General features: G+C 39.6%; 2 protein-coding genes across 2 annotated transcripts; both read right to left on the reverse strand.

Moving 5' to 3' along the window:
• Positions 1 to 39,294: 39,294 nt before the first annotated feature.
• Positions 39,295 to 44,714, reverse strand: LOC120306013 (retinol dehydrogenase 14-like). Its single transcript, XM_039338555.1, has 2 exons — positions 43,749 to 44,714; positions 39,295 to 40,327 (listed from the first exon to the last, which is right to left on the reverse strand). The coding sequence occupies exons 1-2, from the start codon at positions 44,124 to 44,126 to the stop codon at positions 39,710 to 39,712; spliced, it is 996 nt and encodes a 331-aa protein (XP_039194489.1). The 5' UTR covers positions 44,127 to 44,714; the 3' UTR covers positions 39,295 to 39,709.
• Positions 44,715 to 49,429: 4,715 nt separating this feature from the next.
• Positions 49,430 to 57,563, reverse strand: LOC120306012 (cytosolic 5'-nucleotidase 1B-like). Its single transcript, XM_039338553.1, has 6 exons — positions 57,216 to 57,563; positions 56,653 to 56,820; positions 53,423 to 53,552; positions 52,239 to 52,361; positions 51,031 to 51,215; positions 49,430 to 50,053 (listed from the first exon to the last, which is right to left on the reverse strand). The coding sequence occupies exons 1-6, from the start codon at positions 57,369 to 57,371 to the stop codon at positions 49,691 to 49,693; spliced, it is 1,125 nt and encodes a 374-aa protein (XP_039194487.1). The 5' UTR covers positions 57,372 to 57,563; the 3' UTR covers positions 49,430 to 49,690.
• Positions 57,564 to 72,089: the final 14,526 nt, after the last annotated feature.

A 72,089-nucleotide genomic window follows, 5' to 3' on the forward strand; every position in this document is an offset into this window, starting at 1 on the left:
GATGGGCGTTTTTAAATATGATATATAGGTAGTCCTCAACTTACAACAGTTCATTTATTGACCATTCGAAGTTACAAGAGCACTGGAAAAAAGTGATTTATGATCATTTTTTACACTTAAGACTGTTGCACTATCCCCATGGTCACATGAATTATATTTCGATGCTTGACAACTGGTTCATATTTATGACGGTTGCAACATCCCGGGTTCATGTGATCCCCTTTTGCGAACTTCTGACAAGTTAAGTCAATGGGGAAGCCTGATTCACTGAACAATTGTATTACTAATTTAACACCTGCAGTGAATCGCTTAACAAATGTGGCAAGGAAAGTCCTAAAATGGGGGGAAAGTCCCTTAACAAATTTCTCACTTAGCAACATAAATTCTGAGCTCAACTGTGGTCATACGTCGAGGACTACCTTTATAACTATGTAACTAAGTAAGCATTGGTGATTTGTTGGTTTGTGTAGCAGGATCTAGGACCCTTTATTCCTTGCAGTCTTGTGAGTATCAAAAATTCCCTCTTTTTTAGCAGAAATGGCGAAAATTTCTGCTTACTTGAAGGATCATTCACAAGAAAGATGCATTTCAGTCTGGAGAAGATGGATAGATTATATCCAAAATAAATATGGGACTAAAAAGTTCCATTTAGTTTATGAGTAAATTTTAGAGTATTATTATTATTAATAGTTTATTATAGTTGAATTTTTATTAGTTTTATTATTATTTTTAGTATTAGTATTGTTTAACAATTTGGATATTGTATTGTTTAATAATATTGACTTGTTTATATTATGTTTATTTTTAATTTGTTTATACTTATGTTAAAGGGGAGTTAAAGCGCATTATGGACTTGGTTATTTATATAGTTGGTTAATGTTAGTTAGAGTTTAATTATTATATTTGTAACCCTGTACTCAGCTCTGGGAAGTGGGGGAGGGAGGAGGGGTTTGGGGGGGGGTTGGGATGTATACTGTAATTTTTATAAAACTTTTCAATAAAAAAAATTCCCTCTCTTTTCTCTTGTCTGTAGTTCACCTTAGTTGTTAGTTTAGGCTTCCTTCTATGTTTTAGCTTGTAAGAATTGCATCTGAGGCTTTTATTGGGAGTTTGTTCTTCCAGTACTTGGCTACATGGAGGACTTTACCTCAGTATTTGTCTTCTAGTCTTCATCTTGCAGTGGACACCTCATCTTCTCAGTCACAGAATGATTTCTCTGCTACAACTTTCTCTTCTGGGGTATAGGCCACAGTGTGGTTTTATGCACAATCCTTTTCTTTTTAAGGCAGGTTTTAATGTTGCCTACTGTGTAGGCACCCCCATTGTCTGTGGAGAGTCTTTGAGGTTTTCTTCCCAATGTATTCCTTACTAAAGTTACATATTCTTTAACTTTTTTTTTCTACCGCTTGACTTTTTTGACTGAGCAAGAACCAAATGAGTAACTTGTGTAATTCTTTACGAATGTGAGAGAGTATACATTTCCACCAGGTGTGGCTTTAATGGCTTAGTAGCTTGGCCTATATGCAACATGCACACCTGGACTGATTTACGATAACTGTAAGCTTTCATTTGCCCCCACCCTCTTTACTAATAGCATCTGGATCTTTGGGTCCTGTTCTCTGTGTCATAAATTTATACAATTTCTATGGTTACAGTTCTTCGCTGTACAGATACCATTTGATGGCCCACATGGGTCAGCATTCATTGCTCTTATCTTCTATCTGCCTTTTTCTTTTGCTAAGCTTAAGCAAGTCAAGACCTTTGTATTTTGTCCCTTTCTTAGGACAAGAGATTTACAAATGACCTCAGTTATTTGCATATGAAATGCTTCTTTTCTTTTCTCCTGGCCTTGCAAGCAAATTCCTGACTGAAAATCGCATTCTGCTCTTCTGAGTTATGTGAATTATAGATTGCTTGCTTTATTTATTTAATTGTTAATCCCACCTTTATTATTGTTTACAAATAACTCAAGGCAGCAAACATACCTAATACTCCTTCCTCTTCCTATTTTCCCCCAACAACACCCCTGTGAGGTAGCTTGGGTTGAGAGAGAGACTGACTGGCCCAAAGTCACCTAGCTGGTTTTTCATGGCTAATGCAGGACTAGAACTCACAATCCCCTGATTCCTTAACCACTAGATCAGTGGTTCTCAACCTTTTTAATGCCATGACCCCCAACTGGTTGTAAGTCGAGGACTACCCAACCAGTCGTAAGTCGAGGACTACCCAACCGGTCGTAAGTCGAAGACTTTCCCTGCCCGGGAGCACCATGCATGCGTGATGCTGCCCCCTGCACCGGCCGAGGCATAGCTGGCAAGCGGCAGAGACAGAGTAGGCTGACCACCGGCTAGGCTACCAGCTGGCCCAGCCCAAAGGAGGTAAGGCACCCACCAGGCCCCATGCACGCCATCAACACTCCCTGCGCCCGCCGGCCTCCCACCTCCCACCCCTGGCCCTCTTTTATTTACATTTTTAATAGTTGCTCAGCAGGGAGTGGTGGAAGCTTCCAGACAGCTCGCCTTCGCTGCAGACAACTTGCAGCACCGTTTGCAGAATTGGACTTTGGACGGGCTCAGCAGGGCAGAGACAGCCTGGACAATTCCTACTGGCTTTTGAAAGCCAATAGAATTAGACTCTATTCAAGAGAGTCTATTCTATTGGCTTTCAAAAGCCAATAGAATAAAAGGGAGTAGCACAGCTAAGGAAAGGAGGAAAAAATGGCGGACTGTGTTGTTTGGCGACCCCCATGAAATGATCATTTGACCCCAAATGGGGTCACGACCCACAGGTTGAGAACTGCTGCACTAGATCAACTTTTACAAGCAATTTGCAATAAAACTAATACTTGCTTCATTTTCTTTGTCTCTACTGCTTGGTAACTTCTGGGCAAAAAAAAAGTTATTTATAATGATTTCTTCCTATAAGGGCAGGTTTAGTCACAAGCTGATTGGCAACAGTTTTTATTTGATTTAAATACAGATTTAGATCCCTTCCCCATGCTCGTTGCATTACTTTCTGAAAAGATGCACTTTAGAGGCTGTTTATTTTTCCTTGTATAAATCTGAGTGGGTTTTTCTAAACCCTTTAAATGCACAGTAATGAAGTCATTCACCATCAGGCAGATCATTCCAGCTGTTCTGTTATCTGCAGTAGCCTAAATTCTCTGCCTTTGTTGGTCTTTTTTTCATCGGGACAAAGGTGAGTCCCTGAGGCCGCAGAAGTATTTCTGTCTTGAATGTCCAAATGGAGGATTCTGACTCTTCCAGCTTCTTCACAGGCTGAAACTTTCCTGAGTCCATTTCTGATAGTTGACCAACCTGACAGTCAAGATGGGATGTTCATGTCCACACATGCAGCCATTGAAGCTTTTTCAGTATGAGGCAGCTGCTTTTATTCTCATGTTTTATACTGTTTTTGCAGGTTGCTACAAAATGTCAAAGAAATATACAGACAGACAGACAGACAGACAGACATATATTTGAATCTGGATTCTCAAAACAACTTGAACTTAATCAACTTACTTTCAAATTGGAACCATACGTTTGAATTGAATATATTTTTCTTTGACTCTCAAATGTTCAAATTGAACCAGAATTGATTCAAAGACGTCTGTCTATCTATCTATCTATCTATCTATCTATCTATCTATCTATCTATCTATCTATCTATCTATCTATCTATTATCTATTATCTATCTATCATCCATCATCCATCATCCATCCATCTTCCATGATTAAGAGGAAATATGACAATGTTTTTTCACTGTTTCTCAGTGTATGCAGATAGTATCAGCCTCAAAAGTTAGACCAGACTAAGAAATGCCATACAGATCAGGATTATTTTTACTGCAACAGATAAACAGAATCTTTTAACTATGAATATGTTTCCCCTTCCTTCCCTTTATCTTCATGTAAACTGGATAGGGACTTGTCTGAAATGTTTAGTCAAACAAATTTCTTTGCTTGGGCTCAAATCCCTCTTATCTAATCATTGTCTTGGTAGCAGCTCTTCCTCCTGTACTTCAAGACCATTTCCCATGTCCCCAAAGATAGCTTGATATATCTTTATTGAAGATTCACTGTTGACTCTATGCACCCCATCTGTTCTATACTGAAAGCGGCATGAAATAACTCTGACTGTTTTGCAGTTGCTGGTAAACTTCAACATGGGGGATATAATCCTATTTTTCCAAATCGGATGGAAAAGAACAACTCATGCACCTGTGTTTTGGTGCTCTGCAGTTTCCCAGAATTGATTCAGAAAAGTTTCAGACCTATGTCCATTGTTGTTGAGTTTGGGAGGGGGAGGGGTTTAAGGGTGTCTTAATCCTTGTGGACACTCACTCCTCAAAATCTCCGCCCCCCTCCAAAGAACTCAAGGCCCTCCCTATTTAAGGAGTATAAGATCTGAGATGCAATGCTAAGACTGGAATGGCCACGGGCTAGCATAAGCTCAACTTCTTCTTCTTGTGCCATATCTGTTATCGGACGTTGGCAATCATGTTGGTGATCCTGTTTTTATCAGCAGCCGCACGAAAAAGTGCTGCTGAGTTTTGTCCAAACCAGTCCCTTAGATTTTGAAGCCACAATGTTCTTCTTCTGCCTGGACCTCGTTTGCCTTCAATCTTTCCCTGGAGGATTAAATGGAGTATGCCGTATTTTTCTGGGTGTCGTATCACATGTCCGAAATATTCTAATTTTCGTTTTTTAATTGTTTTGATGAGTTCCCTTGGCTTTCCTAGGCGGCTTATCACCTCCTCATTTCTGATCTTATCAACCCAGCTTATACATAACAGCCACCTGTAAATCCACATTTCAAGTACGTCTAGTCTCTTCAGGTGGCCTTCTGTCAGAGACCAACTCTCTACTCCATAGAGCAGGATAGAAAAAATATAGCATCTGACAAGCCTGATTTTCAGTCTTAGGCTTATGTCGTGACTGCAGAAGACCCTTTTCATTTTGAAGAATGCTGTTCGAGCTTTTTCTATCCTTGTCTTTACTTCAACGGTCATGTCCCAGCTTTCATGTAAATTGGAACCGAGGTATGTGATCCTTTCAACTTTTTCTAGTGGTGTTCAACATTCTAACCCAAACTCTGCATTAGAACAGGAATAAGCAATGTATGGCCCTCCAGGGGTTGATGATCTCCAGCTTCCTTTAACTCCAGGCAATACAGATAGTGATACAAAGAGTTGCACATATTAGATGGGCACAGGTTGGCTATGTGTCCTTTTGAACATACATTTCGCTATTCTGGAAATGCATCAATTTAAATACTTTATTTTGGTCATAGGAATTTACTGTACAATCCTGAATAAAATCCTTTGGTAGCTATCAGCAAAATAATGTGGAAACTCCAAAGTGTCCAGGATAGATTGAACCTATGACTTTTCTTTCAGGAAAGAAAAGCAATGACAAAAAATTAACTTTTGTGGAAATACTTGCTACATTACCAGCCAAAGTGAAGGTTACTTGTAAAGAATTTAGAAGATGACCTTGAAGGGGAAGGAAAAGTGTTACCAAGGCAATGATAGATAAACATGGCTTAAGTCTATAGAAAGAAACATATTTATGAAAATGTCTCACTCAGGCATTCCCCCTAATTCTCAAGCAATATTTAGACTTGCAGGATCCTGTTAATGTAGCCATTCTACTAAAAGTAGTTTTAGGCCTATATGGCATTTGTTTCTTGGTCTGGTCTACTTTGTAGGGCTAATGGGAACAGAGAGGAAAAGATTATCTTAATATTAAACACTATTCGGGATGTGACATGCAGTGAGTTTATCGTGCTTCCAAAGCACATAGGTCTTTCATTGTCTGCAGTGTTGATATACCCAGATTTGTTTTGTTCTTTTCTGTCCCGACTGTAAATAGCTCTGGTTATACAACTACCACAGAATGTGCAATGTTTATTACAGAGTTCTACTGTGATTGCACATCAAAATGTAGTTGCAGTTTGAAAATAAGTACTTGGACAGCTTTCTACAAATCCAGTTTATTGTAGAAACGCTATAGCACGAGCAAAAGAAAATATGATATCCAGCCATTTACATAAGCCAATGCAATAAGCTTCTGTAAGGTGTTCCTTGTAAGACATGTAAGAAACTTGTTGACTTAACCTTGAAACTGATCCAGATTTTCTGAATCCTGGGTCTTAACCTCTAAAATATTCTTGCTCAAAGGTGACCATCAAGATGAAATCTGCTATAACCAATTATTATTTTTGTTACACTGTCTTAAAAGCTTGTATCAGAAACATTACATTGAGAATTCATTGGATTCCATTTCAATTTACTACTCTTGACAATACACACACACATCATTTCCTAAGATCACCTTTTTCCACTTGAACTGTTTAGTTTATGAATGATTTCTCTTCATTGAATGTTTCAGCATTTCTATGTTTTTAGAACACATGTTTATAATCACAAAAAATTATGAGCAACTCCAAAAGGCTTTATTATCTCTGAAATCAAATTTACCCAGGGGGGCTGGCTTCCAAGAAAATTTAGTCAGGATTAGAAAATGGAATTTGCTAACGCTCCAATACTTTCTTTGCCATCATTTTCTGTTTTTTTCCTCTCCCAAACTTCTGCCTGTTGTTCTTTTGTACTTTGGAAGTTTAGAATGTAAAGATTGTGGGAAAGCAGTCAATCCACAGCAAGAACAAGAGAAAAAGAAAAGTCAGCATGACTTCAAGCATGCTAAATTTAGTGGAGAAAATGGCTGATTGGTGGGTCTTCAGAAGCATGGAAGAGACAGAGAAATAAAAGAAGAAAAATCATTTTAGTGAATGGGGTGGAAAATCCAGCTGGCTCTGCTGTGCCATATTTTTATGCAACTTGCTTTTAAGATTATAGCATCTCTGACAGAGAAGGTCCTGAAGAATTTGTCTTCCACTGGGTTTTGTTCTTTGGAACTCAGTCCTTCCAGTTTTGTATTCCAGTCATGACGATTATTCCATCAAGTGATGCCGATCAAATCCCGTTTATTTCTGTTAATAGGTGTAAAAACATCTGAGCTTTTGAATGCCACATACTGTACTTCTTTCTGTGCTAGAATTTCCTATGAATTCAGTCCCCATCCTAGTTGTTTCATCTTCTTCTTCTTCTTCTTCTTCTTCCTCTTCTTCTTCTTCTTCTTCTTCTTCTTCTTCTTCTTCTTCTTCTTCTTCTTCTTCTTCTTCTTCTTCTTCTTCTTCTTCTTCTTCTTCTTCTTCTTCTTCTTCTCCTCCTCCTCCTCCTCCTCCTTCTCCTCCTCACCTATAAATCTGGTTGTAATCTTATGAGATGGAACCTTTATTTAATGACACTCTAAAGCAGGGGTTCTCAACCTTGGCAACTTTAAGACTTGTGGTCTTTAACTTGAAGTCCACAAGTCTTAAAGTTGCCAAGGTTGAGAACCTCTGCTCTAAAGGGTCTGGTGAGACATCTGCCAAATACCTAATTACCACTTGCTGAAAGATGAATTCCATATCTTCCCTGGAGCCCCTTGTAAAGGTAGCACAAGCGCCTGTCACCCAATCCAAACCCTTCCCAGTGACATTTTACATAGGATTGTATACACTCTTGTATACACTCTTTTTGTATCATGACCTACAACAGGAAGAAATGATGAGAAAAAAAAATTACATGTACTCCCGTTTTCCTCACCTTCTGGCCTAAGGCTTTATGAACTCCAGAAATTCTTTCAAGGTCTTTCTTGGCTATATTATCTTTCACATGGATTTGGAGGAAAGGAGAATTGCCAGAGCATTAAACTGCACATAATTACACTGTATCCCCTTCAGAGGGCTCACCTGCTTCCGTAATCCATTCTTTTCCTCAGGTGGCACCTAGGCTGGCTGAGGAATTCTGGGAATTGAAGTCCACAGGTCTTAAAGTTGCCAAGTTTGTAGACCCCTGCTCTAGAGGAAGTAGTCATCCTGAGCTCCACTGGTACTAAATGTCTCTTTAACGTCTTGCTTCTGTGGGTCACATTCTTCCACGTGATTGCCTTTGCCTTGTTATTTAGTGTTCTTTTTCACTTCTGCGATTCTCTTGGCAGGCTTCAGCTCTCTGTGGGTTTGGAAAATATGTTTGCCCATCATATTGGATTTCTGTTTGTATTTACACCTGGACATATTGATCATCTTGTCTTTTCTTCAGGAGGAATGCATTTTTTTGGGAGTTCCACTGGGACTAAGAGTTATTAGCTTTCATAAATTACCTGGTTGGAGGCGAGCAATGACAAATTTCCAGATGATACATTGGTTTGGCTCACCTTCTATATAAAGAAAGCCTGCATTGCTTCAAGCTTTTTAGTAGGTTTTGGGGGGGGGGTTCGTTTGGGATGGTTAGATGGAAGAATGTGACTAAGTGGGAACATTATGCAAGGTTTTGATGTTCTGCATGATCGAAAGAGGAAAAATGGGTAAAATTCTCCCTCTTTCTCATAATACTAAAAACCAAAGCTTCCATGGCAATATGTTTAGGACTGGGGAAAAAAAGAGAGAATTCTTAATATAAGCTGAATGTTCCAAAAACCAAGGATAGCTAAGTCCAGATGGTGTTAAAAGTAAATGAGCAAAATTCTGGGAGGAAGACTGTTAGCTCTATTCATGGCTATCAACTATGATAGATAAGTAGATCTTTCAGATTCGAAATAAGGATAAAATAAAATAAAATAAAAATATTGTAGAAATGACAGTATTGAATTACACTAGCTTTCTTCTGTCTTCTAGAAAAAAAAGTAAAAGAAAATCTCATTTGCTCTGCAAAATAGGCATCCAAACATTCTATAATTTCTTAAGCATGGTATAAAAGTGACTGTGCAAAATTTGCAAGATGTGGCTTACTTAACAGGTACTTCTGTGAAGCCAACAGATGCTGTGATTGAAAACAGTGAAATCATTTTGCTTTGCTGGCAGTGGGAGCTGATGTACACCATTGCAGAAACCACTGTTCACAAATCCCAAAGATGCTTTTTCACGAGGCAACTAGACTTTCTTGTTTTTCTTTGAAGATGTTTCACTTCTCATCCAAGAAGCTTCTTCAGCTCTGAAAGTCCAGTTGCCTCATGAAAAAGCATCTTTGGAACAACTATGACCTGAATGACTGAGACACACACACACACACACACACACACACACACACACACACCCCTCTCTTTTAGAGATGCTCTGCTGGAACAGAGGGGTATAATATGCTTTTAATAAGGTGAAAAGCTACATCATGATGGATCACCTAAGATCCATTGCCTTCAGGAAGTGCCTTCAGTAAGTCACACAGAGGGGGGGGGGGAGAGAGAGAGAGAGAGAGATTTTATATTGAGGAAGTTTTAAATCCCTTGAATCAGGTAAATTTATATGAAGGAGGGAAACGGGGATTTTGCAATAGAAGATTTATATTAAAAACTGCACAAAGGGTATCCTAACTACTCAAGAAAATTGAAGGACTTGAAGAATTGGGAGAAGTTGCAATTATCCCTCATGGGAAGAATTGCAGTGATAAAAATGAATATTCTACCCAAGTTTCTTTTTTTGTTTCAAATGTTACCGATTTTGAAAAATGAGATTAATTTAAGTGAGTGTCAGAAGGGTCTTAATAAATTTATTTGGGCAGGGAAAAAGCCAAGGGTTAAGTTTAAAATTATGCAAGACTTCCGTGAGAGGGGTGGACTTAAGGTACCAAATTTGAAATTATATTACGATGCGGTGGTCTTAACACTAATCAGTGATTGGGTAAATTTGACAAATCCTGAGATTTGTCAAATCCTTTAGAGGGATGGGATTTACTTTATGGGTGGCATGCCTATTTAATATTTAATAAAAAAATGGACTGGGTCTTTAAATCTCATATTTTAAGAATTTCTTTACTTAGGATTTGGAGAAAATATTATAAAAGTGATTTTAAAGTTCCATTATGGGCTATACCTTGGCATGCGATAGAAGGAATAAAAAGAGGAGTAAAAATGGACATGGTGTCTTATAGTCAGTTACTTAGATGGGATGGGCAAAACTGGCAGTTAAGATTACGGGAAGATTTAGCGCAAGAAAATATTATTTATTCTTGGTTTCAATATAGGCAACTAGTAGATAAATGGAAGGTGGATTGTAAATTGGGTTTTCTTAGAGAAGATGGAAATCTTATTAAGCAAGTCAAGGATCAAAGACAACCCCATATCAAGAGAATTTATGGGGTATTAGTTGAAATGGACTCAGAAACGGAATTAATTAAAGATTGTATGATTAGATGGGCGCAGAATTTTGGTGTCCCAGTCTCATTGGACATTTGGGAAACCATTTGGGTCAGAAATGTCAAATTTACACAAGCACAGAACCTTAGGGAGAATTTTTATAAAATGTTTTATAGATGGCACCTTGATCCACAAAAAATGTCTCTTATGTACCCTGACGTGCAACCCAAATGTTGGAGATGTGGTTATAAGGATGCTTCTTATTATCATATTTGGTGGTCTTGCAGGGAGATAAAAGCATTTTGGATCAAAATATGGTGGAATATCCAGAGAATTTTTAGAAGGAGGGTAAAATTTACTCCGCAATTATTTTTGTTAGGCATTGTTACAGATAGTGATACAAAGGAGGTTGTATTGATGTTAAATTTGATTACAGCCGCTAGGCTGTTAGTAGGACAATATTGGAAGAAGGAATCTTTGCCTACATTGCAGGAATGGTTTCTTAAAGTAGCTTATCTGGCGGAAATGGCAAAGATTTTGGCTTTCTTAAAGCAACAAACGCAAGAGAAGTTCCTTGCTGTTTGGGACAAATGGATAAAATTTATACAATTTAGATTTGGTTTAGAAAATTATCACATAGCTTTTTTATAAGTTTTATTTATATATATATATATAGATATTTTATATATATATATATATAAATATAAATTTTTTAATTTAATTTTTTATTTTTATTTCTTAATTTTTAATTAAGCCTATATTCTGCTCTGGGAAGCTCATGGGGGGGAAGGGAGGGTTTTTGTGAGGGGTGGGGGATGGGGGGGGTTTAATATATGTAATGTTTAGTTTCTTTTTTGTATATGTTGTCTTTTGTTTTGTATTGTTTTTGTCTTTTTGTAAAATTTACAAAACTTTCAATAAAAAAAAAAAGAAAATTAAAATACAGCTCTACTTGGACAGTATTTCTTATACATTTATTTATATATTATCTATTTAACTATGCATTTATTTGTTTATATTTATCAAACTTGTTTGCTACCCATCTTGCCAAAGGCAACTCTATGCAGCTTACAAACATTGAATAAAATGCACTCTAAAACATTAAAATGATAAATATGGATCTTAAATTTAAAATTCAATAAAACTGAGCAGGATGGAGACAGAGGCAGCAAAGTGCACACAGGGAGGAACTGAAGTGTTATCTACTCCATTAGCCACCTCCAACATGCTGCACCCCCATTGGGACTGCAAGGTAGTTGGCACAGTCAAAGGGTGGGAGAGGATCTAACTTTGGGGGGGGGAGGCAAGATGCTCCAGAGGGTGGGAGTTATGGCAGAAAAGGCTCCCTCTGGATCCTGCCAGCCAAAATGTCTTGGCTGATGGAGTCTGCACCGTGCCCCTTCTGCCAGCCCCTTCATTCCTACTTTATCTTTGAATTCCATTTAGGGACCCTCGATAAGACACAACCATCCTTATAACATGAATTTCCTGGCATCCAGCTGGTTATTGTGCAAAGAAGCAGAATGAACCTTGTTATATCTTCGGTTCTTTAGGCCAGGGCTTTTCAACCTTTTCACCCATTGTACCACTTTTAGGATATGGCAATATCCAAGCACCACCAGTCGCCTAGCAAGGTGTCAAAAACTTGATGACCGGGAAAAAAAAAGGAAAAAAGTGATGAAGTACAGGTAGTCCTTGAATTACAACAGTTCACTTAGTGACTGTTTGAAGTTACAATGGCACTGAAAAAAGTGCCGCCCAAGCCACAGCCGAGCAAGACACCTGCCTGCCCACCCGGCGGCGCTATTCCTTCTGTCTGAGGTTTTCATTGTTGTAAGCATTTATGTTGAGGATTGGCAATGGGGTTGGGGTGGGGGAGTGTTTGGTTTTTATTCCTCCTGTCTGCTGGGTGGTTGCAGCAGGTTTTGGTCACTTCACATGACCCTGGGACATTGTGACCGTCATAAATATGAATCAGTTGCCAAGCATCTGAATGTAAATCACAAGACCCTGGAGATGCTGCAACATTCCAGTTGATCGGCACTTCTTCTGGGCTCAGCAGGAGGGCCAGAATCAGTGCTGCTTTCCAGCTGATTGATGCTTCTTCAGGGCTCAGCAGAAGCACCAGGATCAGCGCTGAGCTCCAGCTGGAGCCTGACACTGATCCTGGCCCTTCCACTGAGCCCTGACAGCCCCAAAGTGCCAATCAGCTGGAAAGTGGCATTGATCCTGGTGCTTCTGCTGAGCCCTGACAGCCCTGCAACTCCAGCCATCTCTCGCTCAGGCTTGTGGGGTGCTGCCACTAGTTCAGCTCATTCCCCTCCCCTGCTACCACTTTTCTAGGATGGTCACGTACCACCTGCCAGATGCCAATGTACCACAGGTGGTACCCGTACCACTAGTTGAAAAGCCCTGCTTTAGGCATTGAACGAGGCAGAGAGTTGAAACAGCAAACAAGTTTATTAGCTCAGAACAAAAGCAGCCCTAAAGGCTGCTGCACAGCTATTTATACAGTTAGCCTCTAGGTGGCAACCAATAGATTTAAAGCAGTGTTTCTCAACCTGTGGGTCGGGACCCCAGTTGGGGTTGAACGACCATTTCACGGGGGTCGCCAAACAACGCAGTCCGCCATTTTTCCCCCGTTTCCTTAGCTGTGCTACTCCCTTTTATTCTATTGGCTTTTGAAAACCAATAGAATAGACTCTCTTGAATAGAGTCTAATTATATTGGCTTTCAAAAGCCAATAGGAATTGTCCAGGCTGTCTCTGCCCTGCTGAGCCCGCCAAAAGTCCCATTCTGCAAACGGTGCTGCACCAGTTGAGTAGTCCTCGACTTACGACCAGTTGGGGGTCGTGGCATTAAAAAGGTTGAGAACCACTGATTTAAAGTAACAGTTTCCTGTCCCAAACCTCATTATCAGCTTGGAGACAGCCAGTCTGGCTTTCAGTAACAGCAACTGTTAAACAATACAGCAATGTAGGTCAGACATTAAGCAAGTGATTTAAAACAGTTGTGGCCAATACATTACAAACCTGATGATCTTGATGACTTGATGGGAACTTTTTATAATTTGGTGGCTTAATGGAATGATGGTGGCTTTGATTTCTATACAAAACAATAAATCAGACTTCTTGGACTAAGAAAAGGAAAGGATAAAATAAAATAAAATCCTGCAGCCACTGATTGCCTTGCTTTCTCACAGGAACGTAGAGATGAGACTGTTCAAAAAAAAATTATGATCACTTATGGGAGTTAAATCTATGGATCTGTATCAAGCTCAAATCACAGACATCAGAACAAGAAAGCTAAGCCTACTATAAAATTAATGGGTCTTTGACATCCTACTTCTGAAAGTATTTGGAAAAAGTGAGATTTCACATTAAGAAATCTTTCATACAGTCTAAATATGTCTTACATTTTAAACACCTGCCTGGTTAAATGCAAATGGTAGAAGAGGAATCTCATATGTGGGATATATTTGGAATATTTTATGTAACCTTTATGTGAAAATCTTTAATTAATCTAAGAGGTTTCACATAGAACAATATCAAGCACAGGAATAATGGAGAACAAATTCAACCTAACTTTCCCATTTATATTTCATTGGCACCATTTTTTTCTCCCTCTCTGGGTGTGTTCATCACAATCTTGCTTTCTCTTGAGCTGTGGTGTCCTTTAGCTACATTCCTTAAAACGTTAGGCAGACAGTTGATACAACATGACAGCAATTCATATGAATGGGGCAAAATACCCGCTTACTCCATGCTGACGTTTTGATGTGGATTTTATCTCCAAACTCCCTTCCTAACTTTGAGGGGAAGCAGGCATTCATTTCTGCACTGTTTCATGTGTGATATTTTGATATGGTTAGCAAGTGGTTTGCACTAGGCAGCCAATCAGGCTGCTTAGATTTCTAATCGTTGCCGTTGACAATATTGAAACATCAGATGGAAAGGAGAGGGTAATGCTGAAATCCATTTTAATAGCATTAACTTTGTATGGATTTCTGTACCTGATAAGTTGTAGCACATTGCTTAAGAATGCATTTAGGCTTCTCTATCGTAAGGGCATCCTTCGTTTTTATTTTAATTTTTTAAATTAAAATTTACAATATAAAGTGCAAATGAAAATAAAATTAGTAGGAAATGGGAGAAATAAAAGTGTGGGGTAGAGGTCAGAAGAAGAAAAAAGCATTAACTTCCAACTTTTTTTCAGTGCAGTAGAATAAAAATAATACAGTACAGCCTCAACTCTTTAATTTTATATACTTCGCATGCTAGCCACTTTTATAACAATAAATCCCAATTTATCAACAAATCTTGAAGTCAAACTTTCATTTTTTTTTTCTGTCTCAGGCCATAAGAGGCATCTTTTATGATGCAATTAGGACAAAGAAGATCCATTTTACTTAACAAGCCTATGCTCTGGATCCAAATCGCTTGCAGAATATCATGAAATATAAAGAGAAATGATTCTGGGTAACATATACTTTTCCAAACTATTAGTAGGTGTTTAAATAGCTGGGAATTGAATGTGTGGGATGTAAAAGGCAAAACACAGTTGTGACTAAAAAGGAAACCTACAACCTCTCCTTTCCTCCTCCTATGGAAGATCAAGTGAACGAGAAGGGAAGCCTTCCCTTCTGTTCACCTATGGACCTCCATGAATCAGAGAATATCCACAAGTATTTTGTTTAATCAAAATTGTGTTGGGATCCTAGCCAGATTCCCATGGAAACTAAGCCATTGTCTCAAATACCAAAATAAATAAAGAAAAGAACCTTAAGAATTTGATATCTCTTCAGGTATTTCTATCCTCCTGAGTAATCAGCCTCCAAGATAATACACAGTACATGAACTATTGGGAAACCAGAACAGGAGAAACATTAAATTTTGCTACCTTGCTCAAATATCCCTCATACTGGGCATGTACCTATTGCAGTGGTTCTCAACCTGTGGGTCAGGACCCCATTTGGGGTCGAACGACCATTTCACGGGGGTCGCCAAACAATGCAGTCCGCCATTTTTTCCCCCTTTTCCTTAGCTGTGCTACTCCCTTTTATTCTATTGGCTTTTGAAAGCCAATAGAATAGACTCTCTTGAATAGAGTCTAATTCTATTGGCTTTCAAAAGCCAATAGGAATTGTCCAGGCTGTCTCTGCCCTGCTGAGCCCGCCAAAAGTCCCATTCTGCAAACAGTGCTGCACCAGTTGAGTAGTCCTCGACTTACGACCGGTTGAGTAGTCCTTCACTTGCGACCGGTTGGGGGGTCGTAGCATTAAAAAGGTTGAGAACCACTGACCTATTGGAACTGGATAAACAGCCTACTCCACCATTTCTCAAATTATCTTAGGTCACCATCCCCTTAAGTTGTATCAAGTTTTTTTTAACATCCCTTATCCGATGTTTGTGTGAATTACAATTTTTTAAAATAACTTATTTATTGCACATTTATTTTTGCAAACAAAAAAATATTTTAACAACAGCTTATGTGGCCTGAACAAATTGGTACATCGTGGACAGCAGCCCATCAATTGTAAATTTTGTGGGTGAATGCATTATTTGAGGATAAGATATTAAATATGAAGTCTACTTTCAATTTGCATTTATTGCATCAGTACAAGGCGTGTCTTTGCCATAATCTATTATACAGAAAGGGGTAAGAAAAATGTGTAGTAATGATGGAGGACTTAATTATGAAAAGTATAGAATGTTTCAGCTTCATGGGTTGGGGAGGCCTGACGTACAGAATCCCATAAAACTAACCACTTTCATGTATTCCATGTCTATACAAGCAAGTATCTTACAGCAGGTTGTTGCAATAAGCACAAGTAGTTCAAACACTTTTAAAGCACTGCTGTCTCTTTTTTGTACTGGTATATAATTCAAGATTTTCCACGCTTATTTACAAACTGCAAACAGCACTTTAGCTCTATCATCCTGTAACGTTTTGAATAGCTCTGCTTGTATTTTATCAACTCCTCTATTTTTATTTGTTTGTTTTTCTGCTTTTATCATTAGCAATATTTTTAAGGGTCCACTTAACTTTTCTTTCCAGAATGTCAGGCTATACATACACTATCAATTTTGGTATTCTTGTGTATATTTCCTCCATGTATTCATATCATTCCTTTTTTATATCTTCTTTCTTCAGTAGATCTTTGCCTTTTTTTGTCTTTTATCCTGTTCTCCATTCCTGGTTTCTTGCAAACATCTTAATGGCATCTTGGTTTCCATTAATGAAATTCCCAAGAATTGTAAATGGTTAGAATCCATTTCTAGCAACAGTAACCGAAATGTATGCCACACAATCTGGTGCATATGATACAGTAATTAGGCAAGAAGCAAAGGTCATTGAATCTGATAGGAATACCTTCTTTTGATACAAATTGCAGATTCAATATACCTTTGTAAAACAAATGTTAGCAGTCCTAATACAAGACAACGTTGTATTTTATTTATTAGTTACTAGAATTTAGAACACCAGGGGATGCCTCTGTTTTAAACAATTGTACCTCTTCCATACATTGTAATTTAGTTGGGAAAATATTTTTTAAAAATTCTTTTTAAAACATAACACTAATGCCTCCTAATCAAACTGTATAATTGTACATCAGCTATTCTTCCATCAGGTTAATAGTTTAAAATAAAAAGGTAGCTTATGTTTACCTATATCATCTTCAAACAAAGGGAAATATGGCAGTTGTTATCAGTTGTGTCAAACTTACATAGCTAGAAAAATATTCCAGACATTCCAAGGCCTTAATTGGAATGTTTTCATAACTGGACATTTCTAATCTCCTTGGACTTTTGAGCAGATGTTTATGACTTCAAATAATTCCCTTTCAAGCGAAATCACTAGGCTTATTATAATATTTGCAATATGTTCCTTTTGATCCCAATATTGTGACATAGTTCAGGCATCTTCACTGTTTGCATGCTGTTTCTCCAACACTGGTGACAGATGATGTCATTCTGACCTTGATCCAGAAGGCAACTGGTAGGGCACTGGCCTATATCTCCTGCTGCTTGAAGTCAGCGTGTCTTGCTTAAGAGTTGTTGGATTAGAGTTCCAGAGTTGGCAGAAGAATAAGACAATTGTGGAGAAGATAGTTGGAAAAAAAAACTTCAGTGATAATAACTGTAGAAATTGGAAGAATGTAGATTATGCAGATGGTGGGTTGCAGCTGTAGCAAAGGCAGAGTTTGTAAAGCGAACTGGAGATACAGGAAGATAGAGTTTATAAGATGCTTACATTCAGAACTGATTAAGGATAAGAGGCCCTGCTCCTTTGAATGTAGACTCTATAATTTGAAACTTTTAAAGTATTAAGCTTAAATTGGAATGCTACAGCAATTGAAAAAAGAGAAAGAAACTACCATCTGAAAAGTTTTCAATAGTAGTACTATATATAGATTAATTACATAGTGATATGGAGGAAGTTGTGTGACATGTATTTTCACAATTGTAATGCAGCTCATATATAAACAAGAAGAAACTGGGAACATTTTTTTTGTTATATAGAGCATTGTCATCCATTACAATAAAAAATGAGTGAAAACAATTTTGGACACTTCAGGTTTGGAACCTCAACTCCCTGAATTCTCAGCCAACATGGTAAAAGGCTTGGAATTTTGGAAATTATAACCTTACACCATCTGAGGATGCTTAGTTATAGACAAAGCTGTATTTTCTGAACAGAACAGACATTGCATTATATTATATAATGTTATATATATAAACAAGAGTATACTGTGAACATTTTTTGTTATATAGGACATTGACATCCATGACAGTAACAAGTGGGAGAAAACAATTTTCACTTCAAAGACACAGAATGAAATGGATTTATTCCTTCATTATCTTAATTTCTCAACAGCAGCTATACTGAATAGCTTTTCTTAACCAAATACAAGCATCATCCCAAAATCAAACAATCCCTTATTTGAAAGCCTGATATTCATTCCTATGAATTATAATGCTGAAAAATGGGTGCTTCCTTCTCTTTCTCCTGTACAATTGAAGAGTGACTGTTCATATTTTGACAACATCAGTCTTGAGAGGAGAATTAAACCCAATATTGTTTAACTATCTGGGCTGTAAAAAGTATTGCTATCTAGTGATGGTCTGGATTTTTGTAAACCAGAGGGAGAAGCATTAGGACTCTTCTCCCAGTCAATGTGCATGCCTCCCACCCTTCAGCTGATTGGTATAAATTGTGCCTCTCCCAGAAGCTTAGGGATAGTGCATTATGGCCACCATCAACATCAAAGCATTCTAGACCAGTGGTCCCCAACCTTTATACTTGGCAGCTTGGCTGGGGAGGGGGAGAAGGGAATTGGGCCTTGTGAGTGGTGGACCGGCATGTATGCACATGCATGTGCAGTTCAACTTGTGCAAATTGAGCTGTGTGTGCCTGCACGAGCCCACTGGGCCACCGCTCACACGGCCCAGTTCCAAATAGGCCATGGCCCGGTAGTGGGCAGCAGACCAGGGGTTGGGGATCCTTCTTCTAGACAGTATGGCTAGATTTATCTACAATTAAAGGGGAAACGGTACTTTAATACTAGAGCAATGTACAATAATTTCAGGCTGCCTCTGCAGTGGGCTGGGATAAAATTGAAGTGATGTCATAAGGACACGCCTCTTCAAAATGATTGCTAGTTGAGAAATTCTGGGAGTTGGCATTTCAGAGTTCAGAATTTTAACCACTTTTATCACAGCACTGAGAGGTAGGTCAATATGGCTGGAATGGTGTACATCTTATAAAATGCTATATGAGGGAACTGATGCAAATGCTTCTTGAATCTGTTAGCCATATTCTGCTAGCTTTAAAGATCAAACGCTCCTCCTTGTTTGTTGTACATTAATTCATGCAGGTCGGTGGAAGGCCCTAGTATGGTTAGACAAAAGCAGTGCTCTTGTGTCGAAGACAGCATCTGGAGTTGCAATTTCACTTTTTATCATTTTTTTTCAGAGAGTATGTTCTACAACCAGGGTGACATGGAAAATGTGGTGATGGGAGAATGGCCAGGTTATCATGTCCCTCACTATGTATGCATGTGGATGGCAGGAAGAGTTAGTTAGCAACTTTGCTACCATACATGATGATGACCTGTTATGTCCCGAGCCTTGCAAATGGCTCGGGCGTTTGCAGGCAGTCCCGGGCAGGTGCAAAGCTGCCCGGGACCAGACAGGCTGTCGCCAGCGCCATGCGCATGCACGGGTGCTGGCGCGGGAAAAGTATCACATTTACCCAGGAAGCGTCTATATAAGAAGCTGGGAGGTTTTGGGAGCTGCTGAAGCCATCTACTTGTAAGCTGAACGCTGAATAAAGGAAACTGAGAACTTCAACTGCTTCTCTTGTCTGCTTCCCGCCAAGGACTCAACACTGGCGACGAGGATGGGATGCCTTACACCGCCTGGAAAGGAAGAAGTGTAAGCTTACCCAAGTGAGTCCTGAGCGGCGGAACGGCGTCGACTCGGCAGCTACCCGCCAATCCAGTGCGCATTCGGGGGTAGGCTGGCTGATAGACCCGTCTCCTGAAGATGGCAAAAATCGGAAGGCTTTCGGAATTCGACGTCTCACATCCAGAGCGGTGGGAGTCATACGTAGCCAGGGTGGAGAACTACTTCAAGGCAAACCAAGTGAGGGAAGAGAGCTTGAAGGCTGCCACCCTGCTTTGTGTTTGCGGTCAAGACGCCTTCGACATCGCAGAAAACCTTGCAGCACCTGTTCCAGTAGAGTCTGTCAGCTACGCAGATCTGAAGAAGCTACTGGAGGAGCACTTCCACTCCAAGATGTCCGTCATCGCATGGCGCCACACCTTCGAGCAGAGGGATCAACGGCCCGGTGAGTCGGCCAAAGAATTCATCGCCGCATTATGGAAGGCCGCCAAGCACTGCGAGTTCAAAGACCTCGAAGAACGACTGAGGGACCGATTCGTGTGCGGGTTAAGGCATCGAGATCTACAACAGAGACTTTTCGCTAAAGAAGAATTGTCCTACCAAGATGCCTTAAGGGAAGCCACCGCAGAAGAAGCAGCAGGCGGCGCTGTCAAGAACATGCGGCCGATCAGAAACAGTCCAGAGGTTGCATCCGTGCACCAGGAAGACGCCCAAAGAAACTCCGAGGAGGATCCGGACGAGGAAGTCGACCGTCTCCACCCCACGACGGAAGAAAAACAGAAGGGCAGCTCTTCAGCTCCGCTCAAGTGCATCGGCTGTGGAGGTCACGCACAGAGAACCGACTGCAATTTCCGCTCCGCTACCTGCCGGGCATGCGGCAAACAAGGACACATTGCAGCTGTGTGTCTGGGCCGACGAAAGGTACAACCTCAGTAAGAACTGCGCCTGAAAGGTACCAGATTCCCCAGCCAGAATAGGGTAGGTTTTTGCGCTTCGCGAAGAAGCATCCTTAGGACAGGCACACACAAGCCCATTAAGAAAAAGCTGTCACTCAAGGTGAAGCTACAAGGGGTTCCATTATCTATGGAACTAGACACAGGGTCTGCCTTTTCAATTATCTCCTTGCATACATTTAGGAAGATTTGTTCCGGTAGTGGAACTCAGGCCAAGTTAAGGCCTTCTGACATTGTGTTAACAGATTTTCAAAATTCAAGAGTGTGTGTTAAGGGGGAGGCCACCCTTAACGTGCAATACAAGAGTTTTGAAGGTCCACTAGACTTATTAGTAGTAGGGGGTGAACGAACGAGTCTCATAGGACTCGATTGGTTTGAGGCCCTGGGGATACACGTCACAGGACTCAACAGTTTACAAACACTCGACCTACAGGAAGTATGCAAAGAATTTGCAGATGTTTTCAGCCCCCAGCTGGGCACATTCAAAGGACCCCCTGTGTCCTTAAAAGCTAGACCCCACTGTCACTCCCATTAGAATTAAAGCAAGAAGGGTCCCTTTTGCTTTAAAGAGTAAAATTGACACTGAGTTAGACAAACTGATTCAACAGGGAATCCTAGAACCTGTTGATTCCAGTCCTTGGGAGACCCCATTGTCACGCCTCTAAAGGCAAATGGGGACATTCGCATTTGTGCTGACTACAAATGCACTCTAATAAGGCATTGCAGCAACATGCCTATCCTGTTCCTGTGGTCAGTCATATTCTGGCCTCCCTCAAGGGGGGGCGCGTTTTTGCAAAGCTTGACCTAGCTCAAGCGTATCAACAGCTGCCTGTTGATGATGATGCTGCTATAGCTCAGACTATTGTGACCCACAGGGGAGCCTTTAAGGTAAAAAGGCTACAGTTTGGAGTGAATGTCGCTCCTGGGATTTTCCAAAGCATAATGGAAAACACACTACGGGGTATACCGGGGTTTGCCCCTACTTTGATGATGTCTTAATTGCAGGAGACTCCACACACATTCTAGCTGAAAGGCTAAGGGCTGTTCTGTTAAGATTCAGGAAATCAGGCCTCAAGCTCAAAAAAGACAAATGCAAGATTGGGGTGCCTTCTACTGAATTTCTGGGGTTCAAAATTGATGCTGCTGGGATTCACCCTGCTGAATCCAAACTAACAGCTATTTTAGAAGCACCTAGGCCAAAGTCCAAGGCCGAACTTCAGGCCTTCCTGGGCCTCCTGAATTTCTACAATTCTTTTCTTCCACATAAAGCTAGTGTAGCTGAGCCTCTTCATAGGCTACTAGACAAACAAGCAGTGTGGCAGTGGTCACAAACACATGAGGCTTGCTTTAACAAAGTCAAGGCCTTGCTCACTTCTAACAGTGTACTTGCACATTTCAACGAATCTCTTCCTGTGTGCATCGCTTGTGATGCGTCCCCTTACGGGGTAGGAGCTGTCCTGAGCCACCTCAGGTCTGATGGAACTCAGGTTCCTGTTGCATATTACTCCAGAACATTGTCTTCTGCTGAGCGCAACTACGCTCAGATAGACAGGGAGGCTCTGGCTGTTGTTGCTGGAATTAAAAAATTCCATGATTTTCTATATGGCAGGCATTTCACGGTCTTTACTGACCATAAGCCTCTGCTGGGACTGTTTACCACACGTAAGCAGACTCCCCAAATCATTTCCCCTAGAATGCTTAGGTGGTCTATTTGTCTGTCTGCATATGATTTTTCTTTACTCCACAAGCCTGGGAAAGAATTGGGCCATGCTGATGGCCTCAGTAGATTGCCTCTGCCAGTAGTAGAAGCTGACCCTGCGCCAGCTGTCAACATTCTATCAATCCAAGCCTTGCCCGAGCTCCCTCTTTGTGCCAGGGATGTTGCCGCTGAAACAGGTACAGATCACACACTTTCACGTGTCCGTTCCTGGGTTTTGTCCGGTTGGCCTGAGCACTGCCCTAGTCCTGAGTTTCAGAGTTTTCTGGTCCAAAAGAAACGAGTTGTCCCTTTCTCAGGGTTGTCTGCTTTGGGGAAACAGAGTTGTCATTCCCACCTCAATGAGGACTAGGGTCTTAGAATCCCTCCACGAGGGTCATCCTGGCATTGTTCGTATGAAGGCTCTTGCACGCAGCCACTTGTGGTGGCCTGTTTTAGATAAGGATATTGAGGCTCAGGTGCATGCATGCCACCTGTGCCAACGATCTCGCCCAGAGATGCCCCAAGCTCCCGTGCATAAATGGGAGGAAACGCAGTCCCCATGGTCTAGGGTGCACATTGACTACGCTGGGCCCTTTCAGGGCCAGTTCTTCTTGGTCCTTGTTGACAGCCATTCAAAATGGCTTGAGGTTGTACCTGTCTCTTCCACCACCACTGCAAAGACTATTCAGGTACTGAGGGGGATTTTTGCTGCACACGGGCTTCCAGATGTCATCGTGTCTGAAACGGCCCTCAATTCACTTCCTCCGAATTCCAAGCTTTCTTACAGGCTAAACATGATTCGTCATGCCACGTCTGCACCCTTCCACCCGTCCACCAACGGTATGGCTGAACGTATGGTGCGCATCACAAAGGACGCCTTGAAGAGACTCACCTACGGGGACTGGCATCACAGGTTGGCTGACTTTCTCCTTTCTTATCGCACCACACCGTCCACTTCTACAGGGAGAAGCCCAGCTGAACTTCGTTGGGGGCGTCAACTTACTACTAAACTTGACCGGTTGCATCCGGACAGACTGCCTTCATCTACCTCACATCCTAGGGCACCTAGACAACTACTTGTGGGTGCCCCGGTTTGGGCTCGCAATTACGGGCCTGGTCATACATGGGTCCCCGCTTCTATGTCCAGGGTCACAGGTCCTCTCTCCTACGAGGTTGCCCTGGACAATGGTCGTGTCCTGCGTCGGCACATCGACCAACTCCGCCCTAGGCGGGACTTTTCAGATGAGACTCCTGGGTCTTTTCCAGGGGGGGAGGGGGACCCTTTGGAGCAAAGGGAAGGGCACGAGCTGCTGCCCATCTCCACTGATGGAGCCACAAACGGCCCATCCCAGGGTTCCGCGAGAGCTCCGAACAAGAAGTTCTATGAGCCTACCTAACTACCAGGCATCCACGCCTACTCCAGCCAGGGAGTCACCCCGGGGGCATACTCACTTTCCACACACATCACACAGCACTCCAGTCACGGAGGATACCCGGGGGCATCCCAACAAATCATTCCCCGCAAGAGAGCTGGCACACAATTCCCAAGGTTGGCCTGACCTTACCCCAAATCCTACAGGGGGTCAAACATACAGGGAGGTGGTCGAGGAACCAAGTCCCGACTACAACACCTCTAGCCCAAATCAGGGAGTAACTGAGTTTTGGGAAAGTACAGAAACCCACACAAGCCCGGACACAGAACGGGGTTCAGGGAATGGTCAGCCTCCTGACAGGTCTTGGACGGACCTAGGAGGTTCAACAGAGACGCCCAGCAGTGGCTATCACTTCAAGGGGCCCGAGGGTCTACAGCTAGGCAGGTCAACCAGGTCACAAAGTGACAGAAGCCCTGGCCTGACGAGCCCGGTGGGCAAGCAAGCAGGCCAGGCATCGGGGCACAGTCCTTGGAAGGCACCAAGGCAAAATAAGGAGAACAGGCTCACATCTCCCTCCAGTCAGGGAACTCATGCTAGTAACCCAGAGCTGAGAAGGTCACAGAGAGCAAAGAAGTCTCCTAAATACTTAGAGGATTACATAACATTGCTGGCTAAACAAAAGCCAGGTAACGATAGGAGCACTGAGAAGCAGAACACTGCATAAAATAAATGATTATATGTTGGTAGTAGTTTTAGCCCGGGGGAAAGGGGTGTTATGTCCCGAGCCTTGCAAACGGCTCGGGCGTTTGCAGGCAGTCCCGGGCAGGTGCAAAGCTGCCCGGGACCAGACAGGCTGTCGCCAGCGCCGTGCGCATGCGCGGGTGCTGGCGCGGGAAAAGTATCACATTTACCCGGGAAGCGTCTATATAAGAAGCTGGGAGGTTTTGGGAGCTGCTGAAGCCATCTACTTGTAAGCTGAACGCTGAATAAAGGAAACTGAGAACTTCAACTGCTTCTCGTGTCTGCTTCCCGCCAAGGACTCAACATGACCCATTCTTGAATAGAAGGAAGGAGCAGACAGGAGAAATTAAATCCCCCTTGCCACCAGCATTTTCCTCTAACTTGTTTTCAAAAAGCTGCCTTCCATCTGGCTAAGCTGAGTGGAAAGTAAACCTTTACAAACCCCACTCAAAAAGAAGAAGAAGAAGAAGAAGAAGAAGAAGAAGAAGAAGAAGAAGAAGAAGAAGAAGAAGAAGAAGAAGAAGAAGAAGAAGAAGAAGAAGAAGAAGAAGAAGAAGAGGAGGAGGAGGAGGAGGAGGAGGAGGAGGAGGAGGAGGAGGAGGAGGAGGAGGAGGAGGAGGAGGAGGAGGAAGGGAGGAGGAGGAGGAGGAGGAAGAAGAAGAAGAAGAAGAAGAAGAAGAAGAAGAAGAAGAAGAAGAAGAAGAAGAAGAAGAAGAAGAAGAAGAACAGTTTCAGTGGAAACCCCAGAGTGAGAGGAACATGGCATTTTCTCTCCCCCCCTTACTATTTAATTCCACTTTTTGATTCCACCATTTTATAAGGTTCTGGTCAAATTCTGCTTGGGATCTGCCCCTGCTGGCTCACTGCACCCCGAGCACTGCCATGTTTGCTGGCTAGCGCTGTTCCAGAATTGTGACTTTGCTTATTAACAATTGTTCTCTCTCTTTTTTATTAGTATTATTTCTGGGTTACGTGCCAATGGCTTCTGCCAGTACTACAAAAATAGCAAGGAGTCTGACTCGTTGGAATGAGCTGGCTTCCTACACAATGAGTCTAGCCAGATGGTGTATTGCTCTAATGGGGCACATTTGCAATACTGCAGGCACTGAATTAATAATAGTTAGTTTAGTCCAATGGGAATAGAACCTAATAGAGTGTCTCCTCGGCATATCTGGTCACCATCATTGTGATTGCTTTGTGCCTGTGAGGTTTTCCTTGAGGCTTAAGGTGATCGCTCAAGGATTCGGGGGTTTAACTATGTAATACATTCAGGGGGCTGGAGAAATAACAGGTAAGGGTTGAAGTATACATTTTACACATAGACAAATGAACAAACTAAAAAGTGTGACTCTTAGAACTTTTTCATCTCTATATTCTCTAAGGATATTTCATTTTATTCCAGGCTTAGAGGGGTCTTCCTCTACTCATGTACAGGGCTAACATGTGTATATGGGAATTGGCCCATGAGACAATCCTCACATGCTTGGCTCTGTAAAGAAATCCATACATGTTCTGGATAATTCAAAGAATTACAACTGACTTTCTTTGATGGTGTTTAAAATCCTGTTCCCAATCAGAAACTCTGATTCAGCTGAGTGCCTGAGTTCCAGAGCTGTAGAAATTTTTACCTTCTGTTGATAACCAGTTTTATTTAACATCCATAGAGTTAATTTTAGTATTACAGTGACTTTTTTTCCCTGTACATTTTCTCATCTGAGTCTGATGCACAGTTTAGTTCTAATAAAGCCATTCCCCGTGAGTTTGCATGGAGCAGAATGCATTGCCGAAGGGCTTCTCGCTCGGCCAAACACACAAATTCTGGAATTTAAAATCCTGTCGTTTTCAAGCAGCGTGAAAACATCTCAGAAAAGCAAAGGCGATGAGGGTATGGCTTACTAAGCTGTCTTAAAGACTCATCAAGGGAACAGCCTGTGGCACCAGCAATCTTTGAGCTCATTTAGAAGGAAAAATAGAATAAATGGAGGCAACAATGAAAAGACTAGAGATTTTGACTAGGAAAGCTCAAAAAGTAGCTGGGGGAAAAAGGGTGGAAGCGAATACTGGGTTTTAAAAGGAGGAAATGTTTTGTTCTTGAGAAATTTTTAAAATAGTACAATAAACATACCTTTTCCTTTTACATAGTGAAGGCAACACAAATGGGATTTGCCAGCAGCATCGAAATTTGCAAGATGGTGGCTGAGCTCCATGGTCTTGTCTTCTTCTATGAGCATAGAAGGTTGAAGCTTCGGCTGCAATGCCATGTCCATCATCCTGCAGATTGTGACACCTCGCCTCCATGGACACCCTTGGGATTTCCAAACTTTCCCCTTTGTTCCATAATAAAATGGAATTTTAATATTTCTTCCCTATGACTTTTATGAAAACATACAGATCTTTAGTATAAAGTGTAAAGATTTTTTATGATTAAGATTTATCCACTATATGGGAAGAGGGCTTCAATGAATAGCACTTGCCCATCATACACATTTCTGTACATGCTTTATTAGTACTAAGTTTTTCATATTGGCTTCATTCCATTTCCCTATCAATTTGTTTTAATGTTTATACAACTTTAAAACAAAGCATTACATCTTCTGAAGGCACTCTTTCCACAATATACATATTTTTTTCCGTATGTAATTACCACTCACATTATGTATTATTGTGAGCTATTTAGATATTCTCCTGGGTTTTACAGCATACTTTTCTAAATAAATCCAAAATATTTTGAGTGAGAATATGAATTTAAATATGTAGTTTGAAGAAAAATATAAACATATTTAGTCCTGTTTCTTTTTTAAATCCCCAAATTAATGGTAAAAGAGAATGAAATCAGCAATAAATTATGCAAAAGTAGTAGGATTAGATTTCAACTGATTTAGCAATCTCAGTAATTGTGAAGAACATACTTAAAAGGTAGATTTGTTGTTCCATCCCAGTTGTTCATTATAACTGTTATATACATTAGGCTGAATCTTTCAGATTTTTAAACTGGCAGATACTTTCATTATTTGTATATAAATTACAGATATTTATACTTAAAGTGCATGGTAAAAAAATGTGTGTGTGTAAAATAAATGACAAAAATTTCTGCCACAAATAATCTGCTACCTGAGTTATTCATAGCAATTTTTATCCTATTATTTTAAAAATTAACAAAGATTCCATTATATGCATATACTCAAAACACACACTTTAAAAATAAAATTAATTTTAATCAGTCATACAATACCCAGCAAACTACTAGCCTGAATTTGACGTATAGAAATGGATAGTAGGAAAATCAAATTTCTTCAAGTCTGAATGTTTACTGTCAAGAAGAGAGAAGATGAATCAGGAGAAATGCAAAAGAAAAAAAAAGGCAAAAAAAAAGAGAGCAAAACCTAATGTTGTTTTTACACAAATAACTTTAAAGAGCCAGAAAAATACTGAATGGTTAATGAGTGAAAGCTTGAGAAAGTAAATACGATCCTTTCTCAGAAACCAAATCAAATAAAAAGATCAAAGATCAATAAATTGGAAACAACTCTGTAATGCATTGATAAAAAGCAGAGCCATTTATTAAGCACATGGGCAAATAAGTAGCAACGCCCCACTGCAAACTTTAAAACAAACAATATGCTTTGCATAAAGCAGTCTACTTGCTCTAGGGAACATGCTAGCAGTTCTAATTTGCTGAAAGGTCTCAACTCAGGATGGCAGAGTTGGGTTTGACATTAATTGGTTCAATAAAAGCCAAGGCTTCACACTTCTCCATTCAGAAGAAACCCTGATACAAAGCAAGAAGAAAACAATCTTTGCTAAGAAGCTCAAGGATTCTTCAACAGCAGGCATTCCTGTGGCCCAAAAGTAACCTGAATTTAGACATTTTAAATAAGATGTCTAAGCAGTAAGTCTCAATGAGGCTATCTTTTGAAAGGATGGGAGATACATGGAAGGGTTTGGACGTCATACCCTCCAATTTGATGCCAATCCATGTTGGTAAGTTAGCATTATGCCCAACAGGTGGCTAATGTGGAATGGTGGAAATTGTAGCCATCATCTGGTGTTCATCAGACAGGAGAAGGCTGGTTCACAAAATTCTTTTGGAGGAGTCCATTTCATGCCATGTGCCTGAGATGAGTCTGTTTAGTGCCAGTTCATACTGTTGAAAGAAAAATCAGGTCCAGTTCCAAGCCGGAAATAAAAAACGGAAATTGCCTGCTTAGGAAAGAAGTTCCTGTTTATTGATGAGCAGAACCAGCAATAGCATGCAGTTATGGGACAGCTGACAAAATAGAGTTGAGAGTGGATAGGTGTTTATACCTTCTTTGGCCTTTGTATCTGAGGTGCCTGTTCCTGTGCAGTGTACTTTGACCTGTGCTTGAGTGTGCCCTTTTGGTATTCTAATTATTGTTGCTTGACTCCCTTTGTGGCTGGGAGGTCATGCCCTGTCCTTGGAGCTGGGGGGAGGGGGAATGTAAATTCTTAATCCCATCAGCTGTGGGGGTTGAAGGCATTTTGCTTATGAATAGTGTGCCCCAGTCTTTCTGAATGGATTACCAAATCTGCATTGAAGACTGGGAGCTGTTTTTTGTCTTTGTTAAGATTTTTCTCCATTTCTCCTTTAGGGGAAATATTCTATCTTGCCTTTTTTTTTAATATTCCCCCAAATATTCCATTCTTTGGGAGTGAGGTGCTGACTCCCTACAATACTAAACACTTTTTAAAAAAAACTACTGATTAATTTTTAACCAACTCCCCTAATTCTAAGTACTGTTGCGCTTAGAATCTCAACCAGCTGGAAAAATAATAGAATCCTCCATCATTCTAGAGTCAGAGAAATTTTGAGCAAGAGGAGAGAGAAATTTACAAGAAAGATCCACATTGGATCATATATTAGAACAACAGCAGCAATCCATGTAGATCTGAACATACTTTTTACTAGGAGCTTTGGTTGCTACTATCCATTTGACAGCTGATGAATACAAAATTTTATTTTTAGCCAGGGATATTATCCCAGATCTTCAGGACTAGTCTTAAGGGCACCAGATACAGATATTGTCTTACAAATCAGAGTGTGATGCTTAGGACTTTTTCTGGGGAGATTTAGTTAAAATCTTTGCTTATCTATGAAACTCTCAGAGTGGCTTGGACCAATCTTGAGATCTCATAAACATGTAGATGGTCACTATGGCAAATGCCTTTGATTTTATCCAGCCTTTGGTCTGCATCACACTGGCTATGTTTCGCTTAAAGTAGATATTTTAAAATATATTATTCTGAAATGAAATAAGACAATTTGCTGAACCTAGAAAAAACAGCTGCAGTGCTCGCCTTCTGTGGAATGACCACTAACAGAGCACTTTGCTTCTTTTTCTGGGTTCTGCTTAAGATATTTGAACACTGTTTTAATATTCAGAGAAGTTCTTAGATCTTTCGCCAGTCACAGCAGACCTAAAGGTGCTGATGGTTGCTGTGAGACTGGGTGGAATAAGGCCATTTTCCTCTATAGCAAACAACAGCTCCATTCTCAAAAATAATATCCTGCTGTCTAGATTGCTTGAACTGTTTTGCCAGGTGACAAATACATATAAGACTAGTTTGGGGGGGGGGAAGCGAAATGAAAAGCAAAGAATGGCAAAGAAGCTGATTTGCATTTATTTGAAATACTTTTGGAATTTAATTTTTTCCATCACTTTAAGTAGAAAAGAATTAAGGTAGCTCAACTGGAAATCAACTCATTTCCTGACACCCTGTTTCTAAATCTAATTTTTAGAAGGAAATCTTGCTGTTTCAACAAGTACCCCCATAGTATAGCTTGATGAATGAAAGACACATAACATACAGAAACAACTTGCTCTTTTTTTTTCTCATCAAATGTTCACAACTGCTTCAGATTGCACCAGCAGGGTATCATTCAAAATATGAGAGCCTTTGAGTGTAAGTGGTATTAAAAAAAAAGGCTTTATTTTTGTCTTGCGGCCAATTATAATATCTCTTCTCACTCTGTTACATCTCACTCTTTAAGCTGCCAAAACTATTCTCTGCAAAAAGCATTGCCTCTTTAGGGTATGAGGTTTCGCATTTGAAAAAAGCCAGTAACCTTTTGAGAAGCACACAAATATATCTCCTATTATAAATCTCGGTATAGGAGTAAGGGTTTTTCTGAAAATAAAAAACATAATTCTGAAATAATTCATGCAGGTGTGTATCTGGGCATGAGATAAAATGTAATGAACCCTTTTGTAGTTCTAGAATGTCTACATAAATCTACTCAGAATGCCACATGTGGCGAGATGAATAGCATAGTCTCATCTTCAGAAATAAATCCCAGAATTCAATGGGACTTGCTCATTGGTGGTATAGTCTATCTATCCAGAAAAAAATACAAATATTTTGAACAAAGCTTACTTTACATGTCTGTGACATAGACTGAGAGTACCAAATTTAACAAAAGCGTTTCCTCTAGGAAAAAGTAAATAAAAACATAGATATATGATAGGTGATAGTAAATAATTTAAATCGGTATACACAATTAGTCTACCTGACCACAGTCTGAGTCAGCAGTGAATTGCTAAAACAAAAAAGACAAATTCAGATTCCATCCACAGAAATATGATTTTTCAACCATGGAAAGTGAAGATTCTGAATACCTTGCATTACTTAATTCCACCCCAAGAGTTGCATTCTGGCATCAAGAGTTGACAAAATAAATCGGAGAAACTATACTGGGTAGAGAGAAAGGAACCAACATGATAAGAGAATTGGAAAGAAGTAGGGAATTAGCTTAATCTTAAGAAATAAGGATTGAGCCAAGCTATCCAGACTCAGGCTCTGGATATCTATGAGACCACCTCTACTTTTGCCTATCTAATGAGATCAGAAAGCAAGAGCTTGCTGAGACTCTGTTTTTTGAGGAAATTCCATCTACAAAGACCTGGAGCTGACGTTTCTCAGTAATAGTCCTGTCAGGGAATTGCTTTCCTCCAGATGTCTCATCATGTCCCCAAAAGCCCAGAAAGACTAGTCTTTTTAGTAATGCATTTGGGTGTGTGGAGATTTGGGGATAGACAAATCATAACCCATTGGATCATTGCTTCAGAGAAAGAGAATGACCAAGGGAAGGAAAAGTAGAGGGAGAGGGAACAAATTCTGACTTCCTGCTAACTTGACTGTGGCTGACCACCCTCCAGCAGCAAAGGTTAAAACCAGTGTAGCCAGCCTTCAGAGGGCTAGGGTGATCTCCAGCAGCCAAAGGAGGGTTCTCTGGCGAACTAGGTGGGATGGATGTACTGAATTCCAGGTGATGGTGTGACAGCACTGAAGCAACCACAAATTTGCCAAATTTCAATCCCACATGAGGAGTCATGGATCCCAGATATTGGATGTATTCTGTAAGTTAGTCCATTTGAGGTAGCGTGGGTCAAAAATTGTGGCCTTAAGATACACAGTTTTCCCGGTTAAAGGTTACAAACATGAGGGTTTCAGTGGCATGTAGACTGAGAAATGTCACTGTTATAGTACTTTGGTGGGTGGTTAAGGTGCTGATGTGTTTTGGCATACTATGAACTATTTAGCCCAGGGCAAAAAAAAAAGCACATCACAATTATATTCTTAATGAGCAAATATGAAACAATTCACTCTATTTAGAAATTCAAAGGTAGACTATTAATATAGTCAATACATGAGGGAGTTGCATACCAAAAGTCTCTGGGGTTTCCCTGATATGTGCTCAGAGACCACTCTCCCACAATATGTCACATAGTCTGCTTTGGAGCACCCCAGCTACATCCCAAAGAGGATAGCATTCCCCATTTATGGAGGAGAGTAACAGACCTGCCATGTTGAGTCCTAATCTTATTAAGGATTGACCAGTTCTTACAGGGTAGATTAAATCCTTTCGGTTCAGCTGTAAACCAGGGAATGTTGTGACACTCTGAAGGAGCAACAGAGGACCATACTTGTGTTGAGGCCTAAAGCAGATTTAAATTGTTATCTAGCAAATTTCTAGCTGTCCTAATTAGGTGTAGGAGAAGACCAGGCTGAGCCTGAGGGAGGAGTCAAACGCATCATAAGTCATGAGTCCCTGCTTGTTGCAAGAAATCTAAGTATAGCCCGTTGTGAATGCATCTCTTATCTCCCATACAGTTCCCTTGACCATTAGTTGGTTGGATTTTTGTAGAGAGCTTAAGCTTGCAATAAATCTTTATGCTCATTTCAACTGCCTGAATCTCCTGATTTCCCTGGCGCCTGACAATATGTCTGGAGTGAAGCCTGTTGTTTATAGCATCAATGATATTACTAATTGTTTTCTTATACGCTCTATTTCTCTTGTAGATGTGGTGGACTGTCTAGAGCAGGGCTTTTCAACCGGTGGTATGCTACCACTTGTGGTACTTTGCCACATGGCAGGTGGTACAAAATTGCCAGCCAAATGTAACAGGGGAGGGGAATGAGCGGAAGGGAGCCAAGCCTGAGGGAAAGGCAGCTGCAGCTGTACCACTGTCTGGGCTCTGCAGAAGCCCCAGGAGCCGGCAGGGCTCCAGCTGATTGACTCCAGCTGATTGGCGCTTACAGAAGCAGCTCTGAGCTGGAGATGAACTGAAGAAAAAGGGGGTGGGGGAAGAAAGGAGAGGCTATAAAAGAAGGTGGTTTGGGTGGGAGAAGGGGAAAAAGACAACAGGAAAGGTATAATCCCTTTAAACAAATGTAATTAGTTTTACCCCCTTTAATTGAGTCTGTGGCTTTTAGAAAGTTTTCTTTGAAGGTAAACAGGTTTAATTTAAAGTTAAAGCTTTTCGCAATTGCCGGAGCCTTTTAGTCTAGAATTGCAACATTGTGATACGCCTGAGGCAGCTTAAAGAGAAAAAAAAACGGAGTTTGTGTTTCTTTATTTTCTTGCTTTGCACTTGATTCCTGGGTATTTAAGGGTACAGGGAAGGGGGGAATGCATTCTTACTACACTGGGGAAGAGCTCAGAAGGGCAAACCAGCTAGCTCAGGAGTCTACAAACATAGCAACTTTAAGACCTGTGGACTTCAACTCCCAGAATTCCTCAACTAGCCATGAGGGCTGAAGAATTCTGGGAGTTGAAGTCCACAAGTCTTAAAAGTGCCAAGTTTGACGACCCCTGAACTAGCTGGTAGTGGTGCATATTAATAAATATGGATAAATTCATTATACATTTGTCAGTGTAAAGGAAAAGTGATTCAGCAAAGGAACAGCCACCAAAGAAATTAAAACTGGTACTTTTTTACTTTTTTCTACAGTTTGTAATATTTTATTAGATTATAGAATAAAATACAAAAATACAAAAGCAAATAGTAGGACATGGTGGGGAGGAAAAAGGGGGAAAAGTGAGGGGGAGAAGGGGAAAAGAATATACTTCCTTTGTTGCAGTAGAAGGAAGCATTAACATTGAACCTCAACTTTTTACTTTTCCATATTATAAACTAGCCATTTCTATAACAACAACTGAATCTAATCAGTAAAACACCAAATCCCACCCCCTTTTTTTTAGTCATCAAGTTTTTGACACCTTGCTAAGCACTGGTGGTACTCAAATATTGTCATGTCCTAAAAGTGGTACAATCTGTGAAAAGGTTGAAAAGCCCTGGTCTAGAGGCTATAGGAACTTAGTAACGCAGATACCTAAGTGTCTGGCTATGGCTGATTAGTGTTTGTGTGCACACACATAATAGCATTTTTTAAGTAACCTAAAAGAGGAAACATGTTGTCATTGAAGTGGTTGGGACACAATACAGAAAGAACTTCCGAATAGAAGATAATGAAGCTAAATACTAGAGAAGTTGGAAGCTCTCATTCACTGGGGGGGTGGTTAATGGAAGCTAGTTAGACACTTATGGGCGGGGGGGGGGAATTCAAGGTTCTGATTTCATGTTTAAAGTCCTTCATGATATAAATCCTGGCTATATAAGAGATTGCTTATCACCAATTATTTATGCACTCAAGTAGGCTGAATATGTTCTGGGTCCCCATCAATTAAACAGGTTTATTGTACAGGACCAGAAAGCAGTCCTATTCTGTTGCAGCACCTGCTCTCTGGAATGATATTCCAAGAGATTTGTGCAGCTCCCACCCTTATGACATTCATAAACCCATTAAACACCTGATTGTTCTCACAGGCCATGTGATAAGAGTGGTTGTGAAGCTCTTGTTTAATTATATTTGGTTTATAATTGGTTGAATTGTTCTCCCAGTCAAGATCTCTTTTTATGCATTGTAATTTTCTTGTTGCCAATACATCCACAAATTCATCAAGGAATTGGGCCCCATCAAAACTGCATAAGCAAATAAATAGAATAAGCAAATAAATAGAATAGAGCTGGAAGAGACCTTGGAGGTCTTCTAGTCCAGCCCCCTGCTCAAGCAGGAGAACCTATACCATCTCAGACAAAGTGACTGTCTAGTCTCTTCTTAAAAATCTCCAGTGATGGAGCACCCACAATTTCTAGAGGCAAGCTGTTCCACTGGTTAATTGTCCTCACTGTCAGAAAGTTTCTCCTTAATTCCAGGTTGCTTCTCTTTGTTCAGTTTCCAACCATTGTTTCTTGTCCTTCCCTCTCGTGCTTTGGTGAATGTGACCTTCTTATTTGTGGCAGCCCCTCAAATACTGAAATACTGCTATCATGTCTCCCCTATTTCTTCTTTTCTTTAGGCTAGCCAAACCCAAGTTCTGTAGCTGTTTTCAGGTTTTAGTCTCCAGGCCTTTGATCATCTTAAATAAATGTTTTAATTTTGCCCTGAACAGAGGATTACTGAAAGGCTTATGAAGCCCTTCCAGTTCTATACTGTAGTTCTACAAAAGTAAGCTGTTATCCCATATTAATATGGGAAAACAAACTGAAACTCTTTCTCAGCACAATGGAATGAAATCTGGAGGCAAGTTAGTAGGTCAGGAAAGAATAAAACAGTATCTATTTTCACTGTAACTAGAATAAGGTCTTGGCAGTATGTGCTTTCAATGTGCTTTTTCAGTTAGAAAAGAGATCAAATGTTCTAGGTGGGGTAGACTTTCTTAGTTAAAAAGGAGCAGAGGAAGTAATCAGGTTATAACATGAAAGCAGCTGGCAGACAAAAAAAAATGGTCACAGGAAGATTTTAGGAAGAAAAAGGTTGATTATGTTTCTTGTTGAAGGGTCTGTAAAAGCTTATCACTTGAAGTATCATGTGAGCTTTAGCCTGGAGAAAATGTCAAGGAAGTCACCATGACAAAGAGAGAAGGGAAACAGAAGCACTTAAGAGCATCTTAGGCAGATTTCCACCCGGTCCCCATCCCGAAATCTTTTTCTGGCTTCAGTTACTAATCTCTTGGGATTAAAAAAAAAAAAGTCTCCCAAGCAGCTGATAGTTGGGTTGTTCTCCTCAGAAAGTGAAAATGAAAACAATCTGAACATTGTATTTGCTTATATATTTTCTCCTGGTTTTTTTTTAAACAAAACTACTGTACATAACAGAAAAAAAGCAGAATAGTATTCTGATGGCTTGGTCCCCAAAAAAGTGATTATTTTTTTTGTTTTGGCTCTAATGAGAGGAAACCTCTCCCCCCTTTTTTTATTGTCCCCATATCAGTCATATTTTTCCTCCCCTGCCCCCTTCACACTGGGAGAAATCTTTTAAAACTTTTGTCTTCTGTTACAACTCTCTGGCACACCAGGGCACTACCAACTTCCCTATTCTTCCCATCACCCCACTTAAGTTTTTGAGAGATACATGATGCTGCTTCGGCCCCATTCCTATCCCATAGCTGAAGCAACGAAGAGCTGTCTTAGTTCTTCCAAACTGGAAGTGTTTTTCTTTGCTTGATATAAAAGATAAACATAGGTTGTTCTGGGAGAAACTTGAGGATGACACAACTAGCAACGGCAATCTCCTCAGCTTCAGTTGTCCTGGCAAGTTGCTATGCATCCACAGCCATCTTGAATCTGACTATGAAAGGTTAGACATCTGTTTTTTTTTTTCTTGTTACACTATCAAACTTCCACTTCATTGCTAGGGACAGCAAAGAATCCTGTTATTTGGTGTGGATGCATGCTTTACAGTGCTCACATCTTGCATCCAATCTAACATCTTTCATTGGTGCACACTTCCACAGCCAGGTTTTGTTTGGAAGAACTCAACACCTTTTCATACCCCCTAACTCTACATGAGGGATCTGAAGGAAAGATAAGCAGAGGCCAAACCAGAGAACTCTGTGCCTCTATCAGTGTTTCTCAACCTTGACAATTTTAAGGCATGTGGACTTCAACTCCCAGAATTCCACAGCCAGCATTGCTCTAGATGTCTTTCCCTGTGTTTCTTCTGAATCATCTTTGGATTAATTCCCTCGCCCCCCCCCCCCCGGTCCCACAGCTGTAAATGTTTGTATGATCTTTCTAGCACAGAGGTCCCCAACCTTGGCAACTTTAAGACTTGTGGACTTCAACTCCCAGAATTCCTCAGCCAGCTTAGCATACACACAAATATACACACCTTCAGGGACTCCCCCCCCCTCAAACTAGATAGCCCAAAATCTCAATAGCTTTTTTAATTTTAAAAATTACCTCAGCTATCTTTTTATTACCACATTTGTGTCTTGTATGAAATATCCCTCAAATCATTCTTTTTTCATATGACATTTTTACTGTAGTATTCTGTCCCTGTCTCTCAGACACAAGGCTGCTGACTGGAAAGGTACAAAGCTTCTCTTTTAAATGAGGAAACAGAATGCTGTCATGTTGATATATTTTATTTCAAATAGAACTGTATTCACGAAAATGTACATTGTATGAATTAAAGCAAAAATGAATTATGTGAAATATTAACTGCTCTGCATGGCAGAGATTAACTGATGCAAATCAACATAATTAACTGTATTTTGAATAAGGTGCTTATTATACATACAGTATATATATATATATATATATGTTTTGTATGTGCAAATGTATTTCATTTCTGCTCCTCTGAACCAGAGGTCCCCAACCTTTTGGGCACCAGGGACCGGTTCCGCAGAGAAAGGTTTTTCCATGGACCGAAGAGTGTGTTGTTTTGTGTGCTGCCTGCATCCCACGGATGGGGCTTTGCTTGTTTGTGCAGACCGGTTACTGGCATGATGTGGCCCGGTACTGGTCCACGGACTGGGGGTTGGGGACCCCTGCTCTAAACCAATTCAGAAAGCAAATTTTCCCTTCAAAGACTGCGGGAGAGAGGTTTCGTACTATGATAAAGCCCTAGGAATCACTTATACTCAAAAGCACTACATCTTTTGAGACTTAATCTTTGGAGTGCATTCAGTTTCATTGCAGAAGTTCTTCACAGCCCTGCCAAATGGAGATATGCCAGTTCCAACCACAGTCCATGGCCACTTCCTCCAGCTATGCTTAACAGTCCTCTTTTACATTTATGCATTGGGAGGCATTCTTTGTGGTTTACGAAAGGTAGTTTCTGCAGAATTATTTATGCAGTTGATAATTAAATGCATTTGGACCAAACTCTAATGTCTAGTTTCATGGGAAAGTCCCATTTATATTTTATTACTGCACATTATTCAAAATTATATTGAAGATACTAGACCAGTGATGGCGAACCTTTTAGAGACCGAGTGCCCAAACTGCAACCCAAAACCCACTCATTGGGTGCCAGGGTGGGTGTGGCCCATTGGGTAGATGTGGCCAATTGAGTGGGTGTGGTCAATTGGGTGGGCATGTCCCATTGGGTGGGCATGGCTGCGATGATAATGGCAGACTGGGTGGGACTAAAAAATACAATCAATCAATTCCAATTTTGTGAGATCTTTTTTTTCCTACAAGAAGTTGAAATTGATTGATTGAACCCCTTTTTTTTTCACACGACGGCGGAGGCCTAAAGCGAAAAGGTTTTACAAAACCCAGCTGAAGGCCAAGGACTGGGGCAACGGTGCACGTGCCCACAGAGAGAGCTCTGCATGCCATCTGTGGCACACGTGCCATAGGTTTGCCACCACAGTACTAGACCCAACTGATAAATATCCTACTTTTTTTAAGGACATAAAAAATAAAGGAGAAAACTAAGGGAATGAAAAGATAAAAAGAAAGGAAAATAACTTCCATAGATTTTAGTGAAAGTTACTTATATAGCTTAACAGATTTGTCAATAGAGCAATTGGCCACCTTATAGCTCACTGATTCTGGATAAAGACTCCAATCTTAGAAAATATAAGTAGAAAGACTGGGTAAATTTAAACTTGGAGTATTCCTAAGAAGCTTCAAGCTTAGCTTAACCCAGCTTCAGGAGTGTACCCAAAGGGTTCTGCCCCAGACTGCTTCTGGATTCTGGCATTTGCAGATAAGGGGAAAATGGTATGCTTGAGAAATTGTATTTCTGAAATAATACAGGTAGACCAAAAAGGTTTATATTCCCAAGAGGAAAAAAAAAATGGGGCAACCCAGGATTTATAACAAATGCACTAAAATACACCCTCAGCAAAAAAAAAAAAAAAAAAAAAAAGGCAGGAGTAATATCTTTCAGATGCAGAAACTGTCTTCGACAACTTGGGATTGGCCTTTCTCATTAACAGTTTTAAACAGAGTGGATCCAGGAGAATTTTAAAACTTGTTGGAGAGCACATATCAGTGGCCAATAGCAAAGATCACAACAAACGAAACCATCTCCACAAGTGTTCCAATAAGCAAAGGCACCAGGGGAGGGTGTCCATTTTCCTCTCTCATTATTTATAATGGCTTTAGAAGTTTTAGAGGATAAGAATTCAGCGAGACAAATAAATGCCTGAGAATAAGAACTAAGGAGACAAATACAAGTTGAAATGCTATGCAGATTATGTAGTATTAACCACAGTCCAACTATAGAGCACTAGAAGGCTTTCATGGCAGAGCAGAAAGGCTGGCACAGGATATAGCAAGCCACATTTTCTCTTTACATTTTTTGACTAGGCTTCCTACCTAAAGCAGAAATGTAGGCCACGCTGAATGAGACATAGAAAATAGGTCTCTTTTCTTTTGTTTTAATAGAACATTGCTGCAACACATTTCAAATATAGCACCATGCACAGCTAATTCAGGTATGAAGCACTGAACTCTGAGCCCACAATTTGAAAATAGCCATTCTTTTTTTTCTTTTTTCCATTTTCACAGAAGAGTTATTTATATATCTCTCTTGAAATATATTAACATTTTCTTATACTCTAATTCTTTTAATTAAATATTACATTTTCTTTATATGGAAATTTTTGTTTAAAAAAAAATGGAAAGAATCAAGATTCGACACGGACTGCTCTGAATCCCAAAATAAGTGTCTCAAAAACCAAGGGGATAAAGTGCAAGGAACATAACGAAAGCCTCAAAAATAGCTTTGACCATTGTTTCAATAAAGTGCTTCTTCTAGGTTATTTTAATAATCCCACCATCACTTCACTGATATCCCACAATTTTCTTGCAATCAAGTCATCTGTAGCCTTGGGCAACAATTGCTCCTCCTTGCAGTCTCCAAAATATTTCCCAGATATACCCTCTATGTCAGGAGAAGCGGCCAGATAAACAATGGTCTGGGCTCCTTCTGATGGAGACTTGAAAAATGCCCAAGATACCAAACTGAAAAGGGGCTTGGCTAATAAAGGAATATGTATATACCTACCTAGATTTGTTCTGACCATACCAGGATGTAATACATTCACAGTGACACCTGTGTTTTCTATGCGTCGGGCTAATTCCCTGCTAAACAATATGTTGGCCAGTTTACTTCGACTATAAGCAAAGCTTTTGTTATAACTTAATTCACTGTTTAAGTCATCAAAGTTGATTTCTCCATATTTGTAAAGCTTGGAGGATACCACAACAATCCTGCTGGGAGCAGAACTTTTTAGAAGACCCAGGAGAAGATTTGTGAGCAAAAAGTGACCTAAGTGATTGACGCCAAACTGCATCTCAAAACCATCCTCTGTCTTCATATAAGGACACTGGAATATCCCAGCATTGTTGATCAGAACATCCAGCCTTGGTTCTTCCTATATGAGAGAAAGGGAGAGAGAGATTAAAATCTTGTCTTCTAAAGAAAAAAAACAATGAAATATTAATATTCCATGTTCACAAAGCATTTTGGTTCTTCTTTTTTTTAAAAAAAATTCTACTTGCACAATTTTGAAAGACTGTCAAACTTAAACAAATAGTTCCTGAGAGAGAAAAAAGCACATCTAAAGAAAATCATGCACCACAACACAAAAGGAACATAGCCAATCCTTACAGCTTCATGATTATCTGATTCTTATGTGCTTTTTTAAGACACACACACACACACACACACACAATTTGTTAAAATTATAATGCATCTTTTCTTCAGCAATTCACATGGAGATCTTCTTATTGCCACAGCAACAACCTTGTGAGATTGGCTGAGTGAGGAACAGCAACAGTCTCCAAATCATCGAACAGTCTCAACGTTTCCATAGATGAAGACTATCTGGAACCTGTGTTCTCATGCTGGCTGCAGGTACTAGTGTATGGATTAGGAATGGGTGGCCATCCAGATGTTACAATTCCCTGAAATCCTAGCCACCAAAGCCATGATGAGCTTTACTGTTAAGCAACACTTATGAGGCTCATAAGTTTGTGACTGCAGCATTCCTCCCTATTAGTTATGCTAGTTAGATTCAGGAAGAATTACAGTACAGCAGCTATAGGAAGTGGGCACAAGTTCTCCATTTCTGCAAGAGGATAAAATCTATGATTAGCTGAACTTCTATCAAACAAGCACAGGCAAACCCAACATTGCTCGCATATATATTTACTAAATATTTTTGTAATTCTCTTCATGTCTGGAGATCAAAACATTCCTACATTTTAATCTGACACACAGTCTTCTATTTGAATAAGATAATTTAAAAATAAAACACCCTCCTCTGTTTCTTAAGATACAAAGATAATTTTACGTCTCACAATTTGAGTACAAAAGAAGCCAAGAAACCTGAAGGACCAGCCTATCTACCTCATCTACCCAATTTTAAATCAATAGATTGTGACTGTCTTAATTTTATAACATCAAAGTAGCGCTTGAGGTTATGGGGCATTCAATTGTTCAAGATCATCTTCTTAGCTAGTCTGCATTTCAGGCCTCACATCCTATCCTCACCAGTTAAAACACTCTGCAGTGCTAATATTCATGCTGGAAAGGCTTTTCATTGCTTGTTCAGCAATGTTTGGGGAAAAGAACCCAGTCTCTTGATGTTGCATGCTCCCAGTGGAAAATCACAACTAATTTTAGTCTACCAACTTGTATACACACAATGCACCATACATGTTGATATCCTTTTCCACATCTGCTGCATATTAATTCCCATAAGCTAAAGTGGTTTCTCTGGAGATACTAGGGGAAGGATCTGTCTACATCAGCAAAGCATACACTGTCTCTGAGCAATCCACAGACATATCCTTCCTTACTGCAGCTCACAGGTGAGGAGGGGATGATAAACAAAGCTGATTTGCGCTGATGAAGAGGCTGGATAAAACATGGATCTTTAAAATCCAACATAAAGGATCCTCCCAATTTCACATTTTTTATGTAGCACCTATCAGAATCCAATATTAAAAAGTAAAATGGATGCATTATTGCCTAGTACATTTTAACTATCATGGATCTATTTTCAGCATCATCATGCTGCAAAAATATGAATGTAAAGAACGAATCCTCTTAATGTAACATGCTTTTTTGGAGTATATAAGCAATTAGTATCACATTTCAGACAATTTCCATCTACAAGCAATGAGTCATCTCAACCAGAGTTGACTATTTAAAGTGCCACCTGTAAGAGCTGGTTCACAAGCTATTAGGATGGTCACTAGGCGTTTTCAAAACAACAGGTGCAGACAAGTCTTTACATAGGAAGCAAACAAGAAAAAGAAATGAAAGCAGAACTAGTTTATATTTTGCCTATGTACAGACTTCTCATGCAAAAGTGCTCACTGGAATTATTGTATTGTTATTTAACATACTTCATAATAAATGTTACTAATCAGAATTTAGACACTTGTTTTAGGAGTAACTGCTTCAACTAGAGGCTACTACTAGAAGCCAGACATCATCTGGTGCAAAAATGTAGTTCTATGGCATGGACCCTCATAAATCTACACACTTTTTCATACAATCTTCAGGAAGACTCCATCATGTTGAATGCAATGTCTATAATGAACCATCACAAATATGGATCTGAAACTACCCAACAATGACATAAAAACACCGTGGAACTGTTTTTGTTATGACTCATTGTATACAGATGGATGTAATCTTGATTTGTCAGCTTTAAGTTCAGCTCATATAAAATAAGGCAAAAAACCTAGGTTCTATATTTCGTATACACAGGTTTGCACTACTGAGTTACCTCAGTGAGGTCATGTAGATCAAATGGATTGTTGATGATCCATCCTGCCAAAAATGGTCATATCATGACTGTCAGGGTTCCATATATGTAGGCAGATGTGTTGTTATCTGCTTGTGGTTTCATGTGGTTAACATGTTTTTATGTCACAGCAGTGTCAACAGTGTGAGATCAATATTGGCTCGCAGCTTGAGATATTTAATGGGATGGGGACTAAAAGATTCCATGTAAGAAAATCATGTGGATTTATGCCTCCCGTATATATTTGTGCCATGCTGCTAGAACCTGCATATGATATTTATGACAATGATTGCTGCTTATGTGCTGAACCTGCTCATGATTTTATGGGGATTAGATGAAAAAATTATAAACCACAATGAGATTCAAGGATACAAGCTGCAAATGCCTCCCAAATCTTCTGATCTGTGACAAGACAATGCACAGAGCTGATATTGTCTATGACTTTGTTATGGTCATAACTGAACCTATGTAAAAATGTGAATGATGAAGAACCATTTTCCAGATTCCTATATTACATATGGCAGGACCAAAAATAATCAGAGACAATTGTTAGCATGCATGCTGTGTGGAAACTCCACGAAGCCCTGCAAAAAATCACGTGAACCCATATTTTTCTGTCAACGGATTAGCCTAAAATGGCCTGACCTATTTTAGGGTGCACTAGGTTATTTACAGGCATAATCTATTCAGGTTTCAGGTGAATCCCATGTAAAAGCCATAACGAACGAGAAGACCTATGTTTGGTTCCAAGGGCTGCAATGCAGACCCTTGACTAGTATAACCTGCTGCAGAAGAAATGTTGAGGCCTCGGCCACGCGCCAGAATGAAACGGGCGAGGGTGTTCTTCACCTTCCAGGCTCACGAGATGTTGCAGCAGGATCCTGTTCGTCTCATACACGAAGGATTCCAGGCCCCGCTTTGTGTCAGAGGAAACCAATTTTTGCACTCCCCCGGGGCTTAAATGTGTATTTCCTGGAGCAGGGAGAGTACTCAAGGGGTTAAAATCCTCCCCCCCTCTGCTCTCACCCAACCGTACCTTCAGCACCTGCTGGCAGAAGCTGCGCACGGAGCGGAGCGAAGCCAAGTCGAGCTCGTGCACCACCAACTCCCCGCGGCACTCGCCGCCGCCGCGCGAGCAGAGGCCCACTTCGGCGCGGAGCTCGCGGGCAGCCTCCTCCGCGCGGCCGCAGTCCCGGCAGGCCATGATGACCCTCGCGCCTTGCCGTAGGAGCTCGGCCGCCGTGGCCCGCCCCAAGCCGCTGTTGGCTCCGGTGATGATGGCAGTCTTGCCCTCCATCGGGCGGCCAACCGGCATCCTCAGCGCAACTTTTCTGGCCACCGAAGAGAAGCACCGCGCGATGAAAAGCAACCCTCCCCCCAGAGCGGCGGCCAGGAGGATCCCAGCCGCGGCCATCGCCTAGAGCCCCAGGCTGGACTGGATTGGGCGCGAGCTAGGCCGACCGAGGGATCACTCAGAGTTACGACCCAATGACATCGCGCGGCGGGCGGGGGGCAAGGAACCTCCGGGAGTTGGGTAGGTTGGCCGGCTCGTCTCGCTTGGCATTCTGGGAAATATAGTTAGCGGGCGCGAAGTCGGGATTCGATTTTTACCTGTCGCTCACCCTGCTGCGTCCTGATTGGCTTTTTCTTTTTTTCTTTTTTTTACATGTAATATTTGTCATTATTAGGCAAATAAATGAGCCCAAATGAATGTCATCTTGCTTTAGACAAGTTGCACCGGTGCAAAAAGAAACGGGGTTTATTTGTTAGACTTATATCAACAAAAGAGGAAATTAATTTGCTTAGTTGAAACGTTTATGCTTTTATCAGTGTCTACAGTTATGAATGGTCCTTATAATTTGGTATTCCTTCAGGTTCAACTTCCTTCTGACCTGTTTAAATCTAATTTCCACTAGCTTACACATGTTTTCTTCTGTACTATGTGTAGAGGATAACACTATGTATCTGACGAACTGGATTCTGTTCTACAGTTTATGATATAATAAAATTATAGTGTTTAAAATTGCCAGCAGATTCTTCTTTTCTGTTTGCAGCATAAACATAGAAAGATTAAATTATTCACATCTAGTTCCCTGTTTGATTTAGGATCTCCAGTATAATTACTTAAAGGAGAACAAATTCCAGATGCCTGCATTCAATTGTTTTAGAGTGAGGAAGGTCATCTTAAGCAGATACACTTTTACCATTTGGGATATGTTTTATTTAATAAGTATTGTTGGAAATTCAACCAAAGACATGTATACTTGTGTATCTATATGTACATTTATATGTAATCACATCCTCTGAAATTTCATTTAATAAACTAGTTGGGCAGAAACAATCCTATTGAGGGATATCCATTAGATTGAAAAGTATGCATCATGAAAATTTCTGTCATTTGAATGATGTCATGAAACAAATTACATCATTTTGTCAGTTCTAATGTCATGAAAGGTACTAATTGCTGCAGATGATGTAATTTGTGTCATATAGAGGGTGTGAATAATATCATTTAGATTACTTTCTAATGAAGTTGTCAAATGGTGGTCAGGATAGGAGCTGATACAGTCACAGGGACAGCACTTAAAGAAATGAGGGAGTTTATTCTAAACACTGCCAAACAAAGCTTTTAATCATGTATTTCTACTGTCCAGTATCTGAAATCTCTTAAATATGACACAGTCTCTTCTGGTCTTTCCATGTGTTCATAACACACCAGGATTTTCATCCTGGTTTGCTTCCTGCCTTCCAGAATCTCTGGACTTGTAAGCTCCACTTCATTCCACGTTTTCCAAGTGATATCTCTCCAGCAGCATCTGCAATTTTAAAAAACCCCTTTGCTGCTTTCTTTTATATCCTATATCTAGGACATACATGTGCCAGTCTACAAGTACCTTCCAACATTTCTCTCTACCTGCCTATGTGCTTATAGGTCTTGTGCTAAGTCATCTGTCTATAAAAACCTATGACATGGGCACAGACCCAACCCCTTTTCTTTAGCCGGGCTCTTCAACCTGCTTCAGTTGCCATTGTGCTAATGAGATAGATTTCAGGAGAAATCTGATGTGTTGTATGCAATATTTGTTGTGGCAAAATCAAGATTTCACTGTAATGCCTTTGGATAACAACTTTAAACAACAGCCCAGGATTGTTATAAATGCAGTGGAAAAAGAATAGTAACAAGACTATATAGAATCACTTAGATAAGATGACCAGTCTAGAAATGTTAAATAGTAAATATAGCAGTGTTGTTGTGAACCATTCCCGACTCCTTGCCAATCTCACTTTTAATTTATAATATCAGTGGTAGATTCTCTAGGAGGGATGTCAGAAGCAGCAGTATGTAGCCTTTGGTTGTGGCTGAACACCCCCCCCCCCATGCATATATCTTTTATCTCAAAGCAAGATCTTGCCAGGGATGTCATGTTCCTGCTCACTAAGCAGAATGAGATTCCCCTCAACCTCTCCTTTTCCAAGACTAAAGGCTTTTTTTTTTAAGAAACAGAGAGCTCTTGTATGGGAGGAAAGAAAACAAAATGTGTGCTGATGTAGAAGGTAAAAACTGAGATATCAAATTTAAGCTTGGAGGTTTTTTTTTTTTTAAAAGAGCAAGAACAAGAAAAATTAAATCAAAAAGGAAATATTGCTTGGATAAACACTGGCAAGTGACTAGTTAATCTTGCATTCTTCTTTATTTTTCTGCTTGCTAGTCAAAGTTATTATTGAAATTTATTTTACCTATATAAGTTCAATTATATGTGTATCCTGGGATAATTAATTAATTACCATTTTTAGAGCTGCCCATCTCAAATTTATAATTATGTTAAAGAAAATATAAAAGTATGAATACAGAAAAACAGACACACACATGTAGAAAGAGTAGCTGGAACAAAACCAGTCTCCTCAATCACAAATCAACATAACCAATGTATAGGCTCAGCCTCATCTCCTGACCCCTGGGCTCTGTGTCACAGAATCATTAGCCATCCATCATAGCCTGTAATTTATATATTTACTTATTTGTATCCCATCTTTATTATTTTTAAAAATAATTCAAAGTAGCAAAAATATCCATCACACTTTCCTCCTCCTATTTTCCCCATAACAACAATCCTGTGAGGTGGGTTGGGCTGAGAGAGAGAATAACTGGCCAAAATCACCCAGGTGGTTTTCATGGCTAAGAGTGGATTTCAACTCACAGCCTCCTGCTTTCTAGCCGGACACCTTAACCACTAGTTTATCACTGAGTTTATATGTTTAGTAGTACTATCTTGACATTTTCAGTAATCATTTGTAGAGCTACATCTTTATCGTTTATCTTTATCACTAACATTCTTTTTAGCTAGAAGCTCTAATAATGTATACTTCTCCAATGTTCTTGGTTAGAAGATTGAAAAAAAGACTTTTAAAGAACAACATGTAAAAGCCCTTAAATTTCTGTCAATAGGTGGGATTTTGGATTGTTTGCTTGCTCCTTATTTTTGAACTCCATGGAAAATATGGAGAACACAAGTTAAACATTATCAATTTATCATGGATCTCACTCTTGTATCAAGCATGGCAATACAAATATTAGAAAATCCTTATTCCTTTGGGAGAGATTATGGCCACGTCATGTAGGATGAACACGTCTGAATCATTTGGTACAGAAATCCTGTGCTTAGCCTAATTTTAGCAGACCTTTCCTTGTCATAGAATTTCTCAAATTTCTTTTCATCCTGAACCGTAATGCATGTACTGAAATAGAGGGAGAAATACAATGTCTTTTCTATCTTTTGTTACAATAAAAATGTTAATAATTATTCATTAGAAATTCTATTCTTTCATTGATTATAGAAAAACAATATACAGAGTTTAATTCTGTAAGATAATTGGTTAAAAATTTGGACATTCTTTTATAAAAAGTTCTTATGTAGAAAAATACTGAACATTTAGATTTTATTAAGGTGGGAAAGTAGTTTTAAGCAGAGGAGGTTTGCTTACAAGTAACAATAACTGACACTTTCAGTCCGTTCACATGATCATTGAGTAGGATAAATAATGTAATACATTTAAGAAAGCAAAGGGCTTTCTTAAATAAAGCCATGTCTGATTCCATTGTGTGGAAACCCTAAATTGGGGTGGTTTGATCATAGAGAGAATGGAGATCAAAATGTAAAACAAACCAGAAGAGCAAATGGATAATATATGAAACAATCTATGGAGGCAATGGAATCAAATAATTTGCAAGGATAGAGAGGTAGGGAATACTATCATGGTATAGACTAGCATTACCTTTATTTTATTTTGTTATGCGCTTAATTTGTTTTCTTTTAACTGGTATCTGTGTTCTGCAAACAGTTGTGCAACTTACTGTGAAAGGAAATAGCACAATGGATATATATATTTATGTATGTATTATCAAAGTGGATCTAGTTTTGAATCCTGCAACAGTCAAATGCAGTCATAAATATGAAGCTGGAGTAGTATCAGTTTAAACATTCCTTTGGCAGTATGCTTTTAAATTCTTATTGTTTTTCTCTTGCCAATGGAATTGGTACTAGGGCTTCAGATCCCACAAAAATACACAAACTCTTAAAAAACGTATAGATGGTTCTGCATTTGTAGATGTTCCTATTAATTCTATAGGTTACTTTTCTATTATTTTGGAAGGCGTTGGACAGTAAATTTTTAGTTTGTGCCAAGATTATGGCTGTAACAGGCTTTTACAAGGCAAAACGTAGTGTTTGAAAAACTCTTGAGGTTATTAGTTTTCAGAAAAACTGGACTTACATATCCAATTGCTGTAACTTGGGAAGAACTAATAATCAGCAAAATGCAACCATCACCACTCTCAGTATCTGTAAATGAAGAAAAGTGTTCACCATGGCCTGCTCATATATCCTTCCAAGGCAGATTCCATCAAACTCTAGTCAGAAAAATTACAGCCAGATAGTATACAGAGCAGAAATGTTCTTATCCTAGATCGCTGAGAATTTTCTGCCCTACTTTCTCATTAATTTGTTTGATAGGGCCAAAGAACTTTACTTGCAAGTTCTCCTATGTGGTGAAAGGATAGTGACAGGAGCCAAAACATATGCTACCACATTCATTAAATGGCAATTATGTTAACCTAAATGTTCTGAAGTTTAAAGTAAAGCAATATGTATCTTTGTATGAATGTTATGTATGCAGGAATGTATAGGGTAGTGATGGCAAACTTTTAGGGCTTGGCGCATCAAAAATACAGAACATGCCTGACTTGACTGCGGGCACGTCACACCTTATCCACTATTGAATGTGGCCTCTATTGGGAGCCTATAGGGTCTGACAGATTACATCCAACAATGCAGTATCTAGTTAGTAGGCAACATAGTTTCCTGATCCCATCTGACTTTTAAAATGTATTCATCATGTATCTATCCATCTCTCATCTGTCTGTCTGTTAATCTGCCACACTGTAAAGCAAAATACAAGCTTCTCATAACATTTTTGCAATAGTACGTTGGGGCTCACTGGCATCAGCTAGGGCACGCTGGGGGCACGTTCACCTTTGGCAAGTGGGTGTTTTGTGATTGGCCATATCAGAGGGCAGCCGTTTTTTCTTTTTTTTTTGAAGAGGAGAGCTTTCCATTGCAGTCTTTTTCTGGGTATGTTCACAAAAGTTCAAATGTGCCCCCAGCTTTATAGGTTGTTTGCCTCTGCAACAACATAAGCCAAATTTCACAAAAACTGATATATCTTATGGGCAATTGTTTATTAAATTCTGCTCTGCGCTGTACAAATTTCATAGCTTTATTTCCTGACATTAAATAAGTCGGAGTTAGAAATATTGTCTAAAAACAAATATGCTTTGGAGCATTTAAAGCATTTTATTATTTATACAAGAATGTGAATATCAAAATGTGCCCCCCACTCCCTAATAAATCCCATCAATATAGCCCTTATACAAACCCACACGTGGAATCTAACAGCAAATTTAGGGCAAGGTAAATGGAACTAATTTTGGGCTGGGTTCTCTTTCAGTTTGGACTTGTGATACTTCTGTCCAATGCCATATGGTACGTGTGCGGCAATAGTACCCAGCTGCTGTGCTCCTTCTATGTGAAACATCTGATCGTCAAAGAAAATGTGAGGTCTGATTTTTGCCAAGATTGGACCCTTGGGTGCCCCTGCAAGGAAGAGGGCTTCATCAACTTGCACTCCCCAGCTGCGAAGGGTCTTCAGCACTCTGGCTCCAGAGCTGGCAGCACTCCTGGCTGTCACCAGATAAGTCCTGACTGGCGAGTCCAACCGTTCGTTCTTGAGGTAGAACTTCTTCTGAAGTCTTCCAAGGTCTTCCAGGAAACATTTCAAAGGACCCTAAAGGTGCAAAATATGACAAATACATTTAGAACTCTACACCATTTTTCCCTTAAAGAAAGGCAGGATTGCTGGTCGTTAATGGGACTTACAGTGCATTTTAAACTTGTTGACTGCAGCACATATGCAGAGATCTGTCTAGATGCAAGAACTTCCTTTGTAATTTCAATCCAGGGGCCAATTCCATGACGGCAAAGGCTTTATTTAAAAAACCCTCCATAAAATAAGGGTGCATAATGTGTCAGAATCCAGCATCACCCTGAATTTTATTTATTTATCAATAGGAGAATTATTTATTTATCAATAGAAGAAATGGCAATCCATGGCTACACATGACTTTCAGCTCATGGAGTTTTCTCAAATGCACCATCCAATTTTAGCAGCCAATTGCTAAACTGACAGTAACATTTTTGTCTTTTTATCTTTAAGCACAAATGTCATTATGATTCTGTATATTTTAAAAATTATTACTCATTACTCATGTTACTTTGCTATAGTAGGCCATTATAAGATCCTTTGAACTGGTTATAAATATTTAAATAACATAAATAATGAACAAAGCTGCTTTATGGAGCTCTTAAAGCTTAATAAATATTTTGAGCAAGGAGCACATATTTAAATCAAAACAGGGACAGATTCCTAATTCCTTTTCAGAAAAAAAATCTTAAAATTCTGTTTTCCTTGGAACCTGAAAGCAGACCTCTGATATGAGATGTTTTACAATTATTTTCTTTTAATATTTTAAAAAGTATATATAGGATTGATTTACAAACAAGGAAGAATAGCTTTGGTGACCAATGAAACAAAAGTTTGTTTCAAACCACCCAATAGCCAAAATTCTCTAGGCAGTTTACCAGAAAACACATTAAAAGACACAATATGAATAAAAACCTATCTACTGTATATAATCAATATACAGAATGAAAAAACAGGAAATATTATAAGAACTAAGAAAACGGAGAAGGTGGCCATTTTACCTGTGCCAGAGGTGTGTTCTCATGGATCTTCTCATGCTCAAAAAATCTATCCAGGCCATGTTCTTTCACAATGATTTCAGACTCATCAGAAAAAAGAACGGCATCTCCATCAAAGGCTACTCGGAGTTGTTTATCATCATAAGGCACATTTTTATTTCCAGAAAATAAAGTGGCAGAAGCAATTCCTGCAGAAATATTACAGAAACAATTCAGGATGCATTCTACTAAAGCTCAAGGCCAGTTTAATGTATATTTCCAAAATATACAAAATTGTCAGTTAGTTATGTGAGCAAAATTGCAAGATCTAATAATTTTCTGCCTTTCTCATAGACAACTAAAGTTGCCATTATGAATATGCTTATTTAGACTAAGTCTGTGATGGTGAACCTATGGCACATGTGCCACAGGTGGCACGCAGAGCCCTCTCTGTGGGCACGCGTGCCATTGCCCCAGTCCTAGGCCTGCAGCTGGGTTTTAGAAAACCTATTCGCTTTAGGCCTCTGCCGCTGTGTGCAAAAAAAAAAAGTTCAATTAATCAATCAATTTCAACTCACGGGGAAAAAAAAACATCTTGCAAAGTTGGAATTGATTGAACTTTTTAGTCCCACCCAATCTGCCGTTACCACCGCAGCCACGCCCACCCAACTGGCCATGCCCACCTGGCACCCGACGATACATGTGGGTTTTGGGTTGCAGTTCGGGCACTCGGTCTCTAAAAGGTTTGCCATCACTGGACTAAGTTAAATGGAACACATTTTTTTTCTTCTGTTCAATTTTGTCCATTTCTTGGAGACTGTACAAGTCCCTGCAGTTTTCTTGGCATGGTTTTTCAGAAGCTGTTTGCCACTGTCTCCTAAGGTTGAATAAAGTGACTGGCCCAAGGTGACCCAGCTGGCTTTGTGCTCAAAGTGGGACTTGAACTCGCAATCTCATTTCTAGATTGGTGTCTTAACCACTACAAAAAATCCAGTACACTTTGAGATAGAAGACACAGCTGCATTACCTTATTAAACTATTCTCAGGTATGTAACATCAAACCCATGTTTTTAAATTTCTAATTAAGGTTTTGATTTTGATAACCAAAAATTTCCATTTTTTTAAATTAACAAATCTAAGTTGATCCAGTTAAAGATTTTATTGAAAGTGCAAATAATTCATCAATACATTGCTTAGCGCTCAATCAAATCAAAGAAAAATCCAATCCAAACCTGCTTCTATGGCTTCCTGGACTTTTTCAGAGTCAGCAGAAAGATACAGATTGGTAAGGTATCCTTTCAGGTACCCGATCGGACTCTTTCCTCCAGTCATACAGAAACGTTCAATTAGAAGACCTAGATATTAAGAGAAGAAAAATTCTCTGTCCCAACTCATGCAGAAAAACTCTTGCTTGTTGCTGTCATTTATGCAATTGTTCATAGGGTAGTTGTGCTCCAGTTAAAAAACAATTAGAATCTACTTTAAATTTCAATAACTTGATGTTATATTTATGTGCAATATGTCTGAAATCTTTCTAGCTGCACAATGCTAAAAGAAATCAGCTGAAAAAAAGCAGACATTTCTTCTGGAAAGAATGCATTTTCACCTAGGTTGGAAAATCTCTCTCTGTGTGGATTCTACTCAATGTTTCAAGGGAAAAACTATTTTCCTCCAGACTGATATTTTGTTAATATAATTACCTAGCAGTATAATCCTGGAGTGGTAGTGCTGGCATAGAAAGGGTCATGAACTTCCTAAATGTGGAATAGAATACATTTCTAGGCAGAAGACTGAGCTGCAACCAGTGTCTTGATGCAGTTGTATAGCTCTGCTTTTAAGTATAGGAACAGGCCACATATAGCTGGCCAGCATACCTTTTATGGCTCAGAGTAATTAGGATTAGATGTCTGAGCTCTATTTTTGCATTTTGGGCTTGAAAGGCAAAGCTCCAACTTTTCTAGCTCCATGACTGGCAGCGGTGGGGGGCTGGTTTCACAGTGCAACCTAAATCTTGTGCATGTGCAAAGGAAACTTCAAGCACTCACCCATTGCTTGCACGGCCCAGTTTCCAACAAGTTGCAGACCAAAGGTTGGAGACCCCTGGCCTAAAAGATAAGCTGGTCTCAAAAGAACCGGTTTCTCCTTACTTTGGGATATGACCTTTGACATGCTACCTAAGTCTCATGAAACTCTTTGGCCAACAGGAACTTCATACAACGGTGCACTGTCCCACATTACATCAACTCTATGCAGTGCCATCAAATCCTTATCTCACAGCTCTGCTTTTCACACAAAAGGAACAGCAACGAATCAAGCGCCCTTAGTGTTTTACTCTTAGAATTCTACAGCATACCGAAAGGTGAAAGATGTCACAGTAGCCTAGTCAAATGCATAGACAACCAGACTTCAGACTCACCGTAGTGGTTAATGCTGTTGATAAGTCTCACTCCCACCTGGGCATGGTTATTAGTCATGAGCACAATATCAAACAGCTCTTCATCATCAGGATATAGTTCACGAAGTCGTGCATTGACATGTTCCACCGCCTGTGAGGAACAAGTGGATAAACACACACATTATCTCATTATGTTGGTTTTCATCAAAAGGCCTGGGTAGAATATGTAAGGCTACACCTAGAAGATCCACGCACTTACCAGTCTACCCTGCCTATGATTTCACTTCTTGACCTCTCTTCAGAATCTGCTAGGACTTGCTGAAGATGTATCAAACCCATGTCTCTTCCTTTAACCACTATAGTAATTAAGATGCTCAGGAACATAAATAGGGATGGCTTGACTAAAAGAAGTGAGCTGGACGCCCAAGCAGCAGTAGCGTGATGTACAGCAAGTGACAACCAGTGTTGGACATAAATGATCTGTCCAGTGTCCCTTAGGATAGCTTGTTCTCCAAGCACACAGAGGAAAGTGATCCATTTGCATTACTGAAGACTCAGTTACTAGTATGATTAATTTCAGCACCTGGAATGGGTGGAGGGTATAATGTTGCCCTTTGCCTTAGGCAATAAAAGTTACTTGAAGATTCCCTTGACAACTCTATATTGTATGCATAGAGGGAAAGTGACTCATCAGCATTTCAGTTACAAGTCTTTCTCAGCCTTACCTGGAGAAACAGGAAGCTGGATATTAAAAACTTGCCTGATCTGCTTCAGCAGAGTTTCTCAGCTTCTGTCATCATCTATTTTCCGTTTTTCCCCCAAACTAATAGTATAATCCCCTTGATGAAAAGGGAAGCTTTGTTAAGGGAATTAAACTATTAGTTAGGGGGAAAAGCAGAGCTTTTTATAGCTCTAATTCAGGGGTCTTCAAACTTGGCCATTTTATGACTTGTGGATTTCAACTCCCAGAATTCCTCAGCCAGGCAAGGGCCAGGTTTAAAGACCCCAGCTCTAATTTATAGAGCTATAAATTAGCTAGGTTCCAGTTGGATGAAATAACCAGGAAAAGGCTCAGTGAAACAGCATAATTATTTGCATGGTAAATAGGTTCACAACTGAGTATCTTCAGCCACTGTAAGTGTAGATCAGCGGTGTCAAACTGCCGGTCCGCGGCTAGTTGCATCATGCAGAGGCTGCACCCATCCCAGCTCTGGCAATGCGAAAAAAGTCGTGATACATCACGAGACATCACGTGACACGGTGAGTTTGACACTCGTGGTGTAGCTATATTGAGTTAAATGGAACACTATCCCAGTTTAGTTTGAATTATTATTTTTTTATGCTCCTAAATAAGAGGGCTGTGCAGAAGGGTGAAAATGATGCAGTGGCTCAAATTAGGGTACATACTGAGAAATGAAGGGAAAAGGAAGTGTTGATAATGAATAGGTGAGAAGTTGGAAAGAAAATGGCAGTAGGAAATGTCTCTTCTAGCCAGCGATGGAAGCTTTCTACACTGAAGAAGTTGAGGGAACACCAAATAGGGAATGTTTTACAACTCACCCCATATTTTTACACAACAGTTTCTAGCAGATCATAAAGGAGGAAGTAAAGTACTGAGGAGGTTTTATAGGAAGAAAAAACAGCAACAACTCTGCTCAATAAGCAGCCTCTTTTGATGGAATGTTGAGGACACAAAATTAAGCAATAAAATCCTTTTAAATTACAGGAGCTGGCAAATTTCTAACAAGTAACTTTGCCAACTCAGATGGTCTTTTTACCCATGTTTGAGTGCTGCCACACAAACATTGACACACAAGCTGCAGTCTAAAAAGGTTTTAAGTTCTGTTGAAATCCATGAGATTTGATGGTTACAAGAATATCTAAGAATCTCTAACATCTCTCTAAGATAGAAATCCATGCATTTTCATGCATTTCAAATATATATTGATTTAGTACAGATAGAATAATTTAATGTTTTGTTCCTTTTTTTCAGAAAACAGGAGGAGGTATAAAGGAGAAATTATGTGCAACTACTCATCCCATTTATAGCTCCAGCGACTAAGCTCTGCAAGCTGAAAAAAACCTGTTTATATTAGGGAGGACAAATAGGAAATGTCCATTATTATAAATGTACATTATGACAAAACCTCTCTGAATGTATATGTCAAAGTCTCATAGAACAGGGCTTGTCAACCAGTGGTACGGGTACCACCTGTGGTACATTGGCACCTGGCAGGTGGTATATGACCATCCTAGAAAAGTGGTAGCGGGGAAGGGGAATGAGCTGAACTTGTGGCAGCACCGCACAAGCCTGAGCGAGAGATGGCTGGAGCTGCAGGGCTGTCAGGGCTCAGCGGAAGCACCAGGATCAGTGCCATTTTCCAGCTGATTGGCGCTTCGGGGCTGTCAAGGCTCAGTGGAAATGCCAGGTTCAGCGCCAGGCTCCAGCTGGAGCCTGGCGCTGATCCTGGTGCTTCTGCTGAGCCCAGAAGAAGCACCGATCAGCTGGAATGTTGCAGCATCTCCAGGGTCTTGTGATTTACATTCAGATGCTTAGTAACTAATTCATATTTATGATGGTCACAATGTCCCAGGGTCATGTGAAGTGACCAAAACCTGCTGCAGCCACCCAGCAGACGGGAATAAAAACCAAACACCCCCTCACCCCACCCCCGCTGCCAATCCTCAACAGAAATGCTCACAACAATGGAAACCTCAGACAGGAGGAAGAGCGCCGCCGGGTGGGCAGGCAGGTGTCTTGCTCGACTGTGCCTTGGGGGGCACTTTGAACAGTCACTAAGCGAACTGTTGTAAGTCGAGGACTACCTGTACTATCACTTTTTTCCTTTTTTTTTTTGGTCATCAAGTTTTTGACACCTTGCTAGGCAACTGGTGCTACTCGGATATTGCCATATCCTAAAAGTGGTATAATGGGTGAAAAGGTTGAAAAGCCCTGTCATAGAAGAATGAACCTAGTCATTAGAAAATCTATACATATTCACTGCATCTTTTTATTTAATTGGATTTAAAGATTGTGATATCTTTGTTATTGATCAGGAAATAGCCCGTCCATTGCAAATATTGGGGCTGGCATCTCCAATGGTGTCTATCGGATGGCAGAATTATGAAATACAGTCATGTTATTGGCCATGCGCTCCAGGAGAACTAAGGACTAGAAGAGGTAAATGAAGGCAGGGAGGAGAGCATGAGATGAACAGAAAAAGATCTCCATGGAACCGAAGGGAGTTTACCTTCACAAAGGCAAAAGCAGGCCCAGGTTTCAGAGTGACGTTCTCGTTGGCCTGTTGATATTCCACATACTTTTCCAGACCTTGCTCTTCAAAAATTTTCCTTTCCTCCACCATATCAAAGAGAGCTCGGGAAGACACGGCAATGGTGATGGCATTTTGAGGCTTGGGCTGAAGGAAAGAGGGAAAAAACGAGTGAACCAAAAACAAACGGAGAAGGGAAAGTCTTGGGAGAAGTCAATACCAGTAGGAGGGGAAAAAGCGTCTGGGGGGGGGGGGAACTGGGGAGGGAACCAAGGGCCGAGGGGAAAAGGCACGCTAGGGGTCGCTCCACGGAACTCCCCCCCCCCCAGGCCAGGAGTAGGAGTGGCAGGGAGAGCAAAGCGCCCGGGGCTGAGGCATTTTAACAGCCCAGAGCGGGGAAAATGAAAAAGGAAAGCGCGCCACGGTCCCTGCCCTGGTGAGGGTCGCCGAAGTCGCCGCCCCCCTCCGCGCGCTTTGGCTCAGAATTCAGCCCCAGCGACCCTTCTCGGTGGAACCCCCCCCCTCCTGCCCGCAATACTCACGGGCCGGGGTCTCTTGGCGCTGGTGAGGCTCTCGTAGGCAATCCTCGCCGCCTCCCAGTCCATCTCGGCTCCGTCGGTTTCCGCTTGGGAGAGCTCCATTTTGCTCGCCGCCTCGCTCTTCTGAGGTTCCTCTTTGTCTGGGCTAGAGCCGCTCATAGTTGGGTTCGGCGGCTGCCGGGCAGAGAAAAAAAAATATGGATCTTCAACGAGGCCTGGAGAAGAAGCCGAGAAACCGCACCCCGCCAGGCATCCCGCGGCCCCGCCCGTTCGAGCAGGAAGCCGCACAACCGGCTCTTTTACGCCTGCAGCGGCGGAGTTTCTCTCGGGCTAGGCGCGTCTATGTATTCCTCGCTTCGCCACACCCTTTGCGCTCATGCTGCGGCTGGGCTGAGGCGGAGAAGGGGCGAGTCGCGTGAGGGGGGATCAGTCCTCAACTGAACCCCCAGGGCGACTTTCTTGGATTATTTTTTTTTTTTTGAATTTTTTAAAAAAGGAAACCTTAAATACAGGTCGTCCTTGACTTACGACCACAACGGAGCCCAACATTTATGTTTCCAAGTGAGACATTTGTTAAGTGGGATTTGCCCTATTTTATGACCTTTCTTGCCACAGTTGCTAAGTGAATCACTGCAGTTTGCAAAAGATGGATCACACATGACCCCAACCGGCATAAATATAAACCAGTTGTCCAGCATCCAAATTTTGACCACATGACTATGAGGATGCTACAACAGTTGTAAGTGTAAAAAAAAGTCATAAGTCAATTTTTTCAGTGGCGTGTAACTGAACAGTCACTAAGTGAACTTTGTAAGTTGAGGATTGCCTGTACACACAATCCATCTGAAAGAAATATAGTAGTGGTTCCTGACTGTTGGGTTGGATTAGAAAGCTTAGGAAGGAAGCAGTGAATGTCCAGTGAATGTCAACTTAGAAAATAATGGCCAATGAGTTCCATAATAGGGTTCCTGCAGGAGAATGGGAATGAAGCAGGATTTTAACTTCAGAGGCAGAAAAGGGCCTAGATAGCAATTTTCATTTTTTTTGTTTTTACCCCACTTAGATCTTATTGACTACTTCAGTTGGGAGTATATGATGGCGGCTGCTGCTGCTTTTGCTGTTGGTGTTCTTTCTGGTTGCACTTCAAAAAGCATCAAAAGAGCTGATTTCTGCCTTCAAAGAGTTTACTTACTAAATGGGATTGCTTCTGAGTGAAAAAGGTGTTTTCCAAGGGGGTTAAACCAGTATTTCTCAACCTTAGTGATTTTAAGTTGTGTGAACTTAAAGTCCCAGAATACCCCAGCCAGCCACATGTCTTAAAGTTGCCTAGTTTGAGAAATATTGAGACTGCGTTTGTGTCTGGAAAACCTAGGAATTAGTTAAAATGTTTAGAAGGCATTAAATTATATAAATTAAAAATTATATTTAATTTAAGAACTAAATCACAAACAAAATGTGTATGAGAACGTTAGTAGATCTTCAGTCGTTATATGACATTGAAATGCCCAAGATTATATGAAAGCTGTGCATTGAATTTCTGGGAAGAGGTGACTTTTGTCCAAATAGAATAATGCCTTTGATGGTGTGTTTTAATTTTACCTAATAAGGAAACGTTGTCAGATCGGTGAGAGGGCCATTCTATAATTTAGAATTAATGGTGCTTAATCTTTAATACAAAAGCCAGTTTTGTGGAATGATTAAAGTATCAGGATAGAAAGTAGGTGAGTCTGTTCTGCCTTAGGCATGAAGCCAGCTGGGTAATCTTGGGCCGGCTAGCCAGTCAGTCCTGGGAAAAAGGCAATGGTAAATTGCAGGGACTAGGCCAAGCAGTCTCCAGGATTAAAAAATGGTCTTGAAGGCATGAAGGTTTTAAATCCTTAATAGATATCTTTAAGGTTGGTAGTAAATAGCTGAAGGTAAAAGGAAGCTTTCTTAGATGAGTTTGGAAAATGTGAACTCTTCCTTCACATATATGTATAAAGAAAAACAGAACTGCAATATATTGGAAAAATAGTCTTTCTTTCTTCTGCTTGATGGAGAGAAACCAAGTTTATAAAAGAATAGATTCACAAGTTTCTAGAAGAAAGAAACCTTAACCTAACCCTGTTAGTTCTCTGCCTAGTTGCCAGCTGCTGATAATAGAAGTAGAGTGGCTAGCTGGAGGGAAGATTTATTGATTCATTGCAACTGCTTGACTAAGTGGTTGATGTGATGTAGTGTGAAGTATGTTGGAATCATATATTAGCCTAGATACAGGGGTCTTCAAACTTGGCCCTTTTGTGACTTGTGGACTTCAACTCCCAGAGTTCCTCAGCCAGGGCCAAGTTTGAAGACCCCTGGCCTAGCCCTAGAACCATGTTTTTCAAGCTTGGTAACTTTAAGATGTGTGGACTTTTTTTTCTTTGCCCTCTCCTATTGGTCAGCTGCAGTGAGTACTGATGGCTTGTTAGGTCTGGAATAGTGAAGAGCATTAAGAATGGTTTGAATAGAATGGAGAATGGAAATGCTACCAGAAAAAAGAGGAACAGCTGGAAATAACTGTAATACTATAAACCAGTGTTTTTCAGCCTTGGTAATTTTAAGATGTGTGGACCTCAACTCTCAGAATTCCCTAGCCAGCATGATAATAGCATGAATTCTGGGAGTTCACGTTCACACATCTTAAAGTTGTCAAGTTTGGAAAGTTCTGACTTAGATCATATTGCTTTACTGACAGAAGACAGAAGATATGAGTCTGGGAACAGAATTACATGGGACAAGTAGGAGGAGAAACTCAGTTGTAGGACTGAGAAAAAAAGCAGAGTCAGTGAAAGCTTATGGAAGCAATAGTGAAAGAGGCTATAGTCTGAGATGAAAGGTAAAATGCCTTTCTAAATGACTCAGCCATCTGGAATCTCCAAGAGACAAAGAAGTGCTGTCACAGGCAGCCCATGGGCTAAGAAAATACTGTACTAGAGACTGAAAGTGAAAGTTTCAAGGAAGGAAGAGAGGGAAAAAATCTCTACAGCAGTGGTTCTCAACCTTTTTAATGCTGCGACCTCCAACCGCTCGTAAGTCGAGGACTACTCAACTGGTGCAGCACCGTTTGCAGAATGGGACTTTTGGCGGGCTCAGCAGGGCAGAGAAAGCCTGGACAATTCCTATTGGCTTTTGAAAGCCAATAGAATTAGACTCTATTCAAAAGAGTCTATTCTATTGGCTTTCAAAAGCCAATAGAATGAAAGGGAGTAGCACAGCTAAGGAAAAGGGGAAAAAAATGGCAGACTGCGTTGTTTGGCGACCCCCGTGAGATGGTCATTCGACCCCAAATGGGGTCCCGACCCACAGGTTGAAAACCACTGCTCTACAGTACAGTATTTAAAGCAGTAAAATAAGAGATAAAGCAAAGGAAACCGTAACCGCAAAGTAAGAGTTTCAAGGTGGGGGGGGGGATCTCAACAGTACAGTATTTAAAACAGCAAAGTAAGAGATAAAAGCAGAAACTATGTTTTTAATTTCAGTCCACCAAACGAAAAGTATGCTTATAGCCCAACGTGCTTAGCACGGGACATGATGTTGAAACTAAGATGAAAACCGTGAAAACTCTGCAAATATAATAGGCTTGTAGGAAATGGTCTGGGGTTTGGATTAAGACAGTAAAAATTGAAGTAATTGAACTTATGTAGTATAAAAAAATAAATAGAACACTTTATTTCTGGGGTCTTCAAACTTGGCTCTTTTATGACTTGTGGACTTCAACTCCCAGAATTCCTCAGCCAGGCACGTTGGCAAGTCATAAAAGGGCCAAGTTTGAAGACCCCTTTATTGGATGAACTCTATATCTGTTGGTCTGTCCAGACTGTGTCTACTCTATACCATCCTGAATGAACCCATAATGCTGGCCTCCCACTAACAGTTTATTAAAATATATGCTATGCCATGATAGATGGATCAGTAAAATAAAAAAAAATGTTCTGAGATTTGGATTTTGACAGCCTTCGTCTGATAGACTGAGTCTGCCATTCCCAGGATTTCCTGCCTGTAGTTATATGGAGGGAAGGAAGGATGCTTCATGCTGAATCCTAATTTCTTAAAAGATCAGCACCTTTAAATAGATACATTCTGGCAAAGTTCCTCTATGAATTGGCCTCGCAGATCAAATTTGGGATAGTAATCAGCTTTCCAAGTGATTCCATAGATTTACCAGCAAATATGTTTGCTGTTTTCCCAGGTAAAAGTGGAAGCAGAAATAAACAGTTAATGGCACCTTTTCTTTTTCCTTTCTGGCTTTAATTATCTTATCTCCGCAAAGGTTCTCTGATGTCTCGAGGTTTTTTTATTATGCCACCTGTAACTTTTAAATATTTAAGTTATTAGCCCTTCAGATTTGTGATCTTTGTTTTGGGGTTTTAAATTGATCATGAAATATGACTATCATACTGCTTTTTTTTACTGCTTTGATGATACCAGACTTGCCGTTTAAAGATAGGATTCTTCGCAAGATAATGAACATTTTTTCATAATCTTTACCGGGCCCTTACTCTCCGAAGGGTTATGATCTTCCTACCACTACAGTTTTTTTTGTTTAGCGATTTATTTATGGTCAGTGATCATATAAAATAAAGTGCACCCCTCTCAAAGCCAAATGATAAAATAATAAAACTAAAACCCTAATAGAGTCCTTCAAAATGATAAAGTTGCTGAATGAAGGGACTTGCCCGGAGTTACAGCTGTTGCAGCACCACTGTGATCATGTGATTGCCATCTCTGCACTTGGCAACCCATTTGCAGTTAGGATCGATTGCCAAGATCACGTGATCTCTATTTGCAATCCTCTCTGCTGGTTTCCCCAGAAAACTAATGGGGAAACCAGCAAAGAACGTTCTAAACTACTATTACCACATGTTGAGAGGACTCCCTCTTGTCTCTGGGGCTTGGCTGCAAACGCCCCGTGCTGTAAACGTTGCATGTCAAAATCCTGTCTGGATTTTGGCAAGTCCCTTTTTCAGCCAACCTCCAGAATCTAGGAGTGTCAGGATTGCAGTCGTTAAGTGAAGCAATCACATGACTGTTCACTTAATGACTGCTTCACTAAGTGACTGAAGATTCTAGTCTCAGTTGAATCAACTTGGCAACTGAGTAGAATTTGACAACTCTCCAAGAATTTATCATTAAAATATTGGCTAAAGGAGAAAGATAATATTGCTACTTTTCAAATTCCCATGATTTGCATAATTAACTCTTTGTGCCAAATTGAATAAAAGGGTCAGTGGAGAAGATTGTGAACAAATGATCCACCTTTTGCCCAGGGGACAGAGACAGATATGTTATTGCTGTAAGGGGAATGCCATTAAATCTCCCTTCTGCAACCAATGAAAGCAACACAAAAAAAATAAAAATGAAATCCTGTCTAATAGGAACTGGCTGAAAAGGGTGTTTAAAACAAGCCTAAACCGTAATTTGGTCCAGAAATTAGTTTTTTTAAGAATACAGCAACCTCTCCCTCCCCTTCTCTATGACCTTGAGAAGACTGTCTCTAAAACAATTGAGTCAAAGTTTTAAAACTAAAATGTCCTATAACATTCAATTAAATCTGAATTCATGTCAGCTGTCCATGAAGCTATAAAATTATCCCAGATGGTCATAGATATTGGAGAGTTCTCAGAACAAACCAGTCTGAGTTAGTATTTGAATGCTTAAATAAACATCAATAGGCTTCGTTCTGTGTTTGAAACCCAGCCATAATATGGACTCCCACCTCAATGTAATTTTATATAGTTTGATGATGGTTGGATCTGATCCTAATAAAAAGCTGAAATCATTATCCAGTTGATTTCTCTTCTGGGGAACGCAGTGTCTACATACTGTATGGAATCAGCTGACCTTTTTTTTTGTAATTGTTATTTGTATTTTCAAAAATAGAGATCTTAAAATACTTCTTTGTTTTTTCCTTCCAGCCATTTTAAGAGATCCTTGCTGAAGTCTAACATTCATCTGTGCCAGGTAAAAGCTAGTTTACATGTCTGAAGGCTCTCTTTCTTAATATACCTAGGACAGAGGTAGGCTGGCTCAGGAATTCTGGGAGTTGAAGTCCTCAAGTCATAAAAGAGCCAACATTGCCTACCCCTGACCTAGGACCATGATTTAGTACAGGAACAGTTTTTGAAAAATGACCAAACTACCCTCCCCTCTGTTAACCATTTAATCTGAGGGATTATTTTGAGAAGCCTGACAATTATTGTAAAAATTTGTTTGGCCTAATTGATATGTGGTTTGGTAGATTTATAGTTTAGGATTCTTTACTTAAGGTTACCACAGTTTTTACCAATTTCTATATCAAAACCTAACAATTTGTGGTGAGCATTGTGAGGAAGCTCTAAAAAGCTTTGGCTTCTTAATAAGTGCTCATATGTTTGACACTGTATACCTTCACTTCACATTTTTAAAACCCTAATTTGGAATTCAGTCTTGTTGCCTTCACAGGGACTTGCTGCCAAATTGCATTGCTATTATATATATATATATATATATATATATATATATATATATATATATTCAAGAATATTGGTAAAAATGCAACTCCCGGGCATAATTATAGATGAAAGAAATAAAACACGATCACCGGGAGGGTTTAAAGTGAGAATACTTTACTAAAAATATACTATACTTATGCTAAAAAGTTGCCAAGTTTTCGCTGGGGGAAACTCCCCAACATCGTTTGTTGAAGTGGCCTTTTTAGCCCTGACGATGTTGGGGAGTTTCCCCCAGCGAAAGCTTGGCAACTTTTTAGCATAAGTATAGTATATTTTTAGTAAAGTATTCTTACTTTAAACCCTCCCGGTGATCGTATTTTATTTCTTTCATCTCTCTATATATATATACACACACACATATATACATATACATATACATATAATCTGTAGTGATAAATAAGCATATCATGTAGATAGAAGTATTGGAATAAGATTTAGATTTGGTCTGAATTAACACTGAAGGCTACCTCCAGCCCTTTGAGTTATGTTTATAAAAAACAGCACTAGACTATGTGAAGCCCAGGTAGTAGCTGCTTGTGAAAGAAAGATCTTAAAAAGTTAAGAGTGCAATGGCAACCCCTCTATACTGTTGCCAAGAAAAGTACAGGAACCTCTCCATAAAACTATCAGGAGTCAAGCTGTACTTCATTTTTACTAGAAATTTTCTTCTGACTTTTCCATGAATTTTCCATTTTCCTCTCTCATTTTCCAGATGTGTGGAAAAATAAAAGAATAGCTTCTTACTAAGCCGCTTATATCATTTTAAACACTGGATCAAGAGGAAGAAATTAACATAGTTTTGATCCCTCTGTGCTAAAATTAGGGAAAGTTAAAGAATGATCTCACTTAGGACATAGCCTAAAGCAGGGGTGTCAAACTGCGGGCCGGATGCATCATAGCGAAACTGCGCCCACCCCATTGCTGGCAAGGGCAAAAAAGTCACGAAACGTTGTGACACATCACATGACGTTGCGAGTTTGACACCCCTGGCCTAAAGGTTTCATTCAAATACAATTCACCAGCATTTGAGACAGCAGAGATGTCTATTAGTTTGACAAGTATGGTGGCTGAACCCTAGTCTGCTTCAGTATAAAGGCTGGGGAATGGTGCTCCTTCTAAAGTTTTCACATAGAACAAATTAAAATATTAGTGTTTTCCCTTGGTGCCATTTCTCCTCCTATTGAGGGTCACTTGCTGGTGGGACTAACGACATCAATTGTCTTCCTTAATGGGTTATGAGATAGTGCTAAGTGTAGGTATGTGCTTTGAATGGTATATTTAGCCATCTGGCAAACTCCTGTAACTAAGGATCCCACATAAATTCCCAAAAAGAGTTTGCACCTGCCAAACATTATACAAGCAGATGCCTCTGCAAAATCTAGCCCCCCCCCCTGCAGCCCAAGCACAAGAGAGTAGTGTCCTGGGAAGAGAGGTAGGGGCTAAGCAGACAAGAACTGAGCAGATCTCATTTTATGACCATGTCATCAAGCACTTGTAGATGAGGCTTGTTAGGTCATGACCCAAGGTAACAATTGGGTGGGGGGAAAAGAGAAAACCTAAGTAAAACTGGAGCAGCTAGTTACAGTAGAAGAATTCAGTGGCTTTGTGAACAATAACCAAGATCTGACAATTATGAAATAATAATAGAAATGTTGCAATTGCAAATAGCAGAGATTGCAATGGCTTACTTTTTAATGAGTGACAGACAAAAAAAAATATGGAGGAAGTACATTCCTCTGCTCTTTATTGGCAAGATCATGAAAAATTTCAAAATTTTGCTTTCTTTTAGGCATTGTCTCTTTATTTTATTTTACTCAAGTTACTTATACATGTTTTATGTAGATTGGTAATTAGGATTGCATCAGAGTACTGTTAAGATGCAGAAGTAAAGGAAAATAACATTGTTTCTTGATCCTCCTAGTCATACAGGGAAGGTATGCCTCTCCTACATAGACTGGTCTATTAGTGTCTGCTTTTCTTTTTAGACATTGTTCCTTCTCATTAATCCTCATGCTTTTCCTTTCCTTTCCCAGATGTTTGCCCACATCGATGCCTTCTCCCCTCCATCCCTTCCTATTGTATCTCTTTTGACCCTAACACATATCTTACTTTCCTTTTACCTGTTATAGTACCATCCTAGCTCTGATATACAACAATCAGATAAATAGAGAACAGGTTTTTCTTTCAGTCGTACCTTCTTTGGTAGGTCAAAAGAGCAACATTTCTATATTGCAACTTAAGAAAGCTTAAAAAGTGGAATGGGATGGAAAGCCTGGGGATAAGGAGGTATATCGGAGTTGAAAGTATTAGCTGGCGACATTACTGTTACCCTCGGATGCCCACTTGGAGGCTTCTACATGTCCCTGTTAAGTTGCCCACCAAAATGATATCCATCTATCTATTCACGGCCACCTGCTTTTCAACTGTCAAGTCATTAGACATAGACCAGGGGTAGGCAACTTTGGATTTTTTATGACTCGTGGACCTCAACTCCCAGAATTCCTAAGCCAGCTATGCTGGCTCAGGGATTCTGGGAATTGAAGTCCACGAGTCATAAAAGAGCCAAGGTTGCCTACCCCTGACATAGACAAAAGACATTAGACTCCCTCTCCCATGCAAATAGTTAAGACTGAGTAATTGTAAGTATTTGTGAGGCAGAATAAAAAGATAATAGAACAACTCTATCATTTTGGGGAAGCCCAAGATAATCTCAACACTTTATAAAATGAATGAGGGAGAAGTAGGAAATTATGTTAATATAAAGCTACGTAGGCCTTTACACAACAGATAAAAGCAAGGGAACTGTTTTCAGTAAATACATACATGCTATACTTGTAAACTGTCTTTCTATTCTAAATGCATATTATCTATGCTGAAAATTTTAAAAACGCCACATTAATACTCTAATACTTACTCAAAATCACTTAATATAGATCAGTTGCTTCTTGTGACTTTAGCTAATCAGTTGCTTTCTTTGGGAATACACAATTATGTCCAACCAAAGAGGCTGACAGCCTTTTAGTCTTCCCATCCTAAGCCATTGGCCAATATGTAATCTAATGCAATTTTCAGTAAGCTGGACAGTTTTGTTTATTAACGTGTAGTAGGATTTTAGTTTAATACAGGCCTAGGTTTGCTTATCTTAAAGTAGACTCTGCAGTGCTGAATGGGATTTAGTCCCAGGTATTAGCAAGAAGAACCTTAGCACCTTCTCTAATTTAAAACCAGCACATTCCCGTTGTGTGAATTTTAATTCTCAAAATGCCTCAGACACAGTACCTACTGCTGAAAGTTCTGATAGCAAGCAGGATGATAGTTTCACACAAGTTTCCTTGTTTAAACATATTTTAGTTTAAAAATCTAAAATAAATATATTGTGGTCAAATATGAGTCAATGCTACCATTTAGAAAATAAGAGGAGCCTAACTTTCCCCAATCTCTTTTGATTAGTGAACTCTTCCCCATATATTATAGATGCATTTTTTTAAAAAAAACATTTTTAATTATATTTTTTTAAAAATGCATTGGTGCACTATTAATCCTGCACTCATGCAGAGAGATACATGAACTTTTATTTTAAAAGGGACTAAGAGAAAATTTAAATTTCACTCACCCTGTGCATGAGGATCCTAGGATGAATTGCACTGTTCTGTACTTTTATGTTTTTAACATCCCAGTAACATACCTCCATGATATACTATATATTTTGTATACTGTACAGTTTAGCTCCAAGAATGAGCAAACAACAAGAAATGGAGCTGTACCTTTCTCCTGTTACCTTTCTCCTGTTGGATTGGCCCCCTTTGTATGATAACAATTTGAAGAGGGACCTTAATTGAAGGAATCTAGACACCATTGAAATGCAGTATATTTCTTTTTCCGCTCCCCATTTCATCCTCACCAGTATTCTCAATGCGATTGTCTAAAGGCTATCTATATTTATTTGCTTGATTCTCAGTGGAAACCTGCATAAAACATGAAAGCCTGATCCATACCTTCTTTACAAGTAATTTCTTGTTTAAGCATAATACCTACCTAATTATTCACAAAACATTGTAAGCCACAGCTTGCTTGATTTATTGACTAAGTTCCAATTGTGTTGGTAGGTACCTGTGAATCCTAAAGATGACTAGATCATAATTCACGAGAATGACTATAGACTGCTTTAGGAAATTAATAAAATTTGTAGCCCGGGGAAATTAATAAAATGTATAGTCCACTTTGTGTCTGAGTTTCCTCATCGATAAATTTAGCTGTAATACTGTCATCATGCAGTTTAGGATGTTGTTTTTTTAAAAACAAAATAATTTCAAGTCAAATTTAGAACAATGAAAAATGTTTATATATTTCATGTAGCATAAAAATGGGCCTTTGTGCATTTTTCTTTTTTTTTTATTTTTTTTATTTTTTTTATTTTTTATTGAAAATTTTTACATTTTACAAAAACAAATCCCCTTCCCATACCCCCCCCTACCTCACCCCCCCCTTCCCAACCTCCCAAACCCTCCCCTGGACTTCCCAGAGCTGAGTACAGGCTTAATTAAAAAAAAAAAAAAAAACTTAAGACACTTTTAAAACCTAAACAAATTTAAATACAATCATCATTCTATATAAGCTCCCTCCAAAAACACAAATTTAAACATTACTTTCTTTGAATATCTATATCTATAATATAAAATCTAATTTCTCCCTCTTTCTTTATCCTAAAACGAAAAAATAAACATACAAATCTTTGTTATACCATTAAAGCTAAATACTCTTAAAGAACTTAAAGTAAGTACATATTTCCTTCAATCTTCATAATCTTCTCTCCTATCCAAAAAGAAAAAAAAAAAAAACAAAAACTTAAAAAACCTATAAGTCCTAAACAAATCTAAGCACATTTAATTAAACAAATTATTTTGTCTTAAAAATATTAATAATAATATTTAAAAACTAAAAACACTTTTAAATCCTAAACAAATCTAAATACAATCATCACTCTATATAAACTCCCTCCAAAACCACAAATTTTTAAAATTTAAAACATTAGAATCCACTCACTAAAATAAGCAAATTATAATCCCTTCAAAACACAAATTTAAACAATATTATCATTAAAGGTTCAAAACTTAAAACAACAAAGTTAATAAACACATTAAACATTTCAATCTTCACCAATAACTAATTCCATCCGTAAAAAACTACATCCTTATCAATCTCAATTATATTAGTATTATTAATTATTCACATTCCAGTTTTTTCCATTCTCCATTCTTCCATTCTTCCATTTCCCTTCTCCATTCTTGTATCAAACTCGTAAGAAATGCTGCAAGTTCTGCCTTAGGAGACTGCTCCAAAATTCCTGAATCTCCCATCGACTCCGAAGCCAATAAGGGTTCCTTAAATTCCTCCTTATATTGATCTTTACAATTGTAAGTTGTACAAGTTATCCTCTGCCCGTTCCTCTCTTGTTGATGCCCCTCAGACTGAGATTTCTCAATTTCCATTTCAGGCAATTCCACCCTTAAAGATTGCTCCCAAGACTTTGTAGGTCTAACATCTCCCAGAGATTCAGAAACCACTAAATATGAAACTTCCTTAACCTTCTTCTGTTGCTGCTTTTCTTTGGGATTATATACTGCACAAGTTGTCTTCTGCTCCTCAACCTGGACTTGTTGAGGCCTCTCACACAAAGATTCTCCAGTTTTCATAAATATAGGCTCTTCAAACTGTGATTCTACATTCTTTTCTTCCAAAGCTTTAAACTTAATTGATGGCGATGCACATACCCCCAGGACCGAAGTATAAAAATCTTTTGCTTGAGAAACAGTATTAAGTCTATAACATGTCCCCAGGTAATTCACCACCATTCCAATCGGAACATCCCATCTGAATGAAATTTTTCTCTTTTTAAGTTCATTTGCTAAAAAAGCAAACTCCTTTCTTCTTCTTAAAATTTTAGATGGGATCTCTTTAAAAATTATAACATCTTGTGAAGCAATTTGAAATCTCTTCTTATAATAGGCTTGCACAATTTCATTGCGTAAAGATCTTTTACCAAAGTAAATTACCACATCTCTTGGCAGATTCTTCTGTGCTGCCACCACAGAGTTAACCCTAAATAATTTTTCAATTTCACTAAGTATTCCCTCTTTTTCTTTATTCAAAATCAATGCAAAGTCCTTTGCAACCATCTCCTTCAGATCTCCTTGCAAAGACTCTCCCAGGCCTCTAATTCTTAAGGCATATTCCATTTGTCCATATTGAAGCATAAGAATCTCATTTTCCATTTCTTTTTCCATACTTTCAATTTTCCCCTCCATTATGTCCACTTTTTCAGCTACCTCTTCCACATGGGAGTTCACCTTTTCAAGAACAGAAGCAACACCTTCTAAAGCCAAAACAAAATCTTGTCTCAAGATCTTATTGTTTTCCTCTAAAATCTTTTTCATTTCTGCCCTAATTTGAATTATAACATCTCCCATCATGTCTTGCAAGTCCTTCATAGTTATTAGCTGACCCCCAGAAGAGGGTGAAACTGTTGATTTAGAAACTGTAGAAATCCCTGGACGCTTTGGAGCCATCTTAAAGAAAAACCTTTAGTCCTTCTTAAGAAATTATAAAAATTCCTTCAAAAATCATAACTCCCTCCAAAGAAGGTCATTATAATAAAAAGAAAAAAGGGAAAAAAAGGAAGAGAAAAAGAATTAAAAAAAAGTTTTACTCCTTCTTAAAAATTACAAAAAATTAAACAGAAAAAAAGTCCTTCAAAAAAGGGTCATTACAATAAAAAAAAAAGGGAGTTCAAAGGAAAAAAAAAAGGGAGAAGAAAAAAAAAAAATAATTAAATAGAAAAAGTCCGTTCCAAAAAAAATACTTAGAGATACCAAAAACAACCATTCCAATCATAAGGAAATAAAAAGAGAAAGGGAAAGGAAAGAAAGAAAAACACCAAAAAGCCTGCCGGTCAGCATTCTAACTTCCAGAAAAAAAAACACCGAGGAGTTTGCCGATCGCCATTTTACTTTCCCTTTCAACAAAGAAAAAAAATAAAAAGAGAGAATAAAAATAGAAACAAATCTTAAAACTTAAAATCCAAATAAGTCAAAGAAAGCAAAAACTAAATCCTCTACTCAGCTCTGTCCATTTAAAAAAAAAAAACTCACCAGTTCTCTTTAAGCACGGAGGTGTTTGCGGCGGCTCGTTTTGTCCCTGAGGACAAAAACAGCTGGGAAGCGGAGACAAGTCTGAACTCCGTGGGAGCACTCCTTTCACCCCCCCCCCAAAAAAAACTTGGGGGGTGAGAAAGAGGCTCTACCACTATTCAGACACTCTCTACCCCCCCCTTTGCCCGGGAGGGGGATTTTGAACCGCTGAACAGCTGATATCTGCTGTTCATAGCGGTTCTTACACTTACCCAGGAGGACGGCTACAAAGTAGCCGCCATCACGCACGCAAAATCCACCGGAAGTCTCCCTTTGTGCATTTTTATTAGGAGCATAAAGGTGAGAATAATTTCCATACCAAACCTTGAGTAAGAAAGGCACTGAGCAATCAGATAAGATCTACAAAATATTGGGAAGAGGGGATATAGAGAATATGAAATAGTAGACTGGCTGTCTCAAAGGAAAACAGGAATAAAAAGGAAATTCCCCCCCAAAATTATAAAGCTTTGCAAAATCATAAGTTGCTGGATTTTCAGCCTGTATTTAAGTGGTTACAAATGTAAATTGGGGTTGCTTCTCTTGATCACCCTAATATATTACTTGTACTTTGGATGCTGAAACCCCTTGCTCTAAGGAAAAATGTATATTTATTATGGATTCTTACTCAATTTTTTCCCCATCCTACAAGACCACAATAAATTGTGCTCTCTGGGCCTAAAAAAAAAGCAAAACTTTAGCCATGAGTCTTTTGCTTTTTGCTTGCCACTGACTTTGCTTTACCAGTTGTGCAATCTCAGGAAGTGGCTAAGTACAACATTTCCTCTATCTGCAATAGACATATATTTTAGTAGTTAAGCCTTTTCAGTTTCTAAATTGCCTAATCCTTTGTGGAAAGGATCTATACATTTGTATACATTGTATTAGAAATGTTGTATAAGAACTCACATATTGATTAACCTAAGCTTTAACAAAGTTACCGATCAGTGAGATAAAGCTGCTAATAGCTGACAGAAGCTCAGGAGAGGGGAGGGGGAAAAGCTGACAATCGATAATAGAAAGGAAATCCTTTAAACTCACAAGCAAACTTAAGAATGAATTAAATACTTGTACTAAGTTATAAAAACAAACAAGCAAGCACACAAAACTTAATTTTCACTATGTAAACTTAATTATAACACAGTTAAAAGGAAAGGTCTCAATCATTGCTTGATTTAATC

Source organism: Crotalus tigris, unplaced genomic scaffold, assembly GCF_016545835.1.
Source record: "Crotalus tigris isolate CLP2741 ecotype Arizona unplaced genomic scaffold, ASM1654583v1 scf7180000017704.940997, whole genome shotgun sequence".
NCBI classification, from domain to species: domain Eukaryota; kingdom Metazoa; phylum Chordata; class Lepidosauria; order Squamata; family Viperidae; genus Crotalus; species Crotalus tigris.

Bases quoted from the DNA above. Each gene is read 5' to 3' on its own strand.
- LOC120306012 (XM_039338553.1), bottom strand. From the start codon at position 57,371: ATGAGCGGCTCTAGCCCAGACAAAGAGGAACCTCAGAAGAGCGAGGCG. The intron at 53,553-56,652 runs GTAAACTCCCTT...TGTTCCTCACAG, and splicing joins CTGCTTTTGCCTTTGTGAAG to GCGGTGGAACATGTCAATGC. The intron at 50,054-51,030 runs GTAAAATGGCCA...TTGCACCTTTAG, and splicing joins AGAACACACCTCTGGCACAG to GGTCCTTTGAAATGTTTCCT.
- LOC120306013 (XM_039338555.1), bottom strand. From the start codon at position 44,126: ATGGCCGCGGCTGGGATCCTCCTGGCCGCCGCTCTGGGGGGAGGGTTG. The intron at 40,328-43,748 runs GTACGGTTGGGT...TCTCTCATATAG, and splicing joins TCTGCCAGCAGGTGCTGAAG to GAAGAACCAAGGCTGGATGT.